This window comes from Eschrichtius robustus, chromosome 7 (genome assembly GCF_028021215.1).
Source record: "Eschrichtius robustus isolate mEscRob2 chromosome 7, mEscRob2.pri, whole genome shotgun sequence".
Taxonomy (NCBI): domain Eukaryota; kingdom Metazoa; phylum Chordata; class Mammalia; order Artiodactyla; family Eschrichtiidae; genus Eschrichtius; species Eschrichtius robustus.
The window spans coordinates 127799654-127864501 of NC_090830.1; the positions used below are offsets into that span (position 1 = coordinate 127799654).

General features: G+C 46.5%; 1 protein-coding gene across 1 annotated transcript; it reads right to left on the reverse strand.

Moving 5' to 3' along the window:
- Positions 1-2548: 2548 nt before the first annotated feature.
- RGS10 (regulator of G protein signaling 10) lies at positions 2549-40083 on the reverse strand. The gene is made up of 5 exons (XM_068548653.1): positions 39931-40083; positions 28922-29040; positions 27450-27536; positions 16443-16586; positions 2549-3006 (listed from the first exon to the last, which is right to left on the reverse strand). The coding sequence occupies exons 1-5, from the start codon at positions 39977-39979 to the stop codon at positions 2860-2862; spliced, it is 546 nt and encodes a 181-aa protein (XP_068404754.1). The 5' UTR covers positions 39980-40083; the 3' UTR covers positions 2549-2859.
- Between the last annotated feature and the right edge of the window lie 24765 nt (positions 40084-64848).

Sequence of the window (64848 nt, forward strand, 5' to 3'; positions counted from 1 at the left end):
ACTGAAAGCTTTCAGACACATGCCCCATCAAACACAACATCTATGGCCTGCGGGTTATTTTGAGACCCTGCAGACTGTTGTCTTAAGCGTGTTTTACTCTGATGCTTTGACCTCTGGGTCCTGGCTGGCACTGGAAGAACTGCCCCTCCCAGTGCTAGCTGATTCTTAGAGATAGAAAACAACTGACAGATCCAGAGTTCACATCCCCAGGTCCCTTCTTTATGGGGCTCTCACACTCTGGGCCACCCGCCCTAATGACTCAGGCCCAGGTACCAGTTAGGGACAGTCCCTAAGCCCCAGAGCCCACGGAAATGATACAAACTAGCCAAACCTACCCTTTGCCCTGCCTTTTCCAAGGAAACCACAATAAAGGCTTTTGCCTACGTTTTCCTCACTCTCTCCACCTTCTGCCCGACCCTGGTGATTCCCCACATGGCCCTGCATGGTGTGACCTGCTCCTTTCTCTTAAAAACTATCCTTTCAATGATAGTCGTCTCCTGATCTGCTGGGCTCACCATACCTGAATAATAATAAAACCTACATTTTAGAACACCTGTGAACTGGAGCATGAAATGTCATGGCTGCTGTACTCCCCCCATTGAATCTTGGCACCTAACACGATCCCTAGCACATTGCAGACACAATTTAAATATTAATCAATAAATGGACGGATGGACAGACATAGGGTGAAAGTGAAAAGCTGGCTAGAAGCCTCGGTCTGGCTACACAGATTCCCTACACTTCTGTCTCACTTCTGCAGTGGCTTTAGGAAGCTGAATTCTGTACCTGCCTCAGTTCCGCGATTGGCAGGGATGCAGGCAGCCCGGCCAGAGCAAGCTGGGGGAAGTGCTGTGAGAAGTAAGTCATGGCTGACCATAAGCAGCTCACCCTCCCACCCGCATTCAGCTTTTCAGGCAGCTCCTAAGCCAGAGGCTTTCTTCTGGCAGACAGTCTTCCAGCTAACTCTGGCTGTTTCCTTTATGTGCTTATGAAGAGCTCACCACCTCAAAGGGCCTCTGAACCCAGGGGTAAAAGGGTAAAAGCCAGAAAGAGGGTTCCCAGCCCACCTGCAGTCTCTGGGACCCGCCCAGCACAGGCTCTCAAAAGAGAGCACCAAGCAGCTCGCTCAGTTCCCTGGCACCTTGAAATTATCCTGCGTCTGCGACAGTGCAGTGAGGGTGTGGGTCTGCATCCCTGCACTTTTCTGGCTAGTAAACTGCAAGCTGAGCTAGAGAACCCATGTTGTTTTTATTCCTTACTCTTTCGAGTGCATCAATCTGCTCTGCCTGAAGATGGACTGAATTTCCCAGATGACAGGGCCCTTGGGTGTCATTCACAGCATTACTATCTCATCCCAGGCAGAGAGAAGGCATGTCAGGGATGGCCTGGGGGAGGCAGAAAACCCCCTGTCGGGGGGATCAAGCATTTGCTGTTTCTGATGAATGCTCAGTTGGATGGTTTGGTTGGCAGCAGTGAATAGCTCCCTAAGACCATCCCTTCCCCAGGCCCAAGATGGAAGGACAGGGGGCATTCGACCACAGTGAATGGACAATGAGAATCCGGGGAACTGCCCAAGTGGTCGCCCTAGGAGAGGGTGGTCAGTAGGGTGACTATGCAAACTGGTTTCACCGAGAACAGAACCAGCTGATGCCTATTATCCCAGCGTAATGATTAAGCTCACTCCCCTTCCCTCTCAAGTGTCCCGGTTTGATTGATAAATCACACAGTCATGCTCAACAGCAGGGAATTTTGCAAATGGGAACGTCTGACTTGGAAGGCTCTCAAGAAAGAGTCTGGTTGCTTTGTTTGTACAAACAGGAGTTTAAGTTTTGGCAAACATGCTGGAGAAGGTCTGGCAGCAGCAGATGGCAGGAACAGTGAGCAGAAGGGAACTGCGCCTGACCTTGGGCTCCGCTGGGGGTACCCGGGCCCAGCAGGATTTCACTCACAGCCTCTTCACCCAACAGGGGCCTTCCAAAGACAGCATGTCCTTCCTCTGGTTGAAGTCTCAAGCCCAGAGTTAACAAGTCTAGCAAGGGGTAGGCACCAAGAAGAAAGGGTTTCACCAAATGGGCTGCAAGAGAAGGGAACATCCCCCCAACTCCATCATCAGCACGGGCCGGTGCCACCATCCCATTCAGCACCACCTTGCATCACCATGGGAACCCTGAACAGTCTCCCGTTTGTCTTTCTTCCTGGTTGAGATCTTGTTTCTGTCAAAATGAACTATTTATCTTTGTTGCACGAAATGTCACGGATTATGGGCAAAACCAGGACAAACCCACGCGCAAGAAATAAGAGCCCTCTGATGATACCCACACGCAGCTCCCCAGATCTTTAGAGGCTGTGATGAATTTCCTTTTCCCAGCACTGAACTTACTCTCTAGAAGTATTTAACCCAAGAGGCACCTGACAGACAAACCCCCAGTGACCTGAGTTTGTCAGATCAGTTCATTCTTGAGCTGATTCACCAAGTGAATCTGCGGACACATGTGACCCACCCACAGAGGCAGGGCAAAGACTTCATAGGTAAGAGGTGGCTGTTAAGTTTCACCTGGTGGCCTCACATGAAGTTTAATCAAGCTGTAACATACTCAAACTGTCCAGTGTTTTAAGGACTCTTCCCCCTTTGTGTGTGTGTGTGAGAACTAAAACTTCAAAGCTATTTGTCTTTTTATGTAAGATTAGCCATCATGCAAAACTTACTGGTCAAGCAGGTAATAAAATACACATATCCCATGGAAGGGTTTTGCACATGTCAGTCCTTGCAGATAACAAAGAGGTTATAAACCCTGCACGGTCCTGAGAGCGAGTTCCTTCACTTCCGAAAGCTGCCATTCTTGCCAGTGTCTTGAGGGCTCATGTATTATAAATTCTCGAAGCTCTTTTCGCTGCAGTCTGGGCATCGGGTGGATCTTCGTCCTCTTCCTCCGTTCGCTTGTGTTTTAAGAACAAGTCAGACTTTAAGAAGCGGCTGTAGCTGTCATACTTCATAAGGTTGAAGATCTAAGGGGAAAAGGAAACAAATCTGAAGGGTGAGGCTAATCAGGCTATGAATCATCCAATCAAATATTTATTAAATACCTATCATGTGCTGAGGAAAATACGTGCCAAACACACAAAGAAAGTTAAAGTAAGTCGTGTGCTAGACAAGCTGGATTTCCTGGATGTTTTGGGTCATTATGAAATTATCTCAGTGGAATATAAGAGCTTAGAGAGTCACACGAAACAAACCTATCTGTATCTTCCACGGAAGTATTAGGTTCGCACAGCACTGATTTATACCCTTGTATCAAGAGGTCCTTTAAGAATTTCCACTTTATTTGGGTAGATAATACAGGGATGTATTGCTCCAGGAACTTGAGATGGCAGAAGAGAAACCATTTCTGTAGAGACGACAGTGTAAAGGCCACTGTCACTGTCATATCAGATGATGTCAATATTGTTAAGACCCCTGGAAGTCTGGCATCCAAGATCTCAAACAAACCTATTATTATGCCCAGAAACAAAATGGGGCTTATTCAATGCAGGTCAGGGAAGTGAAACGGCAGTCCTGGCGAGCAGAGGCTTCGGGAACAGGACTTAGTTAAAGAAAATAGCGGTCAGCTGCGGAATGCAAACACTTGCTTGCTCACACAGTTCCAGGAGTGCGTCTCTGGGAAGGAAATCATTCCAAGGTACGCTCATCAGGTGCAAGGGGAGAAACCCTGACAGATTAGAGGGCTGCCGCCTGCCTCACCCCAAGTCCTCAGAGAGTTGCCCCCTCTCTTCTCAGCCACGGTCCCTCTTCCCAGCATCCCCTCTCCACCCACCCCATCCTTTGCCACCACCCTCCTCCCTTGCCCTGCAAAGGGGTGGGAAGAGGAGAAGCAAAAGGGAAGCGCTTTCTGGTGGTCGAGGGATCCAGTCTCTTTCGAGAAATCTCTCTCCATCTCTCTCAGACCTTTCAACCGAACTTTCAGGGCATTCTGCAGACCGAAAATCCGCCCTGCGCACCCTGGTGCCTTCACTTATTGCACTACCAATGGGCTCAACAAGTGGAAAGTTCCAGGGGTCTCTAGAATGTTGCTCACTGCCAGGCAGGGTTATCAAGTGGGTGGTAAAATGTCTTTTAAATCTGTCCTCTCTCAACAGGCACACAAACTACTTTGTAAATGAAATGTCTGATGGTGTCCAGGGACTCAGAACATCTACCTGGGGGCTGGGAGAACTGGACCTCGGCCTTGACACCTTCATTTTCCCAAGGCGGCGTCAACCATGAGAGAACCGCTTAAATCATTTTGCTTTCAGCAGAGTTTGGGTTTTCTTTAAACTCTTAACTACTGCCTGCCCTTCCCTGGGTGTCCTCACTGCTCAGAAAGACCACACCTCTGTAAGCTCCCACCTTGTGCCTCTCCATGGCAGCCATCTATTTTGTAGCCATCTTGTAATCCTAGACTGATTTGCTAAGGTTTGGAGAAATTATTCATTAAAAAAAAAAAAAAACCTCCCAGAAAATACAAGAATCATAGCCAGGGGTGAGGCGGGGGATGAGGAATGCCATTATCATTTCGTGCAGGTGTTGCCATCCCTCACCACCTGCATTATTCGGCCCTTCCAGGCACAAGAGCCCCCAAAGGGAACTTTGAGATGCCCACCAAGTTCACAGTTTGGAACGATGCTCGAAAAGTGACTAATGAAACCAGCTTCGCGAGTGCCCCTCCTGGGCCCCAGCCCCGCACCCCATCCCGACCAGGTCCGCAGCGGATGGGACCCAGCTCTGCCAGCAGGATGCGGTTCGACCCAAGTGTCTCGTCTGTCTCCACGTGTGGGAGTGGAACATCCTGTTTGCCTGCCGTGGCTCTTCAAAGAAGAGAAGCAAAAAGGCTGGGGCTGGAGGCACCTGGGCCAGGCCGGAGGCAGTGGGGGAGGGAGGAGGGGAGGTGGCTTCAGCCGAGTGGCTGGCAGGACTCACTCAGCCTCCAGGAGATGCCAGGACACCGCAGGCTCGGCTGCCCCTTTGGCACTCCTGGCGCCAGCAAGCGTGAGGGGAGGGGGCTGTGAGCTATTTAACAGGAGCGGACGGGCCACTCCCTGCCGTGGGCGGGTGTGAGATGCCCGTGAAGGCCTTCAGGATGGGGTTGCCCTCTCCACGAGCCCTCACCTGCTTCCAGGTGCAGCTCCTGGTGCCGCCAAGTCAGGGGATGGCAGCTGCAGCCATCAGACTGGGACAGATTTGAAGAAGAAAAGGGATGCTGATTCCAAGAGTCTCATTTTCTGGGGCTGTGAGCTGCCTGGTATCTCTGCATGGGGTCTTCACTGCCACCGGCAAAGGGTCTCCTGGGCACTGGCCTAGGAGCTCATGGCAATAGGCAGCTCCCATCCCAGGTCTCCTCGTGGTTGGTGCTCAGTGAAGATGGCTTAGAGGATAGAGAATGTCCTAAATATCTCTTTCAAGAAAGTGGCCAGGGTTTCCCTGGTGGCGCAGTGGTTAAGAATCTGCCTGCCAATGCAAGGGACACGGGTTCGAGCCCTGGTCTGGGAAGATCCCACATGCCGCGGAGCAACTAAGCCCGTGTGCCACAACTACTGAGCCTGCGAGCCACAACTACTGAGACCACGTGCCACAACTACTGAGCCCGCATGCCACAACTACTGAAGCCTGCGCGCCTAGAGCCCGTGCTCCGCAACAAGAGAAACCACCGCAATGAGAAGCCCATGCACCGCAACAAAGAGTAGCCCCTGATCGCCGAAACTAGAGAAAGCCCAAGCTGCAAAGAAGATCCAACACAGCCAAAAATAAAATAAAAATAAATAAAAGTTTAAAAAACAAAGTGATTGATAAATTTTAAAAAAAAAAGAAAAGAAAAGAAAGAAAGTGGCCAAAGACCAGGTCCCCAGCTGCTGACCACAGCCATCTTTATCACGGGGCAAATGGCCATGACGGAGGTCCAACAAACATTCACCCAGTGAATGAACAGAATCCACCCACCGAGCAATGACAGAGGGCTGGCAAAACAGTTCAGGGTGGTACCAGCCCCACTAAGAGCACCTTCAAAGCACACATCAGGCAATGCACAGAGCGTCCTCTCTAATCCTCACCGAACCCGAGGACCCCAATCACACAGGGGAAGGAAGGAGGACCTGGAGATTTGGTGTTTGGCCCCAGTGGCTGGTATATTGTCAGCTCGGCTGCCGTGACAAGTACTAAGGGCTGGGTGGCTTGAAAATCAAAAATTTCTTTCCTCAGAGTCCTGGAGGCTGGACGTCCAAGATCAAGGTGATGGCAGCGTTGGTTTCTCCTGGCTTGTAGGTGGCCATCTTCCCCAGGGTCATCTGGTCTCTGCTCTGTGTGTGTCTATGTCCTAATCTCCACTCCTTATAAAGACACTGGTCAGGCTGGAGTAGGGCCCACCCCAAGGACCTCATTTAACGTTAGTCACCTCTTTAAAGACCCCCATCTCCCAACACAGTCACATTCTGAGGTACTGGGGCTTAGGAGTCTGACATATGAATTTGAGGGGAGACACAGTTCAGCCCATAACAGTGAGGCAAAGAGGACGCAGGATGCAAACCCTGGCCGTCCGGCCCTCGGGCCCCCACTCCTAACCTCCAGGCTATCCTGCCACTCATATGGCAGAGCAGGAGGCAGTCATTAAAAATGAAGAGTGCATAGGAGTTTAACATGGAAAAATGTACCTGAGTGTGAAGTGACTGAACACAGAATTTTTAAAATGCACGTAAACTAAAAACAATGATCCCAATATGTTCTTTAACGAGTGCTTGTGTGTATTAAGTGGGAAATAAACATCCCCAAAGGTTGAATGGTGTGCCCCCACCAAATTTAGGTCCACCTAGAACTTCAGAATGTGACTTTATTTGGGAATAGGGTTAGTTGAGGATCTCAAGATGACATCATCCTGGACTTAGGGTGGGCCTAAATCCGAGGCGTGTTGTCTTAAGAAAAGGAGAGACACACAGAGAGACACCCAGAGAGAGGAAGGCCATGTGAAGGCAGAGGCAGAGATTGGAGAGATGCAGCCACAAGCCAAGGAACACCAAGGACTGCCAGCGGCCACCAGAAGCTGGAAGAGGCCAGGAAAGAGTCTTCCCTCCAGCCTTTAGAAGGAGCACGGCCCTGGCGACACCTCGGTTTCAGGCTTCTGGCCTCCTGAGCTGTGAGAGAAAAAAATATCTGTTGTTTTAAGCCACTCAGTTTACAATAATCTATTTCGACAGCCCTTGGAAATGAACACAGTCAAATTATTGATTTCACCTCACTCCTGCTTGAGCACAGAAAATGAGATGGCCCTAGGGGTTCCAGAAGGTTCCACAAAACCAGGACTCTCTGATGGGGAGGACTGGCCTCACTGGGGCTGGACCGTGACCATCCCCTGACCGTGCGCCTCTCGTCCGCAGGGAAGCGGAAGCGAAAGAAGAAGGTGGAGACCCAGGTGGGCGGGGGGCGGGCCTGCAGGTCTTCGACCAACACCCCTTCGGGGAGACAGGCAGCCTGCGGAGCAGAAAACTCAAGTTGGCAGCTAAGTTGCATTCCCTACCTTTTTTTTTTTTTTTTTTTTTGCCATCACAGTTGTGGCCCAGCAGGTTTCAGGTTTCGGCAGCCCCACATCTGGGGGCTGGACGCCAGGACCGTAAATTGCTTAGTGTCGTGACCTTGGGAGCCAACCCTCAGGCTGCTGGCGGTGGGACTCGAAGTGAAAACAGAGAAGGGGGTCTTCCTGCCAGGAGGTCCCCCCACTCAAAGTCGTTATACAAGACGCCCCGCCCTCCCCAGATCCCAGACCGCACGACTGATTAGCATTCCCCTTTCTGCAAAGGAAAATATCCACGTGGTGCTTCAATCTGAGACTAGTCCGAGTCTGCTGTTCCAGAAAAGGACTCCCTTACGGACGCATATTCATCCGTATAGACAATGAGAAGCTTAACCAGCCTTGAGGGCCCCTCCGTGAAGGTTTCATCCCTGTCTCGATCAAGTGCATTTCAAGCCTAATCAATCTTTTAACCCGTCTTAGGGGACAAGGCCATTAGAGGCCTAAACTAAACACGCATCCTACCTCCTCTTCAAAGCCCTCCACCATGTTATTTCAACTGGGTACCAGGAGGAAAAAACATGAATCCTTTACTGCAACAGAAAATTTTATTAATGGGATTTCCTATTTGCTTTAAGAACCTGGTTTAGTTTTTACATGAAAAGGACTGAAAGAACACATAACTGCCCATGAATTGCAGTTCTAGAATGCAACTGCACACCTAGACCGCAGACATGCTTTCACACCACACGGACAGACACCAAGCGTGAAGAAAACCAGCCTCCACATCCAGCCCTCAGGCAAGGATCAGCGGGGCGCTGCAGAGGCTGCTGGGGCCAGGCGCAGATGGGGACGTCCCCACCCCTGATCAAAGATCACCGCCCCCTCTGGGGATGGGGGAATGGGGTGCGCTCCCCCAGGGGATGGGGGAGAAGGCCTGAGGGCAGCTGGCAGAGAGCAAGTAAGAAGATAAAGCTCAGGTCAGCCCTTGTCCCAAAGCACCAGGGAAGGCCACACAGAAGGTTCTGTCACCTGGACAGTGCTCCTTCTTCCTGGACAGGGCCCCCGCCAAGGTGGACGCCGTGCCAGGGTGAGAGCAGGAATCCAGGAAGAGGCCGAACACGGACAGAGACAGAGACCCCTGCCCGGGGAGCAATCCCCTCGCACACCCATGGGTTTGGTGCTGTCTCACTGCTGCGGGGTGGGGAGGGTGCGATTTGTCCACTTGTTCCTGGAGTCCTTTTTTTAAAATTTTTATTTTATTTTATTTTTTTTTGTTCCTGGAGTCCTTAATACTCAAATCCAAAGCTGAAATGACATGCTTTCTACGTGGGGTGAAGGTGTTTTATTTTCGCCTTTGGCCATCAGGGAGAAAGTTCAATGCTATCTGGCACCCGTCCCCCACCCCCCTCTTCTTCCCCTAAACACCATTTTAAAGTTGTAAAAAAAAAAACAAAAGTATTTCAAATGCTGTCCTTCCCTCCCCACCCTCAGAAGCCAGAGGGCCATGGCAAACGCCAGGATCCAATGCTCCTTCCACTTGAATGAAAACCCACGAACTGCTCTTTCTGGCTTTGCCTGTTGGAACATGTCATTCTCTGGACTGGGCTTGACCGTTGAGAGCAAAAGGCAGCTGGCACCAAGACTGAGGTGCCCAGTAAGTCCGGTTCCAGCTCCCACCGCACCCAGACTTGGAGAAGCGAGGGGCTAGGGGAGGGAGTGGACTCCTAGACGACCCCAGAAGGTGTGGCAGCCCCTCCCCCACACCCCTGGGTCCTCACCAGCTGGCCCAGCCCTTCTTACTGAGGTCTACAAAGGAAGCGCTTCTCATTTCTTGGCTTCTGGGGAAATTCAAAGAAACAACACTGCTAAAAAGGGGCCTGGTGCATGGTTCCTTTCGCTGTCAAGGATGTGGCTGGGAGTGCTGACATCTCACTGAAGTCTTTCGATTTTTTTTAAACATCAGAGGTTGAGGACTTCCTTTTCAGGGGAGAAAACCACCTCCACTCTGCCCTCCCCAGACCAGACGTAGCACCAACCCCGAAGCCTGGGTGAGGGCATCCTGACAACACTCAAAATCTGCAGTAAGTGTAGGCACTGGGGTCCCTAAGATTTATGGAAGAAGAATGAGCAGCCCTGCCCGCCTCAAACCTGCAGGCTTCTCTTTCATGGTCTGAGAGAGCAATGACCTTGACCCTTCCCTCTTCTTCAATCTCCTTGCTATTCCAGGGAACCCATCATTCTACTCTGTGGAATTCAAACCAGAGGCTTCAGAGCAAGAAAGATGTGTAAATTGGCACCCAGAAACTTGCAGGAGCAGAATTCTGTTTTAAATTTTTCATATGGCACAACCTCAAGTCACTGAGCAGATTTCAAAGTGTTCCGTTTTCAAACATTCGGGGAAGGGTCTGGAAGGATACACAACATAAGGCAGAAAGTGAGAGGGAAGAGGCAGAAACTGGGGGATTTTAGCTTTTCATTTCATCTCCTCCTGGATTATGTGAATTTTCTTCTCTTCATCTTAACAATGCATGTAGTAATTTAACAATTAAAAATAATTTAAAAAATTAACTTGTCCAGAATCCTGGGCAAGGCAGTAACAGGATGTGCTCGTGGCTAGTGCTGGCTTAGCGGGTTCCTGTGCTGGCCTTCCTCCCTGGAGTTCTAGCCATGTAGCTGAGCAGGACACATGTGTCCAGGCCACCAAGCTGACAGGGCCAGAACAGACTGGCGTTGTCATTTCTTGTACATGTTAGGCTGCTGTGACTAATTTGATCCCTTCATGTCGTGGGTGACTCTCAGTGCCTTAGTGACTGATGGGAATATTCTAGAACAAGCCAGGGCTGGAGGTACAGGAGAGCACAACTGAGCAAGGGAGGCGAAGGTGGGAAAGGAGAAGAAGGTAAGAGTGTTGGTTGGTCTTTAATCGCCAAAGACCATGCTGCTGTCCCAGCGCCCAGGAAAGGAAGATGGCGGCGCAGACCAGAAGGAGAACAGTAAGAACAAACACCACTGCTTCCCTTGGATCACGGGCCTCAGTGTGGCAGGAAGAGTCCGGCTGAACCAGAAGCGCTGGGTTCACGCCCCGTTTCCCCTCTTCCAGCTCTGGGACCTCAGGCCAGTCAGGTCACCTTCCCCTCAAGGGAACTTTCTCCCATAAAGTGAGGTGCCAGGTTCCACCTTCCCCAAGACTACTTGATAGTCAGATGAGATGCACGCACAAAAGCACGGTGTAAACTGTGAAGAGGTTCCGCCTTAATGTTTTCCCAGAATTCACTGAAGTGTAGAAAACTGACATAGACATTATTTGGTGCTTTTTAAAAGGTGGGGACCTAGCCAGGGTAGGGCACGTGGATTCTGCTACATTTCTGAAAGTTACGTTGAGCCAGGGTTTCTCCACCTGGGCACCACTGACGTTTTGGACCAGATACGTGTGTGTGTAGGGGGTCGTGGCGGGGGAGGGGGGGGCGGTCAGGGCTGTCCTGTGCATTGTAGGGTGTTTTGACAGCAACCTGGCCTCTGCCCATTAGGTGCCAGGAGCGCCCCCCAACTCCGATCATGACAACCGAGAATGTCTGCAGCCATTGCCCCATGTCCCATGAGGGGCAAAATCACCCCCAGTTAAGAACTACTGCATTAAGACAATTTAAAGGACATGCACAGTTAACACCTGTGGAGGGCTGGCTGCACGCCAGGCGCTGCACCAAGTCAGTGTTTCACAGACGTGAGTGCATTTCATCCTCACAACTGCCTTATCATAACCTGCATTTCACAAATGAGGAAACTGAGGCTCAGGGAGGGATGGCATCTTAGCCAAAGCTTCAAAGCTGCTAAATTCTAAAGTCAAAGAAAACTCGGCTCTACGGAAACAAGGTTGTGGCCATCAGGGAGCAACTTTTTAAAATGGGGCATTGGGACTTCCCTGGTGGTGCAGTGGTTAAGAATCCGCCTGCCAATGCAGGGGACACGGGTTCAAGCCCTGGTCCGGGAAGATCCCACATGCCGCGGAGCAACTAACCCCGTGTGCCACAACTACTGAGCCTGCGCTCTAGAGCCTGCAAGCCACAACTACCGAAGCCCGTGCTCCCCAACAAGAGAAGCCACCGCAATGAGAAGCCCACGTACCGCAACGAAGAGTAGCCCCCGCTCACCACAACTAGAGAAAGCCTGTGCACAGCAACGAAGACCCAACGCGGCCATAAATAAATAAATAAATAAATAAGTTAATTAATTAATTAATTAAATGGGGCATTGAAGGCTTGTGGACTGTTTTGCTGCTTGGAGAGGCAGCCGTGTTTGCCGAAAGCCCCACGTTACCGATGAGGCCACAGAAGCCACACCGAGAAACAGGACCCACCTGGGGTCAGATGGAGGCAGTCCTGGAACATGAGCTCCCACTTCCCCCTCCGGCCTAACTTAACATACAGTGACAGTGACAGTAAATCTGAGCTCAGCGTCCAGGAAGTGATGGGCAGGGAGAGGTAAGGGAGGGGGCAGGGGGTTAGGTCGTCCGGGTACAAACAATGAGCCATGGTCAGGAGACTGCGGGTTCGCAGCTGAGTTTCTAGTGACAGAGATGGCTCTGCACCGAGTCATCTGCATTCTCTTGCCTGGCTGATGAGGGACGGGCACAGCCGGAGCTGGGGATCAGAGTCAAGGTGCCTGGCTTTCAAGAGGACCAAACCTTATGAGCCCAGCCGGTACATTCTATAAATAGTCACCGTTGAAATTAAACTGGTTGCCATGGCCTCAGGGCCTAACCCCAGCCAGTTCCTCCCAACTTAGCTTCTTCATCTCCCTCCCTCACTCCACTGCAGCCACATACCCAGTGGATTCCTGCCCCAGGGCCTTTGCAACTGCCATTGGCTCTCCCTGGAAGGTCCTGCCCCCAACTCTTCTCACCCAGCTCCCCCTTGCCACTCAGATCTCAGGCATCTCTTCAAGGAGTCCTCCCTGACCACTAGACCCAAAATAGGCCCCTCTCGGTCACTCTTAGCCCGTCATCTGTTGTATCCCCTTCTGAGCATTTATCTCTGTCTATCCTCTTGGGTGGACAGGTGCTGATTTCCTCACTGCACACACAGTTCCTAGCACAGTCCCTGGTACATAGGAGGCCCTGCATCAGTATTTATAGCATAAAGGAATGAAAGAAAAAACAAGTTCACACACCAGCAAACCAACCAGAACTGAACTAGACCTCCCAGGGGAGTTTTTAAGACAAAAAGCCACTGCAGTGAAGTGCAATTCATTGAAGAAATCAGCTCTTTGTAAGATCACCTCCTCCTTCCTGCTTCCCACAACTTAAAATTGTCCAACAGCAGCCTTTGACTGTAGGCTAAAGTTCCAGGGAGATGCCCCCAGTACTACCCTCACCTCTCCTGGCTTTACCTGCACGTGCCGGGCACACAACTGGGCCACGCTGGCAGACCAGGATTAAATCAGAGAACAGTCTCTCTAATTATGAATTTTCCAGGTAATAAAGTTTTAAGCCCCCAAACTTCTCTTAAGATATCATTTATGGGGACTTCCCTGGTGGTCCAGCTTTAAGACTCCACGCTCCCAATGCAGGGGGCCCGGGTTCGATCCCTGGTCAGGGAACTAGATCCCTCAGGCCACAACTAAAGATCCCACATGCTGCAACGCAGATCCCACGTGCCTCAACTAAGACCCAGCGCAGCCAAATAAATAAATAAACAAACAAATAAACAATTTTTAAAAAAAGATATCATTTATGATGGAATTCTTATTAAAACGCCTAACACATTCTTCAGTGAACACGCTGACCACAATTTAAGTTTTGCTTTATAATCTGGGGTCATTAGGATCACTAACTGCATCACCATCCTGTAGCACAGGGATGCCCCCAGTGCGGTGTGTGGGGCTGTGAGATTCCCCACGCTCAGTGGTTCCCAATCACTGTGCTGTGGTTTTGTGTTTAGTATCATTTTTCTGCTTCCTCCCTGGTTGTCAGCCATCACTTCTTGCTGCCCCTCACTCCACAGCCTCTACCAGCACTTCAAATGGGCTGTGAACTGAAAAACCAGAACCTGTTAGAACTGTGTGCAAACCAAGAATCAACAGGACCTGAATGAAGACCTGAGAAGCTCTCCTTTAAATGAGATTCGTGGATGTCAGGTCATCTCATCTGATGCTCAGGGAAGATCTTCCCATCCTTCTAGGCTCCAGCTGTGTCCCGAAGTCCACGCTGCCCTCTCAGCAGCCTCAGGGGCTCGGGGTCACTGCCTGCCATGGGAAGGGGCTGAGGCCCCTGGAGTTTTCCTGGTGAGCCGGTGCTGAAAGCAGCCTGCTCAGACAGCTCGGCGATAAAGCCAAGTGGTGCTCAACGAAGCCAAAGCCGCCGAGGAGGTTTTTAAGTTATGTGAAATCTTGTGGTTCCAAACATGCTCCCCTCAGCTCCACTCTCCTTCACTTAGGAAAGCAGGGCTCTTGTGAGGGCCTTTGAGGAGCAGAGACCCATAGACTCTGCTGAGCATACATTTTGACAGTTGCCAGCAAGGGCCCCAAGAGGCAGAGGTTTCTGAAGTGAAACAGAACCCAGAGGCCTTCGCAGGGACCCACTGTGGACTCAGCTCAGATTCCAAATACCTTCTTTCCACCCAATTACGCCCGAGGAAGATAGTTAGTACCTCTGTCTTCCCTCAAATGAGTGACTTTTAACACCGGGGTATAAAAGTACTTTCTTTACAGTAAGTAGTTTGAACTGCATTGTGCCACATTTGTTAGATATGTGGGCACATGCATATTTATAGAAAAAAAAATGATGGAAAGTCTAGACATTAAATGTTATCTCCAGGCATAAAATTATGAATTGTTTTTATCTTTATCTTTTGGTTTCCTAACTTTCCTTTGTTGAGCATGTATGATTTTTCTAGTTAGGTCTATAAAAGTTATTTTTAAAATATTTTGTCACTTAAAAAAATTGTCCTTGGTCCCTTGTATTTCCTCCTTCCTGCACCAGCTAAACCTCCCACAGTCTGAATCCAACGGGGGTGCCCTGGTCACAGAGGCCTAGCTCCATTGTGAGATGTGTCGCAGGCCTAACACAAGGAGAGCTGGTGGGACGGGAGAGCTGTCCCACCGCGTGGAGAGACAGCAGCCCACCTCGTTCCTTGCGGCTACCTTGCCTTCTGCGATCCCAGAAAAGGACTGTAGTCACGTGGCAACCCCTCTGCTCCAACCGGTCTCATGCGGCTTTGAGGAGCCGTGAGGGGCTGCCCACGAGGCCGGGACAGCTGCACAGGCTGTGAGTGTGTGCGGAGTACAGTCTTTGAAGGCAGGTGCATCGGCCTCCAGCACGCCCTGTACCTATGGGACTTTGTGCTAACAAACCACTTAGTCTCCCTGAACCTTGCTTTTCTCATCATCAAAATGGGAATACTACTACTCACTGGAGATTAAATGAGATAATATATGCCAAGGGGGCACAGAAGGGCACCCCTGAAGGGTAGATATTGTTCTTATTGAGAATACCTAGAACACAGGGGCTTCAGTGCAGGTTCTCAGTCCTGGCTGCATTTCAGAGTACCCTAGGAAGTTTGTAAAAGGTTCTGAGGTCCGGGTGGGGCAGATACCCCCGTGGGGCTACAGACACAAGAACTGCCTTTAACCATGCATTCCTTTCCCTCCACAAATCCATGTCCATGGCATCTCTCCCATTGGCTCAACATCACCACCTCCAGGAAGCCCTCAGCAAGTCTCCCATGCTAACTGGAGTCCCTTCAACACTCAAATTTGACTTAGAATTCATGTGGAATTTGCACTTGCCACTGTATCAACTGGAAAACATTCTCAAGCTAATATTTTTATTTTCTACCTGTCTATTTGTTTTCTATCTGATGCTGAGTAAATGAGGCCTTCTGCATGCTGGGACATGGCTCTGGGCTCTGTGCATACTCCAGGTGATCAAAAAAATGCCAACTGATGCCGTGGACCAGTGGTTTTCAAAGTGTAGTCCCAGGACCTGCAGCATGAGCATCACCTGGGAACTTGTTAGGACGGCAAAGTCTCAACCCACCTGGGAACCATCAAGTCCAGGGGTTAACTCTGGGGGTGCGACCCAGCTTCTGTTTTAACAACAGGTGGCTCTAGGCTTGCTCATGTTGGAGGAGTGCTGAATTAAGCTAAGAGCTGGTCTCCACTTGTGTGCCAAGTAAGGCCTTTGCTTCCCCAATAAGAACAGGGCCAGCAGAAGTTTGAAATCTGTCAGTGTTCCATGGTCCACGTGTGTGCATGCAACGTTTCATAAGAACAGAGCATGCTGTGAACAGTCACATCTGCAAATTCATGCCTAAAAAAATCTCTGCAATGCAGTTTCACCCCTCTTGCCTATTTTACTGCTGGCATTCCTCATACGAAAATTTGCCAGAACCCTAAAGTCTACCCCTTCTAGGTCCATTTTTTTAAACCTAACTTTTCCTGCTTTAAGTGGACTACGTTGGCAAAGTGGACTACGGGGCCAGCTGAAGTAGGAGGCGATGTTTGCACAAAAGCCCCAGGCTCCCCGCCACTCCCAGTCCATGTGCTTTTGCTTTTCTAGATTTTTCTGGCTGCTCCTACCTTCAGCGGTTACCACTCGTTGCTTCCTCAGTGTGGGTTCCTCAAATAGCTCCAGCCTCCCTTCTCATCTGGTTGAGAAGACAAATAACCCTGCTCGGTAAAAATACGTGTAGACCAAGAGTAACGAGGCCGGAGGGCGGCTCCAATGGGTCAAATCCTGGGCCTGGCAGGCCAGCCTGCTCTTTCACCAACCACGGCCCCTTCACATGCCACAGCCTGCCCAGTCGGGTGGGACGGCTTCTAGGGTGTCGAACATTTGGTTTTAACTGAATTCTTCCAGGCTGGGAAAAAAATGCCCGTTTTCAAATCAAGGTGCATGTAGGGAAGTCAGGTTACCTGGTCCTGGAGCTTCTGGAACATCAGTGGGTGCGGTTCCTCCAGTATCGTCTCACTGAGCCGGGACTGGCCCTCGACGTTGACTTGTGAAGAGGCCTTGCTGGACAGAAAGGTCATGTAGATCTCCTTTGCCTTTTCCTGCATCTGGGGGAGACACGGAGAGCCTGTTATCGGCGAGCACAGCCCTTCCCGGCCTGAGCCCAGAAGGAGTGCTGCTGTAAGAGCCCTGGGGGATCCGGCTGTGGCTCCAGAGCTGAGCTGGATGGGAGGTCAGGGGGCGGGGGGCTCATGGTCGGCCTGGCCCCTTCCCCTCCTCTTCCATGCATCTGTAGGCCACATGTCCTGTCTCAAAACCGCTACACTATCCATTCCAAAATGATGTCGGAAAGAATCCCAGCCCAGAGTGAGGGACATTCAGTAGCATTCACAGCCATCCCGTGAATGCTCCAAACCAAGGCCTCATGGGAACATTATTCAGCAATAAAAAGGAATAAAGTACCGACACATTCTACAACATGGATGAACCCCGAAAGCATTATGCTCAGTGAAGGAAGCCAGACACGAAAGGCCACACGTTACATGATCCTATTTCTATGAAATATTCAGAAGAGGCAACTCCATAGAGACAGAGACACGAGTGGTCGGCTGGGGGAGGGGGAAACGGGGAGTGGCTGCTTAATGGGTAAGGGGTCTCTGTTTGGGGTGATGAAAAAGTTCTGGAACTGGATAGTGGTGATAGCTGTATAACACTGTGAATGTATTTAATGCCACTGAACTGTACACTTTAAAATGGCTAAAATGGTAAACATGAGAGCCCTAAAAAATGGTCAGCATGGTAAGATGTATGTTGTGTCTATTTTACCACAATACAAAAAGATCAAGTTAAACCATGAACACATATCCCAACCGGTGATCAAGCCCCTACTATGTGCCAGACACATGCTAGGTGTTTTACAACTATGGTCCCATTTCCTTAATCCCTTGGGCGCCCATAAAGTGCCATTTTTCCTGTTAGTGTCACATCCCTGATGAGGACACAGAGGCCAGGAGAAGTGATGTGGCTTATCCAGGGAGCCTACAGGGAGACATAGGACCATCTGATTCCAAAGCCTGGCATTTCTGCTCAGTTCCACGCCTGCGCGTTACATTATCCCCCCAGCAGGGGATGCACTGTCAGCTTTCCAGGGCTGGGGGTTGTTTTCAGGGAAGGAGGTATGAGAATTAGCAAGAGAGAGAACACTTGCTGCCTGCCCAAGTGCCGTCGGGCCGGAAGGCATCAACCCTAAGGAGGCACTGCCCTGGGAGGGCTTGTTAGCGGGGTTCGAAAAGGTGTGCACATCTGCACTTAGGTTGCACCAAAACCCAGCAGTGGCTGGTACAGGAATGCTCTCACAGCGAGTGCTCTTAAACACAGCAGGCCTCTGTGCTGGGGTCCTGCAGGGCGTCCCCTGAGGATTCTATGTTCTCTGACTTCCTGTGCTGGCACCTCACAGGTGGCAAATATGGGGGTTTTCTCCAAACATTAGAGCCTCAGTATTAGCTCACCCTACAGAGGAAGCCAGACAACAAATGCCTTTGACATGGAGCCACGGAGCTATGATTCGCGGGGGGATGCAAGGAGGCTTTTCGGGGTCTGCCTAGAAACCGCCATTCTCTCCAGAGAGCCCACCTGGGGCCTCACACGTGCTGCAGAGCTTGGCTTGGGAAACCCCAGGCTCTGAAACCCTTTGGCCTCATGTAAACCACCAGAAGGCTTCGATAGCAGGTGCTTGAAAGAAGGCGAAAAGCAGTCCTTTAACTCCTTTAGGTACCGGGACTAGTTGACAAACGACCGCACGAGACGGAGGCCTGACCACCTGCCATCCCCCCAGAAAGAAAGCCTTGGCAAGACGTGCAGGAAGGGGGGCCTTAACATGGCTACTCCAGGGACAGGCCTGGAGACCGCTGTGGAGACCCGGATGGGGCAGTACTTTGGGGCCACCCGCCTCTTGAAGACCCACTCCCTCCAGGAAGCCATGAGCTTCCCTCCCACCACCCCCATCTGTCAGGAAGGAACGTTTTTGGAAAACCACTTCCTGTTTTAACAATACTTCATGAAAGTAGACTTTCAGCCAGTCAGATTAGCAAGCTCCATGTGAGGCCCTGGAAGCAGAAATCACTTTAGGCCTCCCCTCCTTCTTCCCTCCCCCCTGAACACACACACACACACACACACACACACACACACACACACACACACACAGTTTTCCAGATGGATGCAGGCTGCCTTGGGTGGTTCTGAAAAGAAGAAGTATGAGTAGCTTGAGGCTTAGACTGGGGCGGGAGCGGGCGGGAGGGAGGGCAGGAAGCAGGTTCCGGGGAGGCGGGGCCTGTAGGTGTATCAGCCTCGGGCCTCTCAGCAACCCCTGCATGTCCCCAACACCCCGAGTCTCTGGGAAGAGTGCAGGGCCCCCGAGGCGCCCAGGCCAGGGCCACCCTCATTTCTGACCGATCACTCAGAGTGACGGCTTCGTGGGCAGAGCTTATCTGGCTGGGCTAGGAAGCGTGACTGAGAAGGGAAACCCTGAGACTGCCAACCGCAGGCCGGTCATGGGAAGGCCTGGTGTCCACGCCAAGAACACTTAGCAAAAAAGAAGAACCGGGTCTCTTGAGTTATTTTGGTATATTTTCCAGAGCTTGGTTAACCCTATTGCAGCTCCTGTCGGGACAGGGTGAGAACATCCCCCACTGGTGAGGCCGCCTGGGTCTGGGACCCTCGGTGTGACCTGGAAGGATGGTCGGCCGCTCTCCTACCAGACTCTACAGACTGTACCAGAGCAGCTGCCCCACCGTGGACAGCAGCCGTGCCCAGCGCCCAACCCTGCCCCAGACGGTGCTGGAAAAGGATCCCCCCCTGGGCCCGTGTGATGACTCCCGGCATCAACCTGAGGACTGCCCGTGGGAGCGTGTGCACCCAGGTCTGCCTCCCAGACACCCCCCAAGCCCGGGACCTTCCTCCCCGCCTGGCAGTGCATCAGCCTCAGCGTTGCCCAGCAGAAGCCAGCACTCCAACGCTGCTCCCAGGAAGTGCACGTTTAGGAGAAGCAAACTCACTTTAGTATCAGCCCCAGAGACAAAAATCGAGCCAGAGCAAAGGCAAAGGCATCGGCAGCCCATGCTCCGACGAGCATTCCGCTGTACGTTCTGGCTCCTCTCCCTCATCCAATAAGCGTGCTTTCAATTTTTCCCTTGGGAAAATAAAACAAAACCTTTTACCCCACATCCCCCTATAGTTAGTGACTTCTTACTGAAACATCTCAAAAGAAAAAAATGTGCATTTTGTGTCTCCACTTTCTCCCTCCCACCTGCTCCCCGGCCCCTGGCTTCTGCCCACCTTGCCAGCTCGGCCTCCCACCAGCTCACTGACGTCCTTCTCCTGGACTGCTCTCTGGCCCCTGGCCCTGCTCAGCGCCGCTGCCCTCTCAGGATTCCCCAGCACCTCCATGCTTCTGTCTCCTTTGCCAGCTCCTGTCCCTCTGTCCCCCTCACCCCCATATATTCTGGGGTTTCCCAAGTTCTGCCCTAGGCTGAACGCTTTCCTAGCCACATGCTCTCCCAAGATTTCAGCCCATCCCTCTCCCCGAAGCTACTGACCATGTAGCCAACTGATTTCTAGTAATGTGGGCTTGGATGTCCCACAGACACCTCACACCTAACACCAAGGAAAGAAGTGGTCCCCTCCTGGCAGGGGGTCCTTCCGTCTCTACTCCAGGAAGCCGGGAACAGTGATCCCCTAATGCCCCTCTCACCCCGCACCATGCCTGTCACTGAGTCCTGCTCATCTTGCCAGCCCATTCCCCTCTGTCCCCATCACTCTGCCAGAGATGGACAACGGGACAGGACACATAAGGAAATTAAAGGATCAAGCCACTACCTTTATTAATATCAGCTTCAGAAAGAGAGTGAGGCAAAGAAAACGTCAAGTAAACGATTTGAGAATATTTCTGAGAACAGGCTCAGGAAATGGAAAGCAGTTGGAGGGACAGCGAATGACTCTGCAGAGAGCAGCAAGGAGAAACCTAGGCGCCGGCAAGGTTGGTGAGGGGAGGCGGCAGGGCTGGGGATGCAAAGAAATGTCCCAAAATGGCAGGAACTCAGGGGCATCTGGGAACCCAGGCAGGAGGGATAAAGAAGGCAGCAGAAAGAAGCCGTTAGACCCCCAGGTCCCGACCCCCAGCTCTGAGCAGTTATCCACCCCCCACCCCCGAGAGCCTGGAGTTTTCTTCTCTAAAGAAATTGACTCAGGGAAGCTGCAGACAGACACGAAGGAGGGCAAGGAAGAGATGCCAAACTGAACACAAGGGTTAAGTGAAATTCCGCACACAGACGCCCAGCAAATTTCTCCCAACCCAGCTGATTGGAGGTATGTTTAGTTTACAAACACATCGGGGGACCTCCCTGGTGGCGCACTGGTTAAGAATCCGCCTGCCGGGGCTTCCCTGGTGGCGCAGTGGTTGAGAATCTGCCTGCCAATGCAGGGGACACGGATTCGAGCCCTGGTCTGGGAAGATCCCACGTGCCGCGGAGCAACTGGGCCCGTGAGCCACAACTACTGAGCCTGAGCGTCTGGAGCCTCTGCTCCGCAACAAGAGAGGCCGCGATAGTGAGAGGCCCGCGCACCGCGATGAAGAGTGGCCCCCACTCGCCGCAACTGGAGAAAGCCCTCGCACAGAAACGAAGACCCAATACAGCCAAAAATAAAATAAATAGTAATAAATAAATAATAAATTAAAAAATTAAAAAAAAAAAAAAAAAAAAAGAATCCGCCTGCCAGTGCAGGGGACACGGGTTCGAGCCCGTCCGGGAAGATCCCACATGCCGCGGAGCAGCTAAGCCCATGCGCCACAACTACTGAGCCTGCGCTCTAGAGGCCGTGCTCCGCAACAAGAGAAGCCACCGCAATGAGAAGCCCGTGTACCGCAAGGAAGAGTAGACTCTGCTCGCCGCAACTAGAGAAAGCCCGCGCGCAGCAACAAAGACCCAACACAGCCAAAAATAAATAAATAAAATAATTTTAAAAATAAAAATACAAAATAAAATGAAATATAAACACATCTGGCTTGTGGCCACCAGGAAGAGACTAGAGGGCCCCAGTCTATAGAAAACAAAAGCAGAAAAATTCCACAGGAAGATTTAAAGATAAAGTTGAAATCTCCAAAAGAAAAAGTAGGAGCCAAAAGCCACAAAGATGGGCTTCCCTGGTGGCGCAGTGGTTGAGAATCTGCCTGCCAATGCAGGGGACACGGGTTCAAGCCCTGGTCTGGGAATATCCCACATGCCGCAGAGCAACTAGGCCCGTGAGCCACAACTACTGAGCCTGCGCGTCTGGAGCTTGTGCTCCCCAACAAGAGAGGCCGCGATAGTGAGAGGCCCGCGCACCGCGATGAGGAGTGGCCCCCGCTTGCCGCAACTAGAGAAAGCCCTCGCACAGAAACGAAGACCCAACACAGACAAAAATAAATAAATAAATTAATTAATTAATTTAAAAAAAAATGTCTGGGGTTGGTAAACTTAAAAAAAAAAAAAAGCCACAAAGATGAAAAACTAGGAGGGGAAAAAAGATAAAATTAAGGGCTCAGTCCAGGAGAGGAGGGCCATCACTGGGAAAGAAACCAGAGAAAATGGATGGAAAGAAGTTACTAAAAAATAATGATGATAAAAACAACAATATGAGAACATCTCCCAGAACTACAAATTTCCAAATTAAAAGGCTCCACAAAATGCCCCACACGATGAATGAACCTCACCCCCCTCTAAGCCTCTGACTGTACAGTTTTAGAATACTGGTGATGAAAAAGCAAAGAAAACAAAACAGCTTACATGTAACATACTGATTCTTAACAAAAATGGAAGATGATGGGAGAATGTCTTCAAAATTCTGAGTGAGTTTTAACCTAGAATTCAATTCAATGCTCCATCAGATTATCCATGAAGCAAGAGAAGAGGAAAAAAATACCATTTTCACTCAACATGATCTTTAAAGGTCTACCTGCCATGTGCCCTTTCGCAGGAAGCTATTGCTAGTCATGCTCTCCCAAAATGAGGGAGTGGCTCCAGACAGACGAGGCTCTGGGTCCAGGAGGCAGGGGAGGGACAGAGGGAATGGCCACTGGTGGCAAAGGAAGACCTGGGGGCGCCCCAGTGGGTGGGGTAGTCAGGGGGCCCCGGGAGGAGTCCCCAGGGCAACTCGGACTGCAGAGATGATCTGAGAGACCTGTGTAACACCGTGTCGAGAAGCATTTTAAAGGGCTATCCGAGAGTATAAAAATAAGAAAAGCAAAAAATGGTCCAAGAAGAAAAAAATGTAATCGTAGCATCCTCTTTGGCTCAGCAGCAAACAGTAAACAATAAAGTTTTAATAAGGAAAATGCAGTAGACAGGGACGTAAAGTAAGTGAAATCTTGGTTACAGTAAGAAGACAGTAGAGGACTTCGGAAAGTTACACAGTGAGCCAGGAAGGAGTGGAGATGCCGGGCAGGCCCACGCCAGACCCCAGCCCACGCCGTGAGCAGCTGAGTTTCTATCCGGTCCCGGCTGGACCTGGCCAAGTGCACGTCAAAGGTCAGAAAGACACAGCCCAAACCAGAGACAGTGAAATCTGGAGGGTGCTGAGGGAATGAACCCTTCTTACTCCATCTGCTTGTGAACTGAATGACTTTCGTATAAGGAGCACTCATCACTTTTGGATTTTTAAGTAGTTTGTTTTTTTTTTTAAATAAAGAAGATGGTGTTTTAGCCTTTCAGGAAAACCTTTACTATTACTTTAGATAAGAACATCAAACACTCTAAAACCCTGGATCAAGTTTTAGTGTTAAATAAATACAGTAAAATTAATAAATACCATAGACCCCTCCCCCCATAACTGTTAACTCTAAAACACTATAAAAATGCATGGTACTATTATATTTAAATATCAGTGCAAGTTGCTCTCAGAGTTATGATTATTAGACATCTTGTACCACCCCACCACTTCCCCACCCCCACTGGGTTGGTTTTTACAAATCTGTACGAGCTGCTGTATCCATCTCAATCCTTGTTTCATAGTAAACAGGCCTAATATGCATGTGCTGATGAATGAATGAATTCAGGGATAGCCAAAGAATGAACACCTTCTTGGAGCTTTTTCTGAGGTTTTATAAGACATAAATGTTGCTTTATGTTAAAAGATAGATGGATCTCACATGCTAATTCATGGGGAAGAGGCTCTTCATAGAAAAATGCTAAACCATAAAGAAATAGCAAAGGGAGAGAACTGCTTTGAAAGCTGACTGTGGAATATGAACACCTGGCAATTACGACCCCAGGGAGGGAGGGTGGGAGACATCACCCTCCCAACTTCCTAAAGCCCCAGCATCCCCACCATAAACACAGAGCGTTGAGACCCTCCCAAACTAAAGGGCTGCTTTCCTGTCTGCCAGGGGGCGAAGCACAGACCAGGGAAGGCAGCAAAGACACAGCAGCAGTCCACTGTTTGGAGCTTCTGAGAATGCAAGCCCCAACAGAAAGGATGGCACGCTCCTCTCTCAAGTCCACCCCTAAGGCTGCAACTGCAGCTCAAGGTGAGCGGGAGAGCGGGCGCCTACCCACGACAGATCCTCAGGTGTCAGCTGACCTGAGTGGAGACTGGGAAGGAAACAGCGAGCCCGGCACTGTCCTAGGCACACAGTCCCAGTGGGAGAGAAGACAGACAAAGATCACAAACCTTATAGAGCCCGCATGATAGAGGGAAAAGCAAACTGTACAGAAGATAAATAAATTATACAAGGTACCAGAGATCTGGCTGGATAATTATAGTAAAAAGATGAAAAAAAAAAAAAAAAACCAACCAGCACAGGTCTTATTTAAATAGATGCAAAAGTGAGACTTGCATCAATCCCACAACTGCCGTAGTTCACTGTAGAGATTAACGGTCCACAAACTTCATGGTGGATCAGACGTAATAAGTCTGATTGTGAAATGCAGTTGGGCTGACTTCTCCCTGTGCTATGTCCTCTCTGCTTCTTAAAATCAGTGAAACAGAACTTACTTCTGGTTCTACTTCCCCTGCAGCCAGACCCACTACATGGTCTGGAGAGGAGACCTGGGCTGCATCCCGGCTCTGTCTGCACCGAGCTGGACGGCTGTAGGCGAGCCACAGCTTAACCTCCCAGACCACAGACCAGCATCTGGAGGGGTGGGAACTGTCACGACGCTGAGTGTGATGACCCAGACCAAGGTGTGGACCTCGCAGGCCTGACACATGCTCCTCCCCTTCCCAGCTCTGTCTGCATCCTCAGGCAGCTGACGGCAAGGCAGCAGTCATTGCCCAGAAGCAACATCCAGGCCTCAGGACACAAACCTTCAAGGAGTCATATGCTAGGTGTCAGGGCTGGGGGAGCAGAGAGGGGCTGCCAGATTCTGGAAGCTCTGGCTGTAGGATGTGGACGGGCCAGTGCAATCCAACCCCGTGGCTTTTCAGTGTTCACCTTGACAGCCCGGTTCTCCAGCTGTGGCCCCAGTCTCAGACACAGCAGACCCAGCCTACCCCTCAAGAACAAGCCTCCCGCCTACTGGTCTTCCTTCAGCTCTTGCCTCCAGGCCTTCCCCCCCACAGGCTGTCCCCTCTTCCAGGAACACTCCCCCCATCTCCAACCTCCACTTAGATGTCAGCTTAGGAGTCACTTCCCCAGGGACCTTCCCGACACCCACTGCCTGTGCTCCCACGGATCCTGCACTTCCCATTTCTGTTCTCGTCACACTTGCAAAGGCTTGTTGAACAAGCAGCTTCCCCTCTAGAGGCCTGTTCCCTAAAGAGTCTCATCTGTCTTGTCCCTGTGTGTCACCCATGCTTTTCACAAGGCCTGGCCCCGAGCAGGCGCGCTGCAAAGATCTGGCAAACTCAACTGAATTGAGGGCCACGTCAGCATCACGTGCAGGGAAAACGATTGGGCGGCTCAGGGGGCAGGTTCAAGTCCCAGTGCAGCCGCGTGGGGACCTCGGCTGCCTGGGCTGTACACTGCAGGGGTGGCTGGCTGGCCTGTCAGCCCCTCTAACCTGCAACACGCAAGTTAAGGCAGCGAAGTGGACATCTGTCTGCCTGCTTGACCCTGAGCTAGGGTTTGAGGGTGAGGCCGGGTGAATCCACTGCCCAGGCCAGCATTTATTGACGGTTGTCCCTGGGCCCTGTGCTGGGTGCTGGGGGCAAGGGATTGCGATGGGCGTCCCTGCCTGAAGGGGCACAGCCAACACCTGAGACCATTCACCAACCCAAAGGGCTCAGATAAAGTCATCCAGGGTGAAGAAGCAGGAAGGAAGCAAATGCCCAGCATCATGCCCGGGATGGCTTTCTGGGCTGACCTAGGGAATTCAGCTCAAGGGCTCTTGGAATCCATCCTTGCCCCTACAGAGCGGAAGGTGACAGAGCGAAGGTCACACTGCTCCATCTTGGGGAAAGGGTGTCTGAGGTGGAAAAGCCTTTGAATAAACCAACGAGAGACATTTTCTGCAAACGCATAATGGCTTTTGGCCTCATGGATTCCAGCGCTGGGAGCCAGAGGCTTAAAAACTGGCAGCCCACAAGCCACATCTGCCCAAGGATACGTTTCGTTTGGCAGGCAAGGTTTTACATTTAAAAAAAATTAGTTCCATCATTTATAAAACTGGATGGTTTCACATAAGAATCCAAATGTCCAGCTTCTCTGGAAAAACAGGCAGCATCAGACTAAAGATGGGAGAAGATGCCTTAGGAAGCAAGGTCCCTCAGGGTTCTGGGGCAAGGGTGGGCAAGCGAAGACCTAGGTGGGTAGAACCCAAAGCAGGGAAAGCTCGGACGGCCACAGACCCCAAAGCGTTCACTGCCAAAGTCAGCTAAACAACCAGCTACAGCCTCTGGAGGCAGGGCAGGCCACCCCCTGATGGCCCCAATCCCCACCACTCCCTGCAGCCTCGTACAGAAAAACCTCACTCGTGCACATTATTACCGGCTCCTGTAGGCATTTAGCCACTAGCCTCTTAGAAATACACAGGCACGAGCCTCGTAAACACACCCAATCCACCAGCCTCCTTCCCCATAATCTCCGCCACCTCCCCAACACCCAACCTTCAGTGGCAGAAAATCTGGCTGGCGTTGGAGCTAAAGGCTACCTCCTGCAAAGAGCACACATCCACCCCGGAGGACAGTCAGAAACTTTCTACGTGGGATGCCTGCCAACTACAAGGTGTTTCGTAAAGATATATTGAATAACTGACAATCCATCTAATGCGCGTTGTGCTTTTACCACCACACATCTGCTTTATGGTGTCCGTACAAAACACAGACATGTCAAACTCTGGGGGAAGCATTCACACAACTTATTCACGAAAAAGAAATCATACTCGATGAGAAACTCTCAATGACTTAAATCATTACTTTTACTTTAAACATTTGTCCATTTGAACAGCTCCATTTAAAAATAGATTAACAAGGCTTCCCTGGTGGCGCAGTGGTTAAGGGACACGGGTTCGAGCCCTGGCCTGGGAAGATCCCACATGCCATGGAGCAACTAAGCCCGTGAGCCACAACTCCTGAGCCTGAGCTCTAGAGGCCGCGAGCCACAACTACTGAGCCCAAGTGCCAGAACTACTGAAGCCCGCGCGCCTAGAACCCGCGCTCCGCAACAAGAGAAGCCACCGCATTGAGAAGCCCGTGCACCGCAACGAAGAGTAGCCCCCGCTCACCGCAACTAGAGAAAGCCCGTGTGCAGCAACGAAGACTCAACGCAGACAAAAATAAATTAATTAATTAATTTTTAAAAATAGATTAACACACTTTTTAAAAAAATTGTTAATATTTGATCAATACAACATAGGCTATTCTGAAGCTTAAATCTTCCCCAAAATCCAATGTGGATCAGATTTCCCTAGGCAATTTCAAAATTTATTGGAAAGGAAAATGTAACTTTATAAGGAGAGAAGAAAATTACCAAGAATGTGATTATAGAGTAGAAGTACCTGCTTTTTATCTTGTGTTTTCTTAAAATCTTCACATGCTAGCCAAAATAAAACATTTTCTTCACTGAATTCCTTTTTTAAAAATTCCTATGGATGAAAAGAAGAAAAAATATCAAACAGTGTTCTACTTAAAAAACAAATAATGCATTTCCCTTCAAGAACTAAGTCAAAATTCAACAAATGAGGGTGTTCATTCACCCTGTAAAAGCTCCACCCTGAAAACAAAGTGTATGTTTAATGTTAAAGCTGAAATTTCATATGCATTTGAACGTAATGGGTTTGACACTGTGAAGAAGAGTAAAAATGAAGTAGGAATCTACTCACAATTCTCAACTGACAATAAATTACCAAAAAGTAAATTAAAGTGGAAGATATATTAGTTCCTTCCAGTGTTTAAGCAAAGTACATTCCTCCAAAATCAGGCTCATTTTTTTAAACAAAAGAAAAGAAAACATACTAAGCATGTCTAAAAATGCCACAGTGAAAACTATTTCAAGCTGGAGGTGTGCTTTCTTTTGGCAGATGTTGGGGGCTTAGTGGCACAGCCAGCTATCCTGCTGTGCACGGAAAAGTTTTCTCCCCGAGATCTAGACGGTGCTCTAGATGGTGGCCCTGTGTCCAGAAATGCCTGCTACCCCCTCCTTGGAGTCTGCTACAGAGACCAACGCGTGAGGGCTTATCCTGGCCTGACCCAAGACTTAAAGACAGAAGTCAGTGGGACTCAGGCAGATACAAGGCATTCTTGAAATTCACCTGTGCTTCTTCTGACACTTGGGGTTTCTGCAGGCCATTTCTAGGCAGTCCTGACACTTCCCCACCCACCTGCCCTCCTCTCTGAGTTCATCTTCACTTTGTCAGCTGATGTCCAGCCTCTTTCACTCTGTTAATATGTATCCTGAGAATCCCCAACATACAAGTGAACAAACCTTCACACCAGAGAGACCCAGACCACCCCCTCCCAGGTGTCACAGAGCTGGAAATTCTTTGTAGATTCTGCCAATGAGCACAGTACCTCTTCCTCATCACCCCACCCCCCTCCCATCCAGCTATATAAAAACCAGAAAGAGGGACTTCCCTGCTGGCGCAGTGGATAGGACTCTGCGCTCCCAATGCAGGGGGCTCAGGTTCAATCCCTGGTCAGGGAAATAGATCCCACATGTATGCCACAACTAAGAGTTCGCATGTCACAACTAGGGAGCCCATGTGTTAAAACTAAGGAGCCCGCCTGCCGCAACTAAGACCTGGTGCAACCAAATAAAAAAAAAAAAAAAACCAGAAACAGTCTGTGCACGCCCCTCCGTGCTGGTCCATGACTACCCAGGAAAGCATTTCCATCTTGGTCGTGACAGGTGAGAAGTTCTGCTTCTCAAGTCGGGACAGACAGTGTTAAAACCTGGCCTGTGTTCCACCCACAGGCTTCTAAACTGCTTTGTATGTGCATCAAGCCCGGTGAACAACGAAAAAAGTCAAACCCTAAATCTTTTCACGCCTTCCGGGTCTTCAAGCAGATTCTCCAGAGAAGCCGCCCATTTGGCTGTGCTCTTGGGATTCTGGTGGCTGCTGCTGGAACTCCCATCACTGTCGTGGATGTCTGCAAAGCAAAGTTTAGACTGTATGTGGCCCAAAGATACTGTCATCTTACAACGGGCATTATGATCGTCATCATCACCATTATGGCTAAGATGTAATAGTAAGCTATATGCCAGAATCTACTCTCCGTGCCTAACACAGTGAATTCATTCTAGTCCTGACAACAGCCTTATGAAGGGGCTGCTGCTATTCCCTCCATTTTACAGATGCGGAAAACTGTGGCTCCCAGTTAAGAAGGGACTTGTCATTTCCCAACACTCCCCATATATCCTTCCCTCACCCACGTGTCCACTGGCTGACCCACAGGCAGCCTTCAAGTCTCCCTCAAGCCCTCCTCCCAGGGACCTTGACTCAACAGCAACTCTTCCCCATTACATTCTGTGCACAGTCTTATAATTACCCTGCTGTGTTGTGACTGCACGACCGGCTCTCACCAGTCTAAAAGCTCCTCTGCATCTTGATGTATCTCCAGCAGGTAGCTTATTGCCTGGCACATAAATTAAAGTGTGTACCAGGGCCGGGACTAGGGTGGGGAAAGGGAGGCACTGGCCAGAGGTGCAAAATTTAAGGGGGTGCCCAAAAAACTCAGGCATCATGTAAATGAGGTTTTCATGCAATATTCTGAAAAATCAAAATTAATGCAAAAAAATTCCATAATGAGCAAAATACCAAAAATTTAAATAAAGACAGGATCATTATAACTGATTTTTCCTTGTGCCTCTCAGGCTCCAATATGTCTCGGCGGGACGCTGTTACGACGGGCATAGGCTAAATGAATCAGTGACTTTGCACCTGCACATCTGCTGCACTCTCTTACTCTTACCTCTAAAAAGAGCCTCTTGACTAAAGGAAAGGGGACGGGGACCTCCAACTAACACACTCTGGCTACTTGCCTGAAGGAGGAAGTAACAACACAAACACACCTCATCTACAGAATTTGGCCCCTTCCTGGAGTCAAGGGAAAATCCATGGAATGTCACTTCAGATGGGCCCAGGTTCCAAAGCCAGTTTTGCCAATTCGAACTATGTGAACATGGGCAAAACTCTGTGTAAAATGAAGATAATCCCCCTATCTCTTGGGGTTATCAGAAGGATTAAAGGAGGAAACACATCAGGCACCTAGATGCTCACAGTGAACCCTCAAAAAATATTAGTTCTTCTCTCTGCTTCCTTAAAGTAATGATTTATCAAGTGAACTATTTTTATAGCTAATACTTCTTTTCTCCACTGCTCTCTTTTTTTTTCAAAGTAGAGACATGTCTCTCTAAAGAAAAGTTTGAATCTGGGAGAAAATAAACTTTATTTTTTTTTTATTTTTATTTTTTTTAAAAAATAAATTTATTTATTTAATTTTGGCTGTGTTGGGTCTTCGTTTCTGTGCGAGGGCTTTCTCTAATTGCGGCAAGCTGGGGCCACTCTTCATCACGGTGCGCGGGCCTCTCACTATGGTGGCCTCTCGTTGCAGAGCACAGGCTCCAGACGCGCAGGCTCAGTAGCTGTGGCTCACGGGCCTAGTTGCTCCGCGGCATGTGGGATCATCCCAGAACCAGGGCTCGAACCCGTGTCCCCTGCATTGGCAGGCAGACTCTCAACCACTGCGCCACCAGGGAAGCCCGAAAATAAACTTTAAATTAAGAAATCAGCAAAACAAAACATTTTAAAAGGATAAATTTTAAAAGTCTTATGAATATTAATTGCTGCAAGTAGCTAGGCGGTCGGTCATATGGTTTCAAATGTTTTTGGAGGAAAGTTGTATCAGAATATGTTGAACATGGAAGTAACTCAGCTTCTGTGATCTATTGTATTCTATTGGAGGTCAACAAACATATTAATTTCTCAAGCAGCTGAGACTCGGTCTCCTAGCATCTGGGAAAACTACCTGGGTTCTATACACTGACTGGCTGATTTGGGCTAAATAAAGCAGAAGCAATATGCATTGGTGATGGAGCACATAAGAGAGTTGTTCGGGACAAATCCATTCCTTTACTTGAGAGGCAAACTCACTCAATCATCACAAATGGACCTGACACTTCTCTAAAGTGAACCTTCAGTTCGTGGATATTAAATTAGTTCTCTGCTCTCTTTGCAAATGTTAAAACGGCAAGCTTCTGAACACTGCATTTCTTCCCAACGAAGTATAAATCAAATTAAAAGATCATTATCATAAGAAATTTCTGCAACAGGGTTCATTCTGCCAAGCATTTCACAAATTTACTCCCTGTTCTTTACCCGAAGAATACAATTTGACAGTTTACTCCACTCCCCTAGCAGATCTTCTCTTAAGTAAATAAATTAGAGACATAAGTTCGCTGTTCCGGAAAAATCGTAGGTAGCCAGAAATTTCTCTCGCCATTGCAGAACAACTGCTTTGGCTATAACTTTTCAACCTTGGCCTGTAGTGATTCCAAAACTCTTGACGTTCTTTTCAATAATAAACCAAACCACATTTGGGTTTTCATGGCCTCACTGTCTTGCAAATAAATACACTTGGTGGATTCCCATTTAGCCAATAGAGTGCTCTGGTTAACTAGGTCTTCTGGTTAACTGAGAGATAAGACAGCCATCCCCACCATGAGACAATTGCTCCCTCACTCCCCTCTTTTATTTCATACTCTAGTCATTTTGCATATTAGGTTTCTGTGCTGGCTTTCGTGTGAACAAAAAGTTTTACAACTCAAAACCCACTCATCCGATCTAGTCTCCTTATTTAACAGACTGAGAAATAAAGGTCCAGAGGGTAAGGTGACCCAGCTAAGGAACTGCTGGATGGAACCAGTACTGGGACTTAAATATGCGGGCAATTGTCCCCACCAGGACCACCTCTATGGAACCCCAGGGTGCCTCGGAACACAGGAGTTTGCAGATGGGTGGCCCTTCCTTTCAGTTCCCTCCTAGGCTACCATTTCCCTTCCATCGATGTCATGAAATACATCTATGGCTGACACTGTTACAGAAGTCACAGAATTTTCAGGGCTGGCCCAGAAAGCATACCAAGACACAGAAAGTATCTCGAATAGCCATGGTTATTAGTTTCTGGCTTTGGTGTCATGCATAAAGAGAAATTTCTTCTTGCCCTTCTGCTTACCTTCTGCCCTAGCAGACCTTTTACTATAGGAATCTTCTACTCAAACTCTACTGCCATGTGTTTTCACTTTTCCAGAAATACTGACTTGAATTTTGCCAAGACTTCCTGATTGTCTTTCAATTTTGATTAAGGCCTTTGGCTTAAAAGGCTTGATTGCTCTAGTTAGAGCAACATTCGCAAACTCCATTCACTTAATGATGTCTCTCTTTTCCAAGTCATTATCCCCAACCTCCAATGAGACTGGCAGAGGTCCACTCCATTTGGCAATGCCCTAAGAGACTGCCCCCTAACCTGAGGCATTTCCATTTCTCAGGATCCTCGTCGGTACAAGTAGACTTCCACTATTTTCCGATGCGTGTAAGTAAGGGCTTCCTAAGACAACTTGGTTCACTTTAAATGTTACAATCAGTCCAATGATGTATAGGAGAAAGAAATAACCTTTCTTCACAGCAAGCAAGTTTACTTCTGAGCTTAAGAATAAAGCAAAACCAAGATTTCCCAGCTTCCCAACTCCTTCCCAGTTCCCGGCACTTGGAAACACAAAGGTCCAACACTCTTCTTTCCTTTTTCATTGATAAAAGTTTCCATTTTAGATGGATTACACAAGAAGGTAGGTTGGGGATGCACAGCTGGAAAAAGAGTTAAAGCTATCTTTCTAGCAGCTTTAAGATCACTCAAGCTAGTAAGGAGCAGTTGGTGATGACATTTGTTTGTTTTCATTTTGTCCAGCTCTGCTCATTTGTTGTTGTCATTTAGATCATCTGTAAAACATTTCTGCAATGAAAAAAATAATTTTTTTTTACCTCCTGGGCCCTTCAAAGCATTTTAGATCTTCAGATTTTTGCAGGCACGATACTTACGTTTCAATATACTCATTTTCAGATGAATCTGTCATTGGCTAATAATAACCATTAACACTTAGCGAATTATTCACAATGTGCTGGGTACTATTCCAAGCTTTTTCCATGGGTTAAATCATTCTGTTCTCACAACGACCCTCAGATGTGGTTAGTATTATCCTCACTTCACAGATGAGGAAACAGAGGCACAGTAACTCGCAAGGGGCACCCAGCTAGAAACGGGGAGTCACGGTCCAAGCCCAGGTCGTCCTGCCTCCAGAGCCCGGGCCATCTGCCACAATGGCCTGCCATTGTTAGTTTTGATAGTTGCTCATCTTCACACTCACAGAAGCCAGAACATGACGGCCTTAAAAAGAATGATAACACTTATGTGTGAGAAGACTGCAAAAACTAAGAGTCCAATTCCTTGCAGACAAAAACCCACCTACGACTGGGCCAGAATCATCCAGCACATAAACACAACGGGCATACGCTTTCCATTTACGTTTACGCTGTTCTGTGTGGTAAAAGCTGTTATTTCAAAGCCGGCACAGCATCCAGGTACAGAGGGCTGAGGCTGACTGCTTGCAGCATATTGTGTGATGCATTATTTATAGATGCTATGATGTCATATCTAACAGAGACCTTCTCCAGACATTAATTCCTTGGAAGTCCATACTCAAAAGGCATCTCTAACACTCATCAGAACAAATTCCTGCTATTAGTCTTCAGGAAGGTCTGGCTAATGATCCTACATAGACAATTTCCCCAAGTCAGAGATTTTAGTAAAATCTCCAGCTTCCTCATATCCAGCTTCCTCAACAGCAGAGTCAACTTACATCCTCAGAGGGTTTGTCAAAGGCACCCCCCAAACACACAGCACATTAAAGAAAACAAACTAAACATTCAAGCCCAGGAAAAGGCAGAAATGTGAACCCTAAATTCTAACGTGGTTTGGTACCACACACACACACACCATACTCCTTTAAAATACTCAGGGAAAGTACACACCCCACAAAACTGATTTAAAACCTCATATCACCTATATCACATCAAACATTACATTTTTTAAAAAAGTCATCCCACTTAGAAGCAGAGAATCCGTTTTCACAACTGGTGATCCGTGTAAGGCTCCAGAGAAACTGGGTCATGGAAACCCTCTATCTAAATATTACTTAAGTGTTTATCAGCTCCAGTATCTAGCTTCTGAGAATAATGACCCTTCAGGCATGCAATTCCCTTGGCAGGGAGGTTTGCATGAACTGCCATTAGCAGAAAATAAAAATAAAAACGTTTTGAAATAATCATACTGATAGCAAGCATCAAAGACCGGAGCTAGGCCAACAGGCTGGAGAGGTCAGCTGGGCTCAGAAACGGCCTCATGGCAGTTTTCCCACGAGGTCTGAGGCCTCAGAAAAAGTCAAGTTGCTCAGGCGAGCCCTCCAGAGGCCCCCTGTGCACCTGCGTCTGCACCACACACACCCCTACCTCTACTCTGCCTGCCAGCACCCAGCGATGGGTGAGCTGAGGGCATATCTGATAGCCAAAGGGGTGGGGACCCTTCCTTACGTGCCATGCTCTGGGGTCTTCCTGGGGAGGTCCCCACAGCCCAAAACTCCGCTGCCTTCTCAGAGACGCTTTGTGCGAGACAGACGGTGGCTGCGGGGCTCCTGAGCACCCTTTTGGGTCCGGAGGAAAAACAAGCCTCAACATCCTCTTCTGAGTGGACTAAACAACAGATGGCCCCGGTTTCCACTTTCTACCAGAGGGAAGGAAATAAGAACGCCAGACTGTTATCTGTAGCCTCCCTAGAATCCTCACTTTCTAGGCAAAGGCCCAGAAAAAATAAAAACTACCCAGGAGCCCAATTCTGGAGGTGAAAGTGAAGACCCTGTCCGTATTTTTTCTCACTTTCCAGAAGCCCCCATGCTTCCTCTGGGACCTGACTTATGCAGAAATGTGTCCTTGCTCTCCCCTGGCCCCCACCTCAGGGCAAATAAGTAACTTCTTCCATCCGGTGTCAGTAGGGTAGACTGTGTATTTCTTGAGAGTAAGAGCTGTGTCTTCCTCAGGGTCTGCAGTGCCGGGCGCTCATGTATAGATTTATAGTGATAGCTGTTTTCTGATAGATTGTCAGGTTGAGCGGGGGACAAAGCAGAGAGGAGGATGACGGTTGTAAAAAGGGATGGCATTTACTGAACACTGACTACATCCCATCTCAACCTCACAGCCTTTGGAGGTTGGGCCCATCGGTGGCCCATTTTACAGATGAGGAAACTGAGGCACAACAAGGTTAAATCACTTGCTCCAAAGGGGAAAGCCAGGAAGTCGATGAGCTGGGACTCAACCCTAGCCTGTCTGGCTGCAGAGGCTGTTAAGGGAAGGGCAGGGAAAGATGCAAGAAATAAAAGGCGGGCCCTTTTTCTCAGGGAAATTAAAATTAATTGAGAAGATGAGGCCAGGCATTCCCAGATGGCCATCTGCCTGCAATGCCACACACTGCCATGAAGTTTTCTTCACTGGTCCATGAAAGAATGAGAATAAGCAGAAGGAAATATTTACCAAGTGAGCTGTGCTGATCGAGTGGGACAGTCTTGGGTTGTGTTTTTTAAGTAGATAATTACATTTATTTACAGGGTACAAAAGACAAGAGCTACACAAGGGAGCCCAGTGGGACAGGTCTTCCTATCACCCCTGTCCTTCAGCGACCCAGAGCCTCTCCCCTAGAAGCAACAGCCTCTGGAAGATTCTTGTGTATCAGGACAAGTTCTTTACATGAGATTATATCTCTCCTACTATTTGGGCTGTTGAAACACCCTTATTTGTGGGATGATAAAGACAGTTGATGATGGTATTGTTGGTTTTTAATGTCCCAACTGGAGAAAGAAAGAAAGAAAAGAAAGAAGGAAGGAAGTGGAGCAGAGAAGCAGGGAGGCAAGGAAGGAAAGAGAAAAGCCCACCGCTCCACACTCACTCTCTAAATACACACGAGCAAGATGACACACTGGATACTGTGTGAGGTCAGGCAGGCAGCTCTGGGCTCGGGTCAGAGATCTCAGTCCCCTGGTCTGTCCCTTCTGAAATGGGCAGCCTCTGCAGCTGTCTGGGGAGAGACAAGATGGGCAGGCTGCATTTCAGGTGCAGAGAGGGAGGCAGGAGGCCTGGAAGAGCGGGCCTCCTGGAGCTTTGGGAGAGGACACAGGACAGAGGTGGGAATGTCCAGCCACCCAGGGGTGGGGCGGGCAGCGGGGTGACTGGGCGAGAAGGCAAGCCAGATGAGGGGTCCCTGAGCCCACCACAGAGCGGGGGCAGCAGAGCCGACCCACAGGCACTCGGCGGGGCCCTCGAGAGATGGGAACCTACTGGGAAGGGAAATTGGTCCCCGGAAGCCTGCAAGGGACTGTTTGGCTCCAGTGTGCGCCTCCTGACAGCTCTTATCGCAGAGCTGCTTCTGTCGCCTGCCTGGGCCCCTGCTGCCACCCCCCGGGGCTGCTGCCGTGGAGAGCTATCTGGGGGAAGCAGAAGAAACTAGTGAGCGTAAATTTAGTACAATTTAAACAGCAAGTTCCCAGAGCCCAGCGGCAGGGGGCCGAGGGGATTACTCAACCCCAGGGAGGGAAATGACTCAGTTCACCCAGAAAGCCCTAGGAAATGGCCCAGCCAGGCACCTGCCTGGTTTCCACAATTTCTAACAGTGAGTAAAGGAGACATCAGTTCAAATACAAAGTCTGTGAAGGCAAGTAAAGCACCCCGAGCGCCGGGCACCCACCAGTCCGCGAGCTGCCCGTGGTGGTGTTCAGGTCGGCACCGTGGACTCAGCTGGGGGGGAGGGGCGGACCACACGTGTATAAACCACGCCCCTCGCTCAGCCCCGCTTCTCTGTGCCCGCTGCGTTCTCCCTGAATCTGAAGGCCCGGCCCAGTGATTTTCTGCAGGGAAAATTTCCCCCAGCAGCCAAGCCGGCCTTGCCGCTGGGTTGTTACAACAGAGACATTAAATTATGTCAACTGTCATCTTTAAATAAAAACTTAAGCCCTGCCATAAATCTGAAACTGGTCCCAGAGGTTTAATGGGATAATGTATAATAGGCTCAGGGCGGGGGCGCGGGGAATTCCCCTGGCGTTTCAGCCAGTGTTCTGCTCGCAGGGGGTGGTGGAAGGCCATGGCTCTGGCTTTGCTTTTCAAGCGAAGAGCATCCTATTTACCATCAACAGTGCAAGTCGCTGTGGGGGGCAGGGTGGGTGCACAGAATCCTTGGAGGGGTCCTCACGGTTCAGTGCCGTGAGAATCGACTGTCAAAAATGCAGCCAACTCTCCCTCCCACCTCGGGTCCGCAGGACTGAATCCGGGACGGGGAGGGGGGGGCGGGGTCTGGGGGGGCCTGGAAAGCTGCATTTTGTCTAGCCCACCTCCACTCCCACCCCCTTGTGGTTCGTGAACACACTTTGCGAAAGCTCAGGAAGGAGAATATTTGCACTTTGAATCGCACTTCGAAACTTGGAATTAAGCCTTGGGAGCACCAAACCTCAGTTTAAAGACATTGTCTCCAATAAGATTTTGCAGAAAAGCAAGAAAGGTTTGGAGTAAAAGGAGCTGGGAGGCAGGACTGCAGCCAGGCTCAAATCAGGGTCCAGCAGGGATGGATCCGGTTTTTGTGGGGCCAGAAACTTACACAATCTGGAGAGCCACTTTAAGAAAAATAATTCAAAATTACCAAAAAAAAAAATCAGTCCAGGGTCCCATGGACCACTTGGCTGGCTTCCCAGTGCCTTTGCCTCGGGGCCCACATTCCCCTCTTCTCACTGCTGGGTGGTGATGACCAAACTGGCAGGGGCTCATTTGTCCTTTCCCATCAGGGGGTAGACATTAAACCTAAAAATCATAAAGAAATCAGGCTCTTGGAAGTCGGGCATTTAATACCAATCCATGATTTTTAGCTACTGATCTTTCTATCAGTGACCTAACCACATTTCATCAGCCTTAAAATGTGTTACCCTGAAAGAGGTACACTCCATTGGTGTCCCTAAAACTGCCCCCAGTCTTTCTGGGGTACAACCTGCCCATATGCAACAGCACCCCAAAACCATGTATGGCCCATAATTCATTTGTTCTATTTGGAAGACTTCAACCCAAAAGCGAACTGTGCAGGGATGTTCAAAGCAGCTCTATTTATAATAGGAAAAGGCGGAAAAGATAACAGCTAACCATTATTACTCAGTAACGCCACGCACTGTACTAGGGACTTCATATATATGCTTTCATGTATTTGATTCCACAGCTCTATGGAACCCACTTTACAGATGGGAAAACAGATGCAGAGGTGTGCTGGTAAACCAGCTCTCCCTGGGAAAAACAAAAACAAAAAAACTAGATTTTTAGCATCTGCTGATTTCCACGGTGTAAATGGCCACTGGTAGCCAATTTCAAGCTACCTACGGTTTAGCAACCAGCTTCCAAATTTCCCAATAATTTAGCAATTGGCTCAGAGGAAAAGTAACTTGCCAAAGGTAGCTGAATGATAGAGTCATGGTGGGAACCAGGAGTTTAACTTCAGAGTCCAGGCTCTGACCACCACTCCATAGGCCTGTGAATATCTAACAATAAGGAATGGCTAAAATGAACGCCCACAGGGGAATCCTTTGACCCACAGGTAACACAGAAAGGTTTACATGATCACTAACTCTAATATAAGCAATTTATAACTCTATGAAGTCCTACTTTATTAGAGTTGTCCTAAATATTAAATGCAATAATTTGCAAAATTTGATGGATGAGAAACCAGCTTCGATTTAGTGTTTAAAGAAGGGTATTTTATTCCCATTTTGCAGATCCTTATCTGCACAGAAAGGCTCCACAGCTAGTAGTGGTGGAGGTGGGATTTGGACCCAGCCAACCTACTTTCAGTCCATCCTCTTCACCACAGTGTCCCTCATAAAATACATTAGGTGAAAAAAAGGTATGGGCCAACATGTACAGCCTCTTGGTACTAGCAGAAGCGTCTCAGAGTGGGAGGCGGCAGAAAAGCCTCTGAACTCCAGAGTCAGGCCGAGCTGGGTTTGAAAGATTCTCCATCACCTAAGTGTGACTTGGAGCACGTTACCTAATAGCTCCTGGCTTCAGTTCCCTTCTCCGTAAAGTGGGGAGAACAATGCCTATCTCAATGGGTTGCCCTAAAGGTGAAGAGAGAATTCACAAAACAGAGTGAACACAGACCCGGGCCCACAATTAGCGCTCAAAGGGGCTCAGCTATTAGGAGCGAAAAGGGTAAGATGGTTGGAATCAAGGGCATGGTTTCATCTTCACCATGGGTTCTTTGTCCTATCAAATCGTTCCAAATTGTGGCTGGTCGAGAGTGACAGCAAACTGTATCCTTTGTCGGCTCTTCCCTGGCGCGAACTGCAGATGCGCCCTTCACCTGGTATTCACCCTCCTTCTCTGCCCCATAGTTCGGCTCCTCGGCGCAGAACAGAAGGCGTCCGGCAGCCAAGGCCTGGCAGCCCTGTCGGATGCCCGGGGTCCAGGCGCGCCTTTCCTGGCGCCGCGTGGGCATCATTCGCACCAACGCCCGCAGCGGAGTCAGAGGACTCCCGAAGGGAGGGAACTCGCGCGACGTTCTGCTTTCGGAATCTAAAGCCCATACTACCTCCAAAGTTTGGAGGTGTTTTGGATCTCCTTTTTCTCCCAGACCATCACTAAAAAGAAAACTGCTGTTGTTCCTCCTTTCAGACAAACTTCCTCCCCAGCGCGCTTCTCGGGGCTCTGCGCTCCCGCCGCGGCTGGGACCATAGGGGCGCTGGACGGAGCAGGGAGAAGTGGCGCGTTCGGCCGGGGCTCCCCTCGGTGCGGCATCGCAGAGCCGCGCCCGAGCCTAGTAAGGATGCCCTGGGCGGGCAGCGCCTGCCCGGGCGGTTCATCGCAGCCCCTGAGGGCGCCCCAATCCCCAGCACGCGGGGTCCCGGGAGCTTACCTGACGGCGGCCGCTTCCTGCTCAGCCGACTCACGGCGCGGTTAAACATAGCCGCGGGCACCCCAGGGAGGAAGGAGGATCCGCTGGGCAGCGCGGCGGCTGAGCCGGAGGAAGGCGAGGAGGAGGAGGCCGAGGAGGAGGAGGCCGAGGAGGAGGAGCCCGCTCAGCACCGCCCCGGAGCGTGCGGCCCCCACCCTGCCGCCCTTCTCCCAGCCAGACGCCGCGTGGCGCGCTCCGTGCGCCCTACCGGCCCGCCCAGGAGGGGGCTCTGCGGCCCCGCGCCGGGGTGCCTGGGCGGGCAGGGCGCAGCCGGGTGACTCCCAAACGCCGGGACCTGGCCTAGATACCAGGACGGAGCGCACTCTCTCGGAAGTAGTCCGCGCCGCCCGGGACTTAGGAACCCTGCCCAGGCGGTTCGCGGGTCCTGGGAACCCTTCGCCGCCCGGCGGGGTTCTCCAGAGAAGCCGCCCGAGCCCCGCCCTACCCTGCCCCCAGCTCCAGCGTCCATCCTTGCCTCCCGCCCTCTCCCTGCAGCCCTGGGAAAGGGACGCGGCGCCTTCGGAGCACTGCGCTTCGTGGCTCCGCGCGCTTTTGCCGGGCGGCCGGCGAGGGTCACCTCCTGGTCCAGAGACCGGGAAACTGAGGCCTCGTGGTTCTGCAAAACCCAGGTGCGGCCCACGGCCTTCGCCTCCTTGTCCTCGGGTTCCAGGATCCCTGCGCGCCCGGGCTTGCCCGTCCCGCGACTCCGTGGGCGCTGGGCCTTCCCACGGCCGCGAAAGCCAGCGAGGCGTTGCCAGGACCCGGGCCGCGGTGTCCGCGGGCTGAGCGAGCCGAGCCGGAGCCGGTGGGCGCCCTCTCCCGGGCCGCGCTGCGCGGGCTCCGAAATTTGGGCGCCTTCTGCCCTTGGTCTTGAGGCTCCAAGGGCGGACCTCGGGGGAATTCCGTAGGAACCCCTCAGGTTCCAGCGCGGAGCTATACCTCTGCCCCGCACACCGGCTGGCCGGAGACACTAACTTTCGGGACACGTGGCGCACCTTTAGGCAGGGCCTTCGCGCTCAACGCTCGGAATCACTCGGGCCGCACTGCGCTCTACTTCTGATTTCTCCTCTCCCGCCGCCAGTCACCTGCTCAGGGCCGCCAGCTCCACTCGAATCTATTATCTCATTTCTTCTGCAAAACAGCCCAAGAGGAAGTATCATTAGCCCCATTTTCTTCAGGATTTGGTTTACGAGGAATTGTCTTTCCGGCGAGTCCTAGTTTTCTCCTCTGTATCAGGCTTTGTCTCTAAATTGGTCTTTATTTTTAGCTGTACTAATTGCTATTTTTCTTAACTGTTCCCCAGTCGTCGGTCCCCCCTCCACCCATCCTTTCTCAGTATTTTCACTAGTTGGCATTTTCTTTTATGTCTTCTATTCTGAGCTTTCCATTCCGCTAATTTTTCCTCCCTCCCTCTACCCACCCCTTCAGCCCCAATCCCACCCCCATCTCTGGCCTTCTATGCTCGTTTCTCATTTCTCTCCCTACCTTCCCTTCCCCTCTCAAAGTATTTTACTGAGTATTTCTAAGCCCCCTGCCCCTCTGCTGCGGGTTTGCAGCTGCAACTCGAGGAGGCAGGCTATTGTGACCAGGAGCCGAGTTAGAATCCAGCTGAAAAGCTCGATTTTTTTTTTTTTTTAAACATCTTCATTGAAGTATAATTGCCTTACAATGGTGTGTTAGCTTCTGCTTTATAACAAAGTGAATCAGTTATACACATACAATATGTTCCCATATCTCTTCCCTCTTGCATCTCCCTCCCTCCCACCCTCCCCATCCCACCCCTCTAGGTGGTCACAAAGCACCGAGCTGATCTCCCTGTGCTATGTGGCTGCTTCCCACTAGCTATCTATTTTACATTTTTAAAGCGTCTCCTGTTGCCGGCCTCCTCCGGCCCTGGGCTCCTGCCAGCTTCCTCTCCGTTATAACGGGATTGAACCGTGATGCTTAAACTCCAGGCAGCATGTTCAGCCATTGTAAGAGTAGGACTTTCAAACTCTACAGAGTCCTGCATACAAATGAGGTAACAATAACCAGGGAATTTGTGCAGCACCTCCCCAGAAAGCGTCTCCAGAGACCAAATTACAAGTAATTCTAACGCAGGAAGTAGGGAGACTGGCACAATGGGTGAAAGTTAGGCACAGCTAAATGTTATGCCACTTTCCAGGTCCACCCCTGCTGTGTCTGGAAAAAAACCTGCTGTGGCCTAGGACATCCTTAGGAATCTGTCCTGAGCTAAGACTGCGGCCAGTCTTAGCTGGAACAGCTTTCTGAAATGAAGGGAAAATAGAACAGCTTCAAATCACTTTTACTGTCCTGTTAGCATATCAGATAGTGAGTACAAAAATAAAGACCCATGGTTTAATGTTCACAGTTTAAAATTTGTTTCGGGGCATGAAAAGACTGTCCTCATGAAATTGCTATAAATACCTGTTTCAAGTGTCTGAAAATCCAAAAGCCAGTTTTCAACATGTGCTGTGCAGAAGACCATGTATAGAAGTATAGAGCCGCACAGTTCCTATGGCTTGCCAAAAGAACACACACACACACACACACACACACACACACACACACACACACACCCCTCCCACGTGATTCAAGTTCTGCCTGTGGTTTGCAATGGCTGAAGGTACTCTCCATCCAAACAGCATTGCTCAGGGGCTTCCCTTGTGGTCCAGTGGTTAAGACTCCGTGCTCCCAATGCAGGGGTCCCGGGTTTGATCCCTGGTCAGGGAACTAGATCCCGCACGCCGAAACAAGGATCCCACGTGCCACAGCTAAGACCCAACGCAGCCAAATAAATGAATATAAAAAAGAAAAAATAGCATTGCTCACTTTCTGTAGCTCATCTCAAGCCTTTACAAACACTGGTAGCCAGTCTGAGCAAGAAGAGGACAAGTGGTTTGGCCCCTTCCTACCCCTGCTGGTCTTACCCCTGCTGGTCTCACCTTTGGTTGAATAACTTTCACTGGGGACTAGGATGTCTTCTGGTAAAGCAGAACTTCAGAGTGATCATTGACTCTATAGAGTTTGACATTTTTAATTCTCAAAAACTTAAAAAAAAAAAACTGGTAAGCTGGGAATACGTTATAGTCTTTTACAATAAAATATATTTTAGTCTCACAAAGAATATGCTCAGCCATTTGAAGCAGATGAGATATAGTAAACTAAGTAAATACATAAGTGCACAGCTTGAAGCCAAGAGACCTGGTCACCAATCCTGGCTATATAGCAGACCAGCTGTGTGTCTTCCCACACCCCATCCGCCCACCCCATCCCCACCCCGCAGCCTGTGGGATCTTAGTTCTCTGACCAGGGATCGAACCTGCGCCCTCAGTAGTGAAAGTGCAGAGTCCTAACCACTGGACTGCCAGGGATTCCCCAGCTGTGTGTCTTTAGACACAGCCTCCTAGGATTGGACAAGGAAAGGATGCCACCCACATTCTAAGGGTGTGGTGTTCACTAGCAATAAACAAGAAAGCACCTGGTATAGTGCCCAGCACATGTAGGCACACAAAAATGTACTGGAATCTGAATTACTCACTCCCCCTACAATGCTGTTTTAATAAATAATAAACTTTAGCTTACATGCGGTGAAAAGTGGCATTTTAAAAAGGAATTATAGGAAGTTGGCAGGGTTAGTAACAGCATGATGCAATTGACACACACAGTGAAGGCGGGAAAGTAAATTGTTAACAACCTCTCTGGAAGGCAAGAGAGGCAGATGTGTTAAGATGATGTTTGGCAACATGCATAAGAGCCTTCAAAATGTTTATACCCATTGGACCAGTGAATAATTCTACGACTGGTAATTTATGCCAAAGAAAGAATAGAAAGACAAAGATTTGTGTGCAAAGTTGAACATCATAACACTTCTTTTATCAGTGCTATTTATGGTAGCTATAAATGTCCATTAATAGAATGACTAAGTTACAGTATATTCCTATGATGGAATATTGAACAGTTGTAAGAACTGAATGAAGAATATTTGGTGATGTAGGGCAGGGGTCCCCAGCCCCCGGGCGGTGGATGGGTACCAGTCCGAGGCCTGTTAGGAGCCAGGCCACACAGCAGGAGGTGAGCGGCGGGTGAGCCAGCGAAGCTTCATCTGCCGCTCCCCATCGCTAGCATTACCGCCTGAACCAAACCCTCCGGCCCCCGCCCTCCCTCCCCCATCCGTGGAAAAATTGTCTTCCACAAAACCGGTCCCCTGTGCCAAAAGGGTTGGGGACTGCTGATGCAGGGAACGTGCTTGTGAAGCTGTCATTGAAAAAAAGCAGGATAAAAATATAGAGAGTTTTCAGTAGGAGAGGAGAGGAAATATAGTACATTTATGGATAGAAAGCTTTATGGAAACGATTCCCAAATGTTACTAGCATTTATCTCTATATGATGGGATAATGGGTGATTTTAATTTCCATTATTATATTTTCGTGTTTTACAAAATTTCCGCAGTGAATATGCTTTTCAGTGGGGCGTGGGGGAGGGGATCAGTAGTTGGAAACATCAAAATCTCTACTGTAGGTTTAATCTGTAGGTCTACTGTAAGTTTAATCTACAAATATTTAAGCCCACATCTTTACAGCGTTAGTTGTGCTTTCTTTAATTTCCCGTGGAAGAAGCAAGCAGACATTGACTGCCTTTCCCATCTTTGATCTCCCTTGCTTTTCAAGTCACACATTCATGGCATATCACAGCTGGATGGATCCTTGGAGATCAGCATATTACGCTGCAGATCAGGAAACTGAGGCCCAGATGGCTTTGGCTAGGAGTGATGCTAGGTTCATGAGTCATAGGAAAGTGGTCTTCCTGGCACAGCGCTCTCTATCGTGTACCATGCTGCATCCATGAAGATACACCTGCAAAAGGAAGACCTTTATGTACGTTTAAGATTCAAGTCGGGATTCCTGCTAAACAAAGGCAGGTTAATTATTTCAGTATGCAATCATACTTGTATTTCTCCCATCTCAAAGCAAAAAAAACCAAAAAACCAAAACCAAAACAAAGCAGTTCTCTATTGCTCTATTTCACTGCAGCACTTCTCAGCAAAGTGCCTCAAATGAGTTCTCTGTACTCATCGTCTCCCATCCCTCTCCTCCACTCTCCTAAGCTCTCTCCGGTCTGCTTGCCTCTCCACCACCCCACTCAACTGCTCTTGCAAAGTCACAGTGGCATCCCCCTTGGGAAATTTAAGTCAGTTCCATCTCTGTCTTACTTGAGCGACTGTCAGCATCGGACCCTGTTGATGCCTTCCTCCCTCGAACCACTTTCTTCCTTTGACTTCCAAGATACCACTCCCTCCTGGTGTTCTTTCCACCACGTTTGCTGTCCCCACTGCCACCTCTCCTTCCACTTAAAGGTGGGCACTGCATGCTTAAATTTAGGATCTCTCGTCTTGCACACTTACTCCCTTGACCATCTCATCAAGTCTCATGGCTTTTAATACCATTTAAAAAAATAGACTTTGGGGACTTCCCTGGCTGTCCAGTGGTTAAGACTCTGCGCTTCCACTGCAGGGGGCTCAGGTTCGATCCCTGATCGGGGAGCTAAGATCCCGCAAGTCGCGCAGCGCTGCTAAAAATATAAAAAATAAAAATGGACATTGTTTTTTAGAACAATTTTGGTTCCACAGCAGAATTAAACAGAAAGTCCACAGAGTTCCCACGCACCCCTCACTCCCCGCCCCCAGTACAGCCTCCCGCACCATCAACCTACCCCACTAGGGTGGTACATTTGCGACAAGCAGCGAACCTGTATCGACACATCATTTTCACCCAAGTACGTGTGAAATACCATTTTTAACTTTTTTTTTTGGCCGCACCACTTGTCTTGTGGGATCTCAGTTCCCCAACCAGGGATCGAACCCGGGTCCTCAGCAGTGAAAGTGCTGAGTCCTAACCACTGGACCGCCAGGGAATTCCCTGGAATACCATTTACAGACCACAGAACTCCCACCTTTCCATCTCCAGCCTGGACTTGCCTGTTTGACATCTCCTCTTGGATGCTGACTAAGACATCTCAAAGTGAGTGTGTCCAAAACGGATCCGCCTTTTCCCGCCCACACCCACACTACCCGCAGCCTTCTCCTCTCCCCTGAAGACAGCTCCATCCTTGCAGTTGCTCAGACCAATTATCTTGGAGTCCCTTCTGATCATCCTTCTTCTCACACCTCACATCTAGTCCATCAAGTAACTCTGCAGGTTCCACCTTCAAAATAAATCCAGAAGCCCACGCTTGCACCATCTCCATCTCCACATCAGCCCCGTCCAAGTCACCATCCAGTGCCCTGGTTTACTACAGCATCCTCCTAGCAGGTCACTCTGCTTCCAATTGCCATAGTCTATTCTAAACGCAGCAACCAGAGTGAGCCTTTAGAAACAAGGGAAGTCTCACCATGTCAACCCTCTGTTCAAAGCTGCAGTGGCTCCCCATGTGGCCCCAAGAGAAAGCCCAAGACCTTATAAAGACTGACAAGACCCCACATGACTGGGACCTCTCTTCCCCTCTGACCTCCTTTCCCGTTCTCCCGCCTCACTCATCTGTTCCAGCGAAACCTCCTCCTATCCCTCAACCCCACCCCCCAACAATCCCACCTCAGGACCTTTGCATTGGCTCTTCCCTCTGTCTAGAACACTCTGCCCTGGGTATGCATGGCGCGTGCTCTCGGTTTCTTCAGGTATTTAGCCAAATGTCACCTCATCAGTGTTTAAAATGGCAATCCCACGCCTGTACTTCCACGCCCCGTTTTCCTCCACTCCTGCCATGTTTCTCTACAGCACACACCACCTTCTAACGTACTGGAACTTACTTCCTATGTATGTGTATTGTCTGTTTCTCTGTACAGTACCTACACTCACTCTACTCTCCACTCTCCCTAGAATGTAAGCCCTGCTGTCCCAGCACCTAGAAGAGTGCTTGTCACATAGTGAGCACTCAGCAAAAATGTGCTGATGAATCAAGAGGAGAAATACTTATCCCCTCTCTCCCAAAACTCCACTACGATGACAGAAAAGACCTTACAAATACAGTATATTTTTATAATAAGGTACAAACCTGCCTGGACGAGGGTACTGGAAAGGAGGCAATAATGGAAGAGATATTTCTTCTTTTTTAAATTGAAGTGTAGTTGAGTTACAGTATTATAAAATGTCAACCAATCTGAAAGCAGATAGAGCAGCAGAAACTGCTTTAACAAGATAAAGGAGCTACCACCAGATGCGGGCAGCTGGGTGCTGGTGAGGAGGCCAGGGTACACTGCAGAGCCGCACGTGAGTTCTGGACCACAGGGCAGGCAAGGGCTGAAAACGGGTTTTGGATCAATCTCTGTATAAGGAGGCCTCAGCCTCCCTCCCACCCTAGCCCAGGAAACCAGAAATTATTGTGGGAAATGTGGAGGCACAGAGGCTGTGGACTTAGGGACCACTGGCCAGGCTGAGGTGCAAATGAGACTCTGGGCTGTATGAGAGTTAAGTGAAGGTCTGCATCCTGAAATGGGAGGCCCCTTCCCCTCCCTGCATCCAGAAAGCCAGCAGCAAGTTGCTGATAAATAAAACAAAACACAATAGATATGAATGTTTAGGGATTCCCCAAAGTTATCACATCTAATTAATCATAAAGAAATACGCCTCTTTCACACACATACAGCTTCTGAGAGCTTTTGATGCCTCCCTCTCAAATATGAGGGGTATGTGAGGATCACAGACGTTTAAGGAATGCCTCTGACATGAGAGACCAGAACAAACAAGATAAGAATTCAGGGGAAAGACAATAGAGAGAGTAGGATAATCTTTTTTAAAAACTGTATTTACCTAAGAGAGAGTGAAGTTATTGCATCCATAAAACAAGAAACAGACCCTGGAATATAAATAAAAGGACAAACATTTTTTAAAGGAGGTTGGAAGAAAAAGTCAAGGAAATCTCCTAAAAAGTAGAACAAATGAAGAAATGTATAATAGGAGAGAAAAAAAACTAGTAGAGAATCCGTCCAAGTAATAGGAACTCTAGAAACACATTACAGGGAAAATAGTGGAGAGGAAATTAAAGATACAATTCAACAAGATTGTCCAGACTAGAGAAAACTCATCTCCAAACTGAAAGAGCCCACAAAGTGGGCACAATGACACACCTACAACAAAGTACACCAGCATGAAATTTCAAAACAGACAATTTCCAAAAAGCTTCCAAAAAGCATACTGCTGGTGGGAATATAAAATGGTATAACCACTTCAGAAAGCAGTTTGGAAGTTTCTTTAAAAGTCAAACATGGGCTTCCCTGGTGGCGCAGTGGTTAAGAATCTGCCTGCCAATGGAGGGGACACGGGTTCGAGCCCTGGTCTGGGAAGATCCCACATGCCGCGGAGCAACTAAGCCCGTGAGCCACAACTACTGAGCCTCCGCGTCTGGAGCCTGTGCCCCGCAGTGGCAGAGGCCGCGACAGTGAGAGGCCCGCGCATCGCGATGAAGAGTGGCCCCCGCTCACCACAGCTGGAGAAAGCCCTCGCACAGAAACGAAGACCCAACACAGCCAAAAATAAAAAAAATTTTTAAAAAAAGTCAAACATATACCGAGTGTATAATTCAGTCATTCCACTTCTATGTATTTACCCAAGAAAAATAAAAGCATATGTCTACACAAAGACTTGTACATGAATGTTCACAGCAGCTTTATTTGTAATATTCTCAAACCAGAAACAACCCAAATGTCCATCAACAGCTGAAGAGATGGACACTCTGTGGTATATACATACAACAGAATCAATATTTAAAAAAATGAATTATTGATACATTCAACAGCATGGATGAATCTCAAAACTATTTTGCTCAGTAAAAAAGCCAGAAGGGGTACATACTGTATGATTCCATTTATGTAAAATTCTAGAAAATGCAAACTAAACTATAGTGACAGGAAGCAGATCAGTGGCTGCTTGGGGATAATAGGGAGTGGAATGGGGTTGGGGGGTCAGGTGGGAACGATGGATTTCAAAGGGGCACAAGGAAAGATTAGAGGTGATGGATATGTTCATTATCTTGATTGTGGTGATGGTTTCACAGGTGTATACGTTTGTCAGAACTTAAATCGCATACTTCACGTATGTGCATTTCATCGTATATCAAGTATACGTCAATAAAGCTGTTTGTAAAATCACCTATGAGTTGAGAATGTAAAATGGTGTAGCCCCTTTGGAAATAGTTGGGCAGTTCCTCAAAAAGTTAAACATGAAATTACCGTATAACTCTGAAATTCCCCTTCTGTGTATCTACACAAGAGAAATGGAAACAAACATCTACACTAAAACTTGTGTGTATGAATGTTCAAAGCAGCATTATTGATAATAGCCAAAAAGTGGAAACCCAAATGTCCATCAACTGATGAAGGGATAAACAGATGTGGTGTATCCATACAATAGAATATTATTAAGCAATACAAAGGAATGAAGCCCTGATGTATGCTACATGCGTGAACCTGAAAAATATTTCACTAGGTGAAAGAACCATCACAGAATACCACATGTTGTATGATCAAATTTAGATAAAGTTCGAAATAAGCAAATACGTAGAGACAGAAAGTAGATTAGTGGTTACCTAAGCCTGGAGGCAAAGAAGGAATGGGGGGGGTGACTGTTAATAGGTACAAGCTTTCTTTTGGGGATGATGAAAAAGTCCTAAAATTAGGATATGGTGACGGTTGAACAGTTCTGTAAATATACTTAAAATCATGTAATTGTATGCTTTAAATAGGTGAACGCTATGGCAGCGGTCCCTAACATTTTTGGCACCAGGGACCGATTTCGTGGAAGACAATTTTTCCTCGGCGGGGAAGGGGGGAATGTGGTTCAGGCGGTAATGCGAGCGATGGGGAGCGGCAGATGAAGCTTCACTCGCTCGCCCCCCACTCACCTCCTGCTGTGCGGCTCGGTTCCTAACAGGCTGTGGACCAGTAGCGGTCCACGGCCCGGGGTTGGGGACCCTTGCTCTATGGTATATAAATTACATCTCAACAAAATTGTTAAAGAAAAAAATTTTTTGGGCTTCCCTGGTGGCGCAGTGGTTGAGAATCCACCTGCCAATGCAGGGGACACGGGTTCGATCCTTGGTCCAGGAAGATCCCACATGCCCGGAGCAACTAAGCCCGTGCGCCACAACTACTGAGCCTGTGCTCTAGAGCCCGTGAACCACAACTACTGAGCCTGCGTGCTGCAACTACTGAAGCCCGCGTGCCTAGAGCCCGTGCTCCTCAACAAGAGAAGCCACCGCAATGAGAGGTCCACGCACCACAACGAAGAGTAGCCTCCGCTCGCCGCAACTAGAGAAAGCCCGCGTGCAGCAACAAAGACCCAACACAGCCAAAAATAAAAATAAATAAAATAAAATAAAATTTTTTTAATTGCAAAGATCAAAACCAGCTCACATACAAAGGTTCAGAAGTCAAATTGTCATTGGACTTCTTGGAAAACTACTGGAGGATATGGTGCAACAATATAAGAAAATGCAAAAAGAGGGGAAAACTCAGGCTCCTAGGAACAGGGGACCCAACATCAAAGAGAGGCAAAGTCCCTGTTGGGATGCCAGTGGGCATGTGGTAAAGTCAGGACAGCCAGTCCAGAGGGAAGCATGACAGTGAAGGCTCCAGGAGCCTCATTTGATGAGTTTGAATGTTTTGACATTGTATTGAAAAGCATTTGATACATCTGTGGCTCTATTTGGTTAAAATTAGTGACAAGTTTATAGAAAACTAAGCAAAGAAAAATCAGTCATTAACTCCAGGAAAAACCCCAAAAAGTTCTAAAAAGAAAACAACCAAAATATACGACTTGTAATTAGTAATGACAGAGTCATAAATGCTATTAACTGAAACGGATACATTTGGGGGAAGGGGATTGAAGAGAACGAGAAGTAAGACAGCGAAATACTCATCTACCATAATGGGAAGTCAGCAGCAAAATTCTAAGATTGTTGCCTTAAGAGACAGCAGCATTGTATATTGTTCCTGTTATGTGGAGGTAAATATCAGAAGAAACAGTTAAAAATTTTAAATGATGGCCTCTGAGGAGTAAGCTTGGGAGAGGATGGTGAAGGGGAGTGCTCTTTTCCTTGACTTTTTGTACTGTTTGACTTTTTAAGCTATTATATATGTATATCATTTTAAAATAAAAATTAATTTAAAAAATTCTAGTAATCATCATGTGTCTAATACATAACAAAAGAGGTAAGAAGATTTGGTGATATCATCAATAACAGCTAGATTTCACTGAGCACTTTGTATGTGTGTGGCACTGTTCTAAGTACGGTTTTAAATACTGTTCTCATTTAACAACCCCTTGAAGGGGTCTTAATCCAGCTGCAAGTAAAATTGTGGGTCTCCACGGATTAAACAAGCACACTCACACACATTTTCATCTGATCTTCCTTAAACCTCATGATACAGGAATATAGACTCTCTTGAGTCTCAGAGAGGTCTGGAGAACGGTTCAATGTCACAGGTACGACTGAAAAAACAGGACTGGAATTCAGGTCTTCGGGCTCCTGGTACTCTTTATACACATGCCTCATATCCACGAAAAAATGATTTTTAAAAATCGCTGTTCATGGTGTCTACTTTGTAACACTGTTCCTTCATCATATTTTTATTTATTTATTTTTTGATGTAGACCATTTTTATTTTTTAAACATCTTTATTGGAGTATAATTGCTTTACATTGTTGTGTTAGTTTCTGCTGTATAACAAAGTGAATCAGCTATACGTATACATATATCCCCATATCCCCTCCCTCTTGCGACTCCCTACCACCCTCCCTATCCCACCCCTCTAGGTGGTCTCAAGGCACCGAGCTGATCTCCCTGTGCTATGCAGCTGCTTCCCACTAGCTATTTTACATTTGGTAGTGTATATATGTCACTGCTACTCTCTCACTTCGTCCCAGCTTACCCTTCCCTCTCCCCGTGTCCTCAAGTCCATCCTCTACGTCTGCGTCTTTACTCCTGTCCTTCCCCTAGGTCCTTCAGAACCATTTTTATTTTTTAGATTCCATATATGTGTAGCATACGGTATTTGTTTTTTTCTTTCTGACTTACTTCACTCTGTATGACAGACTCTACGTCCATCCACCTCACTACAAATAACTCAATTTCATTTCTTTTTATGGCTGAGTAATATTTCATTGTATATATTTATCACATCTTCTTTATCCATTCATCTGTTGATGGACACTTAGGTTGCTTCCATGTCCTGGCTATTGTAAATAGTGCTGCAATGAACATTGTGGTACATGACTCTTTTTGAATTATGGTTTTCTCCAGGTATATGCCCAGTAGTGGGATTGCTAGGTCGTATGGTAGTTCTATTTTTAGTTTTTTAAGGAACCTCCATACTGTTCTCCATAGTGGCTGTATCAATTTACATTCCCACCAACAGTGCAAGAGGGTTCCCTTTTCTCCACACCCTCTCCAGCATTTACTGTAGATTTTTTGATGATGGCCATTCTGACTGGTGTGAGGTGATGATACCTCATTGTAGTTTTGATTTGCATTTCTCTAATTATTAGTGATGTTGAGCATCCTTTCATGTGTTTATTGGCAATCTGTATATCTTCTTTGGAGAAATGTCTATTTAGGTCTTCTGCCCATTTTTGGATTGGGTTGTTTGCTTTTTTGATATTGAGCTGCATGTGCTGCTTGTATATTTTGGAGATGAATCCTTTGTCAGTTGCTTCGATTGCAAATATTTTCTCCCATTCTGAGGGTTGTCTTTTCGTCTTGTTTATGGTTTCCTTTGCTGTGCAAAAGCTTTTAAGTTTCATTGGGTCCCAATTGTTTATTTTTGTTTTTATTTCCATTTCTCTAGGAGGTGGGTCAAAAAGGATCATCCTGTGATTTATGTCATAGAGTGTTCTGCCTATGTTCCTCATCTTATTTTTAAATGTTAAAGGAGAAAAGGGTTTGGCATTTTCATGTATCTTAACCAGACCTTCCTTAAAATCCAGATGAAAACTGCTCTCTGAAAAGCCAAAAAAAAAAAAAAGGGAAAAAGAAGTGCATTTTTGCACACAAACTCACACACAAATAAGGAATGACCATGACATAATAATAGTTTTTTTTTTTTGAACAATCGTATTGCAACACACACCTCCCACTAAGTGTGGTCCATTCTGTGTGATCATGCAGACACTCCTTAGCACTCCTGAGACAACGGGGTGCTGCGACTGCTCAGACCTTTCAAAAAAACTTCTCCCTGGGTACATCTAATGGTGAGCAATATCTTGCGGCCGTAACCAGTTTTTGGAAACTGCTAAAAGCCATTTGATGGAAATCAGCAGAATGACATGGGTGATACAGTGGTGAAATGCTGGTGGGGGGCTGCGAGACACAGCTGCAAAATAGCTGGGCCAATTTACGGGTGTGGCTTATAAACCAATCTCAAAAACGACTTCAAAAGAATCAGCATTTGCGAAGAGGATTACAGGTGACTACTTTTTAAGACAAATATATACTTCACATTTTGGATATATAAAATCTGGCATGATTAAAAGAAATTCACTTTATAAAAGCAAAAAGTTACATTACTAAAGTTTATGGCCATCATATAACACACCCACAAATGTTCCTTAGTACTTAGTAAAAACAATGGACATTTTGTGAACTAATCAGTCCCATAAGACAGAATTCAATGAAGAACATTTAAAAAATTATTTTTTAACCCAAGCCTAATTGATATTGAAAAATACAAAAGTTTTAACGATTTTAATTAAAAGTATCTGGTTATTCATCTACGTTTATAAACTAATCTCCAGAATCTTTTAAATGCTTTTAAAAATCATAAAACCTAACCAAGGTAGAAAGCAATCTTCAAAAGACAGATCATTTATCAAGATGTTCCCATTTACCATTTCCAAGTACCATTTGATCAGCCATCAAATTTCACCTAAAAGCTATTTTATAGCTGTTTCGCATGTAGTTGAAGAAAATGTTAAAAATGGTAAACATATAAGAAAATCATCTGACAAAATACAGGGACTGCAGATCATGTCGTTCTTGCCTAAATTTTAGCCAGATAGAAACTTCTCTGAATCACTACTTCTTAGACGTTCATTGACCAAATTCTCAGGAAATGTACTTTGGCTCACAAGTTTGATATTCTTATCAGATTTTAAAGGAACATTACATGTGAGTTTTTGCACCTTAAACCAAAAAGAAAAAAAAAGCTGAAATAATATACAAAACCATAACTCAGATCTTGGAGATAGCTGGGGTGGAAAAATACATGTGTGTATACACAAATGAACATGTATGTATATATTCACCCATATGCATGCACATGTATGCATATATACATATTTAAATGAGTTTGTAAGCAAGCTGAAAAGCAGTGCGTTTTGTTGGCCCAGCAACTGGATAAATGCACTTTAGAAAGAGTCTGCACAGCTACACCTCTCAAGAGTAGGCATTAGTCCCACACAGAGATCTGGCAATCATCAGATCCAAAGTTTTCAGCCCATAAAAAGGAGTTACATTTATAGGAAGGCAAATACCACAAATTTCTGTTTATCAGGATTGTTAGATGATCTCTGTTGATAAAGACAGGAGAATCCACTAACAGTACTTAGTTTTACATGCTTCCAGTCATAAATACCAAAATACCTTCTTTAATAACGGTTAATCCCACACATTTACATCATAGGCTATAAAGTGCCATTTTTGATCCAGTCCGTATTTTGAAGGGATTTACAGATACAGGTAAAATTTGTAGCCAGGCACTATTTACAACCTTGAACAATCTTTCCAGCTGAGGCCACGTCTGTTCTCAGCCACTACTACCCTCAACCTTTTCAGTCATGGTCACCAGAAAGTTTTTTCACCCTTAACATAAACAGCAGTAAATTCTCCAAGGGCAAACATACCATATTCCTGACTTTATAGGATAAATAGATACACGGTGGTTGAGGAAGACTGTTACCTGCTACATTTTGCAGGCATTGTTCTCCTAGTGTTGCTGAGGTTGATGGCCTACCTTATTTCTTCATGTCTAATATTTTTATGTCATTAGGTTAAAAAAATGCCAGTAGATTAAAATCACCTTAAGGCAATGTAAGAGGAAATTCACTAATAAGCTGATGACTAGCTGAGATCTTAACTCACCTAATGTCTTAAATAACTAAGTTCTGTCACATAAAATGAAAACTTGACAAAGCAAAGATGTGGAAGAGTACTGTTTCTCAAAAGGAAAAGTATCTAAGAACAGTCACCTAACAAGAAGAAAGCTGAGTAAATTTACACGGAGACTCTAATTCTGTCAGAGAGAAAATGAGAAGAATTCTGAGAGCAGTTACAAATCTGAAAGGAAAATAGTACCTAGGCCCAAGCAGTAACGATTCTGTTTATTTTTTAATGCGAGCTATAAAATTCAAAAGTTATATACTTTGTGTTGAAAATACACAACATAAAAATTTCCATCTTAGCCATTTTTAAGTGTACAGTTCACTACGGTCACATTGTTGTGAAACAGATCTCCAGAACGTTTTCATCCTGCAAATCTGAAACTATACCCATGAAACAATTCCCCTTTCTCTCTTCCCTTCAGCTCCTGGTAACCTCCCTTTTACCTTCTTTCTCTATGAATTTGACTACTTTAGATACTTCATATAAGTGGAATTACACGGTATTTTTCTTTTTGTGACAGGCTTATTTCACTCAGCACAACTTCTTCAAGCTTCATCCAGGTTGCAGTGTGCATCAGAATTTCCTTCCTTTTAAAAGGCTGAATAATATTCCATTGTATGTGTATACGTTTTGTATAATCCATTCATCCGTCGATGGACATCTGAGTTGCTTCTATCTCTTGGCTATTGTGAACAACACTGCTATAAACATGGGTGTACAAATATCTCTTTGAGAATCTGCTTTCAATTCTTTTGGATACATACCTGGAAGTGGAATTGCTGAGTCATGTGGTAATTCTCTTTTTAATTTTTTGAGGACTCTCCAGATTGTTTTTCATAGCAGTTGCACCATTTTACAATCCTACCAACAGTGCACAAGTGTTTTAATTTCCCCACATCCTCATCGACATTTGTTATTTTGCTTTTTTTTTTGGAGTATAAAAAAAAAAAAAAGCTATATACTTTTTACGTCCACAGTAAAGTTTTCAGTTTAAGGTAAGTTAAAAAAATGGAAATAACTGTCTAAAAATTTTCAAAATTTTAAAATGTATATAGCCAACTAGATCATTGTTCCCAGAACTTAAAACGTTTTAAACTCCAAGTTATTTTTACTTAGATCTCTACTTATTCTTTCTTTTGAACACCCTGTCCTTATTCTAGCCCATCCGGGAGCAGAAGATAAGCAAGGGTGCATTCAACTGTAAACACGGGAACAGCTGCCAGTGGTAGAGAAGGGGATGAGGCGGGCGTGCATGACAGGAGAAGGGCAGAAGGGCAGATTTGGCACCTAGACCGGCTTCCCTCTTGAAGATTTCCTTTCCAATCACTGCCACAAGCACGTTCAGGAACATCAACAGCAGCTCCTGAAAGGAAGCTGACTTGCCTTTTCCCCAAAACAGCTGAGAACTGAGAGGCTCCCATCACCAGCAGTAGCCACCTGGACTGCCAGAGGAAGCTCTCAATGGCCCACTTGACTTTGGGAGTGACAAGGTGGAAGGCGCAGCAACTGTGCCTTAAATAATAATAATAATAAATGACCCACACTGCTTCCTGTAGCAGTGCATTTCTCTCATTCTAACAGATCTAACCAGACCCATGCTCCAATTTTGTACACAAAATGCATCTATTTCCCTTCTGTTCCTACTTTATCATTATTATTTGCCATTAGGCCCTTTGTAAAGTTTGCAAATTTACCTCATAAAAACTTACTCATTCACTCAACAACTATTCATTAAGCATCTGATACATAGGCACTGTGAGAGTGGCAAACGAGACAAAATCACTACCCTTGTGGAATTTATAATCTGGTAGAATGCCATTAATCAAATAATCACATAACTATCTATGTCTATTGTTTCAAGGACCATAAAGAAAAAAATAAGGGATAATGAAAGTATAACTGGGCAATCCTTAAATTAGATGTGGGAATGAGGCAGTCAGGGAAGACTTTTCCGAAAAAAATGACAAGCTGATACAAATAGCCAAGTAGACAGTGGTAGGAGCTTTCTAGACTAAGATGGCATATGCAAAGGCCCTGAGGTGGGTAAGCTCAGCCAGGGTGACTGGAGCTTGTTAGCAGGGGGGAGGGGGAGAAGGGCTAGATGGGTAGGAAAGCACCCAGTTGTGCAGGGCTGTAAAGCATGTCAAGGACTTGAGATTTTATGCTAAGTCCAGTGGGAAGTTATTGAGGCATTTTCAGGCTACATGTTAGTAAATGTTTATTAAAAATTAATGCAACTGTACACTAAGATTTATTAAGTGAATAAAGAAAGGTGCAGAAGCGTGTATACAGGGCTTCCCTGGTGGCACAGTGGTTAAGAATCCGCCTGCCAATGCAGGGGACACGGGTTCGTGCCCCGGTCCGGGAAGATCCCACATGCCGCGGAGCGGCTAGGCCCGTGAGCCACAACTACTGAGCGTGCGCGTCTGGAGCCTGTGCTCCGCAACAAGAGAGGCCGCGGCGGTGAGAGGCCCGCGCACCGCGATGAAGAGTGGCCCCCGCTTGCCACAACTAGAGAAAGCCCTCACACAGAAACAAAGACCCAACACAGCCAAAAATAAAAATAAAATTAATTAATTTAAAAAAATTTTTTAAAAAAATATAGGCACATGACCTGTGTCAAGTTAAAAAAAAAAAATTAATGCAACTGTATACTAAGATTTATTAAGTGAATAAAGAAAGGTGCAGAAGCGTGTATACAGGGCTTCCCTGGTGGCACAGTGGTTAAGAATCCGCCTGCCAATGCAGGGGACACGGGTTCGAGTCTTGGTCCGGGAAGACCCCACATGCCGCGGAGCAACTAAGTCTGTGCGCCACAACTACTGAGGCTGCTCTCTAGAGCCCACGTGCCACAACTACTGAAGCCCGCGCGCCTAGAGCCCGTGCTCCGCAACAAGAGAAACCACTGCAATGAAAAGCCCACGCACTGCAACGAACAGTAGCCCCTGCTCGCCACAACTAGAGAAAGTCCACGCACAGCAATGAAGACCCAATGCAGCCAAAAATAAATAAATTAATTTTTTAAAAAAGTGTATACAACACACTATCATTTATGCAGAAAAGGGAGGGAGAATAAATGTTCACATATAGGTATCTCTGAAAAAAATACAAGACACTGGTAACACTAGTGTCTCTTGAGATGGGAACTAGATGGCTAGGAGACAGTGGGAGGAACAATTTTTTACTGTATACCTTTTTTTAATCTTTTGAATTATGTATCACACTTAAGAGTTACCTATATAACAGTAAGTTAAAAATTAAAAAGTCACTCTGGCTGTTGTGTAGAAAAGACTGAAAGGGTTAAAAGCTTAGGTTAAGACATAGGTAAGACATCGGAACAGTTAAAAATGAAAAAGATTGATAATATGTAGTGCTGAGGAAATGCGGGGAGTAACTGGAATTTTCATATGCTGCATGCAAGTGCAAACTGATGCAACCATTTTTGGAAATTATTGGGCAGCATCTGCTAAAACTGATCAGACACATATCCTATAACCCAGACTTCCATCCCTAGGTATACTCAACAGAAATGTGTACTATGTTCCCTAAGATTTATAAAAATTCATTACAGCACTATACATAACTCCCAAATGGAAAACCAAGTGTTTAAAGGAGAGTAGAATGGATAAATTGTAGCACATTCACACACTACTAGCACACTGAAAAACTCAGCTATGTGCAACAAGAAACCCATTAACACTAAATCGGAAACAAAAGAATATACACTGCTTAATTCCATAGTTATACAGTTCAAAAACAAGCAAACTGATTTAAGATCATAGAAATCAGGCTAGTGGTTATCTTAGGGGAAGAGTGGAGGTTAGAGACTAGAAAAAAGCATGAAGGCTTCTGGACTGCTGTCAATGTCCTATTTCCCAATCTCGGTGGCACTACATGAACGTGTTCGCTTTGTGAAAGTTCAGAGCTGTACACGTGTGTGTACTTCTCTGTGTCATGTCCTAACTTCTTAAAGTATATATACCAGGTAGGAAGCTACTGTAGCAGTCGAAATCGAAGATGGTAGGTTAGACTAGCATAAGAATAGAGAGCAAGTAAAGACGAGATTTATAAAGTGAGATGTATTTTTTTTTTCTGCTTTTTCATTTTGTCACCAGTCTAGTAGGTCTAATAAAAGCATCGGCAAACTGAATGTCAAGACAAAGCCATTTGCTTGAATGAGGTAACAAATTTGAGTAAGGTTGTAAATTCCTGGGAGTAAACACAAGTGATTTCCAGATATATTAGAATTTAAAACCTTTGCGTTTGACGTCACTAGTTTCAGGACACATTTAAGACCCAATCAAACTAGAAATATAGAATATGAGGCATTCAATAAACATTTACCCTTCGTGATAGAAGGGCAGACCGAATTTTAAATACACTATTTTAAACGTGCACTTGCAGGTGATACCATACCATGAGAGATCAATACTATTAAAATTATTACCTACTGGGGCTTCCCTGGTGGCGCAGTGGTTGAGAATCTGCCTGCCAGTGCAGGGGACACGGGTTTGAGCCCTGGTCTGGGAAGATCCCACATGCCGCGGAGCAACTAAGCCCGCGAGCCACAACTACTGAGCCTGCGCGTCTGGAGCCTGTGCTCCACATCAAGATAGGCCACGACAGTGAGAGGCCCGCGCACCGCGATGAAGAGTGGCCCCCGCTCGCCGCAACTAGAGAAAACCCTCGCACAGAAACGAAGACCCAACACACCCAAAAAAAAAAAAAAAAAAAAAAAAAAAATTGTTACCTACTGTTTTCCTACAAGTCTTCTATAAACTGTCTTCTTCTCACATAATTAGGAAATTTCCTTATATCCTAACCAGTTTATCAGTATTGCTGAAGCACGCACAAACTTTAGATGTCTATGTGATATATATATATAGCAATTATATACATAATTGCTACTTGAAGAATCTCAACTGTGTCACTTCCTATGGTTATTTCCAAGTGGTCTATTATACTCAGATGCTGCATGTCCAGGAACCCAATTCTGCCTTGCTGGTAGCCCCTCTTCTGAGAAAACAATGTTCCCCAAACTATCTGACACCATGGCCCAGTATCACTCATGTCCTTGAAGAGTGCTATACAGGAGTAGCTATGGTTCCTACCTGGTACATCCAGGTACATTACCATCAGGTGCACATTCTAATCACCTTTGAAAGATGCTTAACAAACTATATTGGGTAGCAATCATAGTGATCATGCACTCTAAAAAACTAGTTTTTCAGGGAAATGTGTGACCACTACCCATGGGATTTTCTTCCCCTGACAACAGCTAGAAAAGGAAGGAAACCATGCCAATGAATTTTATTTCAGATTACATTCACCCACAACTGTGGAGCCTCAGAATCTGCATTTTAACAAGCACTCAGTTCATTCTGATCAAGTTCTACTCAAGTTGAACACCAAGTGGTATTCTGGTTCTAAGAGGGAGACTAAAATATCCATTTACCTTTACTTCCTCAATCATGTTCATGCATTAAACATTTACTGAGTATTTACCATGTGCCAAGTATTCTTATGTAAGTCCTAGGGTTTGTGTAGTTACTAGAAGGTCCTGCCCCCATGGAGCTTACATTCTAATGGAGGAAAACTGACATAACCAAAGACAGAAAAATAGTGAAGCAACCTGGGAATGAAGTTATCCATTTTTAAAAATAAAAGATTCCTGGTTATAATAAACTAAATGTGGATTGTGAAGGATATCATAATCCCATCATTTTACTGAAAATGCTCAAAGGCAGTATTTTAAAAACAGCAGCATGTGCCCAACATTCTAATACACACATAGATACAAAAATAAATTAAAACACACATTAAAGGAAATTGAAAAGAAATGATCAGGGCCAGTAAATGACACAAAGATGTTGGTAATACTTTATTTTCAATAACCTGGTAAAGTCTCCTAGTCTTCTTGACAAAATGTGCAGTTTGAGCTAACATATTAAATATCCGCACCCAAATTCTGATTATCATGCATGGTTTACTACACTTGCCCAAGACTGTCTATTCCCATGTCAATGCTCTTCAGAATCAAGGACTTCTCCCCTCTTCATTACCCTAGTCACCACTCCTTTCCTAATCTCATTAAACAGATAACCAAGGATGAGCTGGGCAATATGCTAAAATATAACCTAGCCAAAGGAAGTTAAAAATGTTCTTCCAAGTTTAGTCCTTTTCAAAAAAAGAAAGCTAACTAAAATTATTGTATCTATTTTGTTTAGCTATGTTAAGACTTAAGAATTGGCTTTATTTTTGTGAGCAAAAGCAACCATATAAACCACATATGGAACAATTCAACTCACAACTTTTAACCAGTAAAATGAACTGTGAAAATCTGAAATTTATGCAATATTAGTATCAATTTTCGTAACAGGCACAGTTGCATATGGCTACATATTTCACGCCCATTTTGTCCAGATGGTTTTGGACTTCTCTTCATTGGTATACCAAAACCCAAGGAAGAAAGATACAGGAACAGGAGAAAAAAAAAAATCACGGGTGGGCAAGTTATGATATCCACTGGATATATATATAGCAAAACCTGGCTTACCTCAAAAATACAATTCTGCAGCACCACCTGATAACCACACTGTTTGCAAACTCTTGTCAGTTCACAAGAATGACACACAGTCAAAACAGGAGGTCCACAGGCAAGCTAAGCCCAGCTGCAAGATCGACAAGTGGACAGCTCCACCCCAAGAGATTACTTTCCAACGTAAAATTATCCTGGCTTTACTCTGACAGCTATCCAACAGCACTTCGGTTTTTGTCATGTTTGGCAAACTTTCCAAGCTGACTTCAAAATATTAGATGTGGATCACTTTGCCAGAGGAATATCTCAGAGCAACAGTGTTTACTGAATTTTGAAAAATGCAACAATCTGGAAAAGTGAAAATTCAGCATTATGTATTAGAACTAGGTTGGAACACTAAGGAAATCAGTTACTGGATACATACCTTTTGTCAACTGTTACTCTAACTGACACTGTTCAAAAGCCAAACTATGACCGTTATGTGAATTAATCTTCTCTTCCCTCGAACAAAACCCTAATTCAACAAAAGGGTCCATGACTATTAGCACCCCCCGCCCCACTTTTTTGTCTAAGATAAACGACTATATATAATTCCTCCTCCTCTATTCACATTTGGGCAATTCTAAAATCAAGTTATTCTCGCCCCTAAAAGAGATACTTATACAAAGTATGTTGTGAATTACAGTTTCTAGTTTATCTGCACTCATTTAAAAAACAGAAATAGACCACCCCCCCAAATAGACCCAATTTACATAGGCACAAGCCCAGCTTTCATACTAATATGGCATTTAAATACCACACTAATTAACCACAATTTGGAACAGCACATTTTTAAAACGTCACAATTATTCACATAATTTCCCTGTTTAAAAATGGAATAAAAAAAAAAAAAAAATGGAATAGATGGCAAAATAATCTGTAGTGATCTATCTGAACATAGTAAGTAGGACATTTTATTACTACACAGAGAATTCTTATTTAACAAAACCCACTCATTTGGACCTCTTAAGAAGGCTTATATAATAATAAAAGCCTAAATCATTTTTGCATCTTTCCAATACATACTAAAAATGCAAATTCAATGTTTATGATGTATTAAGTGGAAGCCCAAATGCTGATTTTCAATGAATAGGTAAGATATAATTTGGGTATACCTGCTAGAACGGTGTCTAGATAATTTATTAAATTCTTTTTCTACTTTTTCTGTTTGTCGAGTGCAATCTTTACTCATAGGTACTACCAAAGGTCAATCTAGAAACGGTAAAATTATGGTTCCCATTATTTGTGGTCTCTAATGAGATTTTACTATATTAATATTCAAGAGCATACACTTTTAAGGATGCAAATTTCTACTCCTCCATACCCAGAAATTAAAATTTAATCCAACAAAAGCAAATGGACTTTTATCACTTATAGAGAACACAGAAATAGGTCCTGAATATATGTATACTCCACATACCTTACTAAGAACTTAAAAGAAAATGGAATTACTTATTTCACGGCAGCCTGCAAGAAATAATTATGTAATAAACGACAATAAGAAAAAGCCACTTATCATATAGTCTAGTCTTTATTGAAAGACTTACTTCAACTGTTGTTTACAGCTTTGGCTTAAGTTGGCCAGTCATTTTAGCCTCTCACTGCCAGCAGACATAAAAATCAAGTGGTAATGGCACGGGGGGAAATACTAGTAGAGAGATGAGAGTAAAGAAGATGCCAGTCAGAAACACATCACCAAAATAAATGTCAAAGTGATTATGAAATAAACATTTTCTTGCCTGCCGAAGAATCTCTGCTGCTGTTTTTAATGAACATGGAAAATGCAATGATTCTTAGGCTTAAATTGGATCAAGATAGCACTGACTTCACCGTGTGTTATAAAATAGTCTTGAATATGTGTTAGCTTGACAGTTGCATTTTAAAACGGTGCATTTCATCTGGATAAGTAGCTTTATTTTTTAAAAACCATTTAAAATGAAATAACTTCCATTAATTGAACTGAGCATGTAATCTTGTTCTTTCAGATAAGATGAAGGACACTTCAGTCGTATGTTTACTATGCAATATAACTAGTCTGGACCATTTTATTAAATCACAGAATATACAAGCAGCTATATTTAGATGGTACTGTATTTAGCTACTTAATTTACTGGCAGACCAAAAAAGGTAAATTGAGAGTTTAATAGGCTTTTCTCAATATATATATAAAAAAAATCTTTAGTTCAAGTTTCACATATATTTAAGAAATTTTAACTAGGAGGTATAATTAATTTGAGTGTTCTCCTTATAAAATATAAAGTAAATTTTCCATAACATCCCCCAAAGACATTTACCATGAACAAAAGAAATAAGGGTAAATTTTATAACAGAAGAGTGTAATAGATGAGTACTGTGGTTAAAACTAAAGTGCCATAAAAAATTTGGCCCAAAGATGAACAACTTCAGACCCTGTAAATTTTCATGTTCAACACATTTCTAAATGGGGGAAGAAGGAAAATACCAAAATTATTGTGGAGACCAATTTATAAAACCATCATTATTTTAAAGCTAACTGTAAGACGTCAAAGTTTAAAAAACAGTAATCTGTGGGTGCTAGCTGAATCTTATTACTTAACTGTAAAGAGTTTTCTCATTTTGGTGCCCAGACCTCAGAACATTTCAAATATGTTGCCTGAACATTTGCACCCCCTAGCTGTCAGAGCTCAAAAACATAGGATTTTTATCTCTTTTACATTCCTGCTATGATAGAAATTTGAGGCAGATTTTATGCACATGGCCTGAAAAATACCTCAGAAGCAAATGTCAATCTTACCCAATCAATTCATTTACAAACTCTGCACTCATACAACTCAGCCTCTGTTCAGGTTTGTCATCCCATGCACACTACCCACAAGGAAAAAATTAATTAAAATAAAAGTCACAACTCTGTATACTATTTAAGTTGAATATCCAATTACAAATTGGTACATTAAACTGTCTAAATAAGATGTTTTAGCAATCTTGTTAAAAAAATTCTTGGGCAAAATATATCTAATTTTAAAAAACACCCCAAGATTTTTTAAAAACACTGTACTATACAACTTATAGGAACCTTGAAATAGGTTTACAAGGTTTTAATCAAGGTATTTACATACCAAATGATGTAAAGCAAAAAAAGGAAAAAAAAAAAGAAATCTAATTTCCAATGACAT

What these genes read in the sequence shown, in the direction of transcription:
- RGS10 (XM_068548653.1), bottom strand. Translation starts at nt 39,979, where the DNA reads ATGTTTAACCGCGCCGTGAGTCGGCTGAGCAGGAAGCGGCCGCCGTCA. An exon ending in CAGGAAGCGGCCGCCGTCAG is followed by an intron (nt 29,041 to 39,930) that starts GTAAGCTCCCGG and finishes TTTGCTTTGCAG; the next exon opens with ACATCCACGACAGTGATGGG. An exon ending in TCCAGAAGCTCCAGGACCAG is followed by an intron (nt 3,007 to 16,442) that starts GTAACCTGACTT and finishes TTTTCCCCTTAG; the next exon opens with ATCTTCAACCTTATGAAGTA.